This window comes from Musa acuminata, chromosome BXJ2-6 (assembly GCF_036884655.1).
Source record: "Musa acuminata AAA Group cultivar baxijiao chromosome BXJ2-6, Cavendish_Baxijiao_AAA, whole genome shotgun sequence".
Lineage (NCBI taxonomy): Eukaryota > Viridiplantae > Streptophyta > Magnoliopsida > Zingiberales > Musaceae > Musa > Musa acuminata.
The window spans coordinates 16,345,807-16,417,895 of NC_088343.1; the positions used below are offsets into that span (position 1 = coordinate 16,345,807).

Below are 72,089 nucleotides of genomic sequence, written 5' to 3' on the forward strand. Positions count from 1 at the left end.
CCCAGTGTCAGAATTGATAGGCGATGGTACCACCCAGTATTAGTGGCGGTACCGCCAGTACCTTGAAATCCTGGGGATTCAAATTTTTGGCTCTAAATTTGAATCCATTTAGGGCTTATAAAAACCTCACTCATTCCTGCTCGATTAACACAAGAACTGAGAGCAAAAAAATAAAGAAAATACTATTGTAATATTGTGAGAACTCCGTTCAAGCTCTAAGTGTTGGGTGAAGTTTAAGAGGGGTGAGTGGTTGTAAAGGTTATCTCCTAAATCCATGAAAAAGAGAAAAATGGGTGTAAAATGGTAGTTGATCTTCGCCCATTGAAAGAAGATCGGTAGTGGAAGCCAGTGGCCTTGAGTGAAGAGGAATCGGGAGTGGATGTAGATCACAATGACTAAACCACTATAAAATTGGTATGCCTCCCTTTCTCTGCTTGTTTACTTATTTTGCAACTACTTTACCAGCTCATTGCTACTCTTACAAATGTTTTAAGTTTAAACGTCTCTCTAATACGATTTCATCGAACGAAGTTTTCAAGTTGATGTGATTTTACGAAAGCACTAATTCACCCCCCCCCCCTCTTAGTGCCAACTTGATCATAACACCTTGACCACCATAACACCCTCTACACCCACTCCCTTCGCCACCATGAATGGTTGCATTGAACCCGCCTACAAGCCCAACTGTTGTTCGACCACTGCACTTTCAATAGGAGTGACGAGTACCTCATGCTCTACCACTCAAAGCTCGTAGTCCATCGCACATAACTCAAGAGGCCATCGAAGGAGTGCTTAAGGATGGTGTTCATTGACTACAACTTGATGGAGATTGTGAGGTTGAAGGGCGGGTTGTAATAGACCAATAACTTCACGTTAGTGCGAAAGAAGAGGGGAGGAGAAAATCGGTTACAGTCAAAGGCACCGCTACCACTACGATCTCATTTAGAACCCCACCAACCTCATGTACTACCGACATCATCACTAGTTTGTTGTTCACAATGCAACTAGAGGTGAGAAAAACGGTTTTTATTAAAGCTATTACCTACGAATGTAAATTTTATATAAAATTAATAATTTTTAAAAAATAAAAAATATTTTTATCTTAATTTTTTTTACTTCGATGTAAATTAACTTCTCACTCACGTACAGTCTTTAAAGCACGAGGTCAAATATTTTATTTTTATAAGTATATAGATCATAATATTATTTTTTTTAATATTAAAATTGGGATACTAATCATAATTAACCGACTGGTAATATCTAATTACTACGTTAGAGAAAGGACGCCAACTGGCATTTCAAACTGAAAGGCCGTTCTCTTTCTCGGCGAGAAATGCTCGACCCGCACACCGCCGCGTGGGTGGCGGAGTTCGTCCTCCGTCAGCCGGTCGAGGACTGGCTCGCCCACGAGATCTTCTGCCTTCTCCCCCTCCCCTCTCCCGCTCCGCCTCCGCCGCACCATCCTCCTCCGCCGCCTCGCCTCAGACCTCACCCGCCGCTCCCCTTCCCTCAGAACTCTCCACTCTCTCGACCTCCTCCTTGACGACCGCCCAGCCACTTCTTCATCCGAGTCCATAGCCGCAGCCTACCGCGCCGTCGCCCTCCATTGCGACATCGACGCCCTCTCGATCTCCGAGGACAACGGCTCCTTCAGGGCCTTCGTCGATGGCTTGTGCTCCAGGGTGGCCTACCTCGAGCGGTTGGGGCCAGCCATCTTGGCGGCCCAGCCGCTGAGGGAGTTGAGGATGGAGATTGAGCCCGCAGCCGGGAGTGGCCTCGTTAGGGCTTCGTTGTTGAAGAGGGAGAGGGACACGAGGCAAGAAGCATTGGACGCGATTAGGGTTTATTTGAAGTCCGCCACGGAGAAGTTAGGGCCACCGTTTCTTGAGCTCACCGCAGATATTGTTGTTAGGAACGGGATTGAGTTGGGAGGGCCGTCTGGCGAAGCTTGTACCGAAATGGGTGAGAAGGATGAGGATTCAGGAATCAAAAGTGGAGTCGGAGAGAGCACTTTTGGTTTGTCTGATGCCGCCCTTGACCATGGCGTCAAGGAAGAGGTGATTCTCTTGGAGACGGATAGAGAAATATCCTCCACCGCTGTTGATCATGGCGTCAATTTAGAGGTGGTTTTCTTTGAAACAAATCAACAAATATCATCTTTATCACGTGATACCTGTAAGTTCTCCCTGATCATGATCCCATTGAAGATTTTGTAGAATTTCTGTATACTTTCTTGTTATAGGTTCTTCTGGGCATTATTTAGTCAAAGATTCTATACGACCTTTGTATTCTTTCTTAATCTGAGTAGTGAATATATTGGCAATCCTAGTTGTTTAACTCCCTGATATCTTGAATTATTTGAGTACCTTGATTTGACTTGAAAGCTTCTTAATTTTTGTGACGCTTAGTATCTTGAATTTTCCAGTGGACAAGGATATGGAGGATGACATAGATAGAGAACAAGATGCAGCTATGCAACTAGGGAAGCCCAGTGACAGATTTAATGCTTTTCCGACACCAGAGATTGAAAAGGTGGCTAATACCCTTAAATCAAGTTGCACGGAACTTCACCAGGTGGTGGTTGACCCTCTTCAGGATGCAATAATGCAAGCAGATGAGATTTTAAAAAGTAGATTGGTCGAGATGACAAATGGTATGGAACAACAAGAGGTTCAACATCAGGTTGGTGTGAGAAGACTTGTTTCCGCTGTTGAAAAGGGTGCCAAGGAAAATAGTGCAGATGAAACTACGGAACAAAGCAGGAAAAATGATTCTCCTGATGTGGATGGCACCACAGAGCAAAGTAGGAAAAATGCTCTTCATTTGAATAGAGAGTCATCTGTTGAGAAGCAATTGGATGAAATTACAAACAGAGTACAAACAGATACAGAAGTACATGCAGGGATCAATAGGACTGGACTTTATAATACTCATTTGGGTGCCAAAATGGAGTTTGATGGACTGGAATCCGACTGCTCATACTTATGAGGTAATTTAATTTTTTATTTTCAATACAATCCATGTTGATCTTTCTCCTGAGATATGATGACATAGGTAACTTAGTTTGATCAAAGAAGTTTGTTATTTATTTCATCATCAATAATCCTTCAATTCTTTTTCTTCCTTCGGCTTACTCATGTTCAATAGTTATTTTTTCCTTTCTCTTCGTTTTCAATTTAATTTGAGATTGAAAATCATACTTTGTTTCAAAATGACTGTAAATAATTGTTAGTGCAACATGCAATTAGACTATTAGAGTTAGGTTAAGTCCATTTATAGTTAATTGTTGACAGTTTGTTTGCTGCTTTAGATTGTTTAAATGATATGGATTCAAGATTATTTTGTGCTTGTTTCAGTCTTTCATGTTTCTTAAAACAAGGAACAAAATATTAATTTTTTGTTTTGGTTTTGGTTTTGAGGGGGGGGGTAGACAGAGTTGCATGAATCAGAACCCTCTTCGTGAGTTCTTTCCTCTCTTGTTTTTTCTTTCTGAAATTTTTGGAACCAGAACTTCTTTCTTGCAATTCCTTCTATGAACATGCAAAAAGAAATCAGATACAATGAAGATTTTAGATGTTATGGGCAGGTTCTCAAAAGCTTCAGCGAAAAGGCAGTATCATATTAAGCTCCATTTCTGGATTTGTTTTCTGAGACATGAACAGAACAATATTGACATTAAGGAGCTGTTATTCTTGATTGCTTTTAGCCGTGCTAGGTTTGTCAACTTTATTTGAAAAAGAAACTTATTTGGTCTAAATGGTGCAACTGTTATATTTGATTATTTGTTGGTTTGCCACATAATATTTATCTGAAAGAACCGTAAGTTGTGACAGTATTTCTGCATAGTTAGGTTATATCACAAACAAAAAGAATATCAAGTCAACGATCATATATAAATTTGAAGGATATCTGTGTTTGTGCATGTTTTACCACTGCATACTGTTGTTAGTAGATTTGTTATGTGAATAAACAACATGAACTCTAAGTCAACATTACCTTTTCATGTCTGTATTTGGAAAATATGATCATTTGTTTGAATAGGATTAGGTACATGAAAAAAGCAAGTCTGAAGATTTCTAGCTAACATCTTCAAAGCAATATTTATTTGTGTCATAGGGCATATTCCCTTAGTTGACAGTGACTGATGTAGAATAATATGAGGTGTTTAGTATATAGAATGGAATACATAATCAATTGTAACAAGGATAGAATCAATCGAAGTTAGAGGTGTTGATAGGGCGGAGATAGTTTAGAATGGACATAGGATGAGAACTGTAAAGGGGGAGATTGTAGACCTCTTTTTGGTAAAGGGTAATAGATGTTGATAGCACCAAATTGTCATGGACAAAACTGTAAACAAAGTATTTGATGTAATGCTCATGTATGATCGTGTCTTTCGGTTTTGTTCATGCTTTGCACAGTATGTAAAAGACTGATAGTAGGCTTAGCAGTCCCATTTCTTTGGTTTTGGTGATTATCTTAGGCTTGCAAACAAAGGTTGTGTCATATGGGCACTTATGGGGATTTCAGTCTGTAGTGAGTCATTTTGGATCCTTTGTTGTGCGATCATTTAGAGCTTGTGAAGTCTATTTGTAATTTGCATTGGCTATGAAGTGTTTGCTGAAATGATTGCTTGTGGATCCTGAGTGAAACATATTCTCTAACCCGTTTTCTCTTTTATGGGTTCTAAGGGACCATAGGAGGTTTCGGGAAGGCTGACATTTGCAGACGAACACGCAAGGGTGCCGCACTACTTAGGCAAAACCAGCTGAGTGTGTGACAAAACATTAGAATTGTGTTTGAATCGGTGTTACACAATCTTGAGTTACTGTTATAAGTGAAATGTTATCTTGGACCTATAATGCCTTTTGCTTCTATTACACACAGTTCTATGCAACGCATGTCACCATCTAGATCACACGGGAAAGGGCAAAGTTCACGTGGTTCTATCTTAGATGGATGATTCCAAGGTCACAGGGAGCAAGTGATATGGGGGAGTTAATGGTACCATATAACTAAAAATGACACGTGGACTAAACAACAAGCTTGACACATCATCACCTTGGTCAGAAGCACCTAACTATATTTGTTACATTTTAACTTACTTGAAGCACAATCATATGCAAAATCTCAACAGAATCACAACTGGATGCGAGTAACCTCCCATGATAGTACATCCCTTTTTTCTAATTTTTGGTTCATTCTATTGAAATGCCTACCTCAGATTATTTTTCATGATTTTTTACTTAGCATCGGAGAAGGATCTTACCAAACACATTTTCGCTGTTTGTGTATGTTGATGTGTGCCTGTGCGTGCCTGTGTGGAAAACAGAGAGGAGATGCAAATTTTTAGCCAAGGAAATAAGTGGCATATGGTAATCTTCTAAAAATTGGTTTGTGGGTGTGTGTGGAAAACAGAGAAAAGTGGCATATGATAATCTTCTAAAAATTGGTTTGTGTGTGCTTGTGAGGAAAACAGAGATGAGATGCAATTCTTTAGCCAAGGAGATGCTGCCTCATACGTGATAGTAGGTGCTTAAAGTAGTTTAATGTCTGGTTTTTCTTAAGATTTGAGTTGATATGATAATTATTTCTATTAGCTGCAGCAAATAAAATAAGTTGCATTATAGTATAATAGAGCAGATGATAATGTACAGTGGTCAAAAGGAACATGAACTTGGGGATTAACACAAAAAGCTGCCTTGGAGTGGTTTGATGTCAATTGAATGAGCTTGGATCTCTTTTTTATGGGTGATCCTTGAGACCATGCTTTTATTGGTGGGTAAGGGCCTAGATATATCTCTGGTAATATGTAATATAAGTCATGACAAGATTTTACATGCTCACTACTATAAATGAGACTCATTTATTTGCAAGTGCCGAATTCAAAATTTTAAATGTCCAAAAAGTTGACATAGTGGTGTTTAACTTGTTCTCTCATGTGGTTTTACTCTTTTGCCGTTTTAACTTCTGGGAGTGGTAACTTCTTTTCTTTGCAGTGGGGGGAAGAGTCAATTGAGTCCTCATCCCTAGTCCCATCAGAGACAGTATGCTTACCTAGCCCAAAGAGAAGGAAGGTTTCTCCCTTGACAAAAATGGAAGAGAAGAAATTCGCAAGGAGAAGGAAAGTCAAAAGATGGAGTTTACAAGACGAAGATACTTTGAGAAAAGCTGTAGAAAAGTATGCACTTCCATGCCTTGATGAGCATCACTACACAAGACTCCGTGATTGATATGCAATACTGTTTTGTTAATCTAGTCCTAGCCTCATATGATCAGGGAGCTCTGAACAAAGAATATTTATCCCTGTTCATGAAAATCTAGATTTACATAGTCAGTTTTAGATTGTGTATATTACTTTTCTTATTGAAGCTGATGAACTACTCGTACGGTTTCTCTTTTTCCTGTGAAAGGCATGGGAAGGGTAACTGGAAGATTATACTAAACTGCTATTCTGATATCTTTGAAGAGAGAACTCAGGTATCTATTCTTTCCATCAGGGCTTTTTGGTTCCCTTTTCTGATAGTGTGTTAATAGGTTATATATCAAACAGGTTGATTTGAAGGATAAATGGAGAAATATGACCAGACACAAGGTTCTGTTAATAGATGGAGGCTGTCAATATGTCACCAAGAATCGTGCAGGTAAATGCTTCTTCTGGTGAGCTTCTCTGTTATGTAGGACTAGATGTGGCACAACGTCATAATTTGTGTTTGCAGCTTCTGTTTACATGGAAACTTTCACGGAAACCTGTAATACTGCTAATGTTAATATTTATAAAATATTGGCATTTAAAGTATGCTCTTCTTTGGAGATGAATAAGGAATGGACTTTCTCTGTACACCACCTCCACTATGACAGCATCCTATTGCTCTACCTACGAAGAGAAAATTGGACAAACATATGACTTATTATTACTCTTTGTTCTCGTTATAAATTATTTGACACGTGAGTGTCTAATTTGTTACAATTAGCTCGTGTGGATCTTGTTGATTTTATGATATTATTTACAGCCCACAATATTGTCTCAGAGTCTTTAACTCAATCCATTCAAATATGATAGCTCATGAGCATATTTATTAGACAAAGATAAAGTTGTTTCAACGTACTCTTCATGATCAAGAAATGCATTAAAGAAATTAGTTATAAGTTGTAAAATACTTAATTTCATAATTTACTATGCATGAAGGATTGCTTTATGCACTAGAACTTATTTGGATATTTTAGGAATAGAAAGGGATTTAGGAACCGATGATGCTTTAAGGTTAGAAAGGGATTTATGAACTAATGATATCAGCAGAAGCTCTCTTGAAGTTCTTTCTTAAACTTTATATCTCTTGGATGTTTTCTTGAGTGAAGAGTCTTTTGTTTTTAGTTCTGTATCATTGTTTATTATTCTTTGGGTAGTGAATTTTTTGTATCCCTTTATGATTTTAAAATTGATAGTGAGTTATTTTTTTTTTTTAAGTATTATCATGAGTTTGTTTCTTTTCTATTCGAAAAACTTATTCCAACAAATACAATTGTATTATCAGCTTTCTTTCAAAATCTATTCTGCATTACCCCGATATTAGTTTAGTATCAAAGATAAATATTAGAGATCATGACAAGGTGGAATAGAAAAGATGTAATTGGTGAAGGTAGCGGCCATGAAGATGATGTTGAATTCTTAAGGTTGCAGTTACGAAGATTATTACATAGTTTATAAGAAAAAAATGAAATCATTGAAGAACTTCGAAGTAGAAATAATCAACATAAAGATGATGCCCAAAAAAATGTTTTTGATAATGATACACCTCCTCACTTAAATGAGTTGTGAAGATTTCGGGCAAGACATGGAGTCTAAGATAAGTTGCAGAACAAATACAACCGAAGATTGGATATTTCAGAATTTGAAGGTAAAATCAATATTGATGACTTTATTGATTGGCTTAATACAATAGAAAAAATATTCGATTTTCATGAAACACCAAAACAAAAGAAGGTAAAGCTCGTGGCACTAAAACTCAGACAGAATGTATCTTTTTGGTGGAAAAACTTGAAGAAGCAAAGAGAACGTGAGGGGAAGAGTAAGATAGTGACATGAGAGAAAATGAAAAGGGAGTTGAAGATGAAATACTTATTTGACAACTATAGGCCAGAGATATTTCTCAAAATCCATGATTTCAAGCAAAAATATCTTAGTGTGAAGGAATATACATAAAATTTTGACACTCTTATGTTAAAAGGAGAGCTTGTGGAACCAGAAGAGCAAACCATTGTAAGATACTTAGGAGGTCTGAAATGTGAGATTGCGAAAATGGTTCAACTCCAACCATATTGGTCTTAAATAATGCGAGCAAGTTAGCTTTAAAAGTTGAAAAGCATCAGAAGTTTCAAAAGAATTCTGGGTCAAAAGAAGGCTATACGAAAGGAGGAGATTCCAAGCCTACTCTCTCAAAAGTGCAAGACAAGGGTGAAGGATTTGCTGGCAGTAAACAAACACCTAATTCTTCTACCCCAAGTGACCGAAAATGCTTCAAATGTCATAGTTTTTGGCATATTACTTCAGATTGTCTAAATAGGAGGATTGTTACTTTGGTTGAAGATCATAGTGATGGAGAAGAAGATGAAGCTAAAGACGAACTAAAATATGATGATGATAAGGAAGAGATTACTTATGCCGATCATGGTTTGTCTATTGTGTTACAACGTAGCTTACAAGTGTCCTATGTGGCTGAGGATGAAAGTTGGGTGAGTAAGAACGTGTTTCACACCCAATGCACTTCTCATGAGAAGCTATGCTTGGTGATTATTGATAGTGGCAACTTTAAGAATGTGGTATCTTTGGAAATTGTGGAGAAGTTGAAATTGGACACAATTCCTCATCCACATCCTTACCAATTATGTTAGTTTAAAAAGGAAATAACATTAAGGTAACTAAAAGATGTTTAATTCTGTTTTCTATTGGCAAGTATTATAAAAATGAAGTATCATGTGATGTTGCTTCTATAGATGCTTATCATTTACCGTTGGGTAGACTTTGGCATCATGATAGGAGAGTGTTGTATGATGGTTGCAAACATATATATTCTTTTAAGGTTAATGAAAAAAAAGATTATTTGAGTTCCATTACAATTTTTTGAAATCAGTGTACCAAAGAAGGAAATTAGTGCTTTTATGTCCTATGGTGAATGCAATGGTGAATTAGAAAGGGATGATCATATTTTGGCTCTAGTAGTAGTAGAGGAGATTGATCAATACAAGAAGACATTAGCAATCATGAAACCAATCCTGAAGGAGTTTTAAGATGTTATACCGGAAGAGATTCCATATGGTCTTCCACCTTTGAGAGACATTTAGCATCACGTAGATTTTATTTCAAGGGTTGTCCTACCTAATAAGGCAGTCTACAGAATGAGTCTCAAGGAGCATGAAGAACTTCAAAGACAAGTGGATGAGTTAGTAGAAAAGGAGTTGATTCAGGAGAGCATGAGTCCTTATGTGGTTCCAACCTTATTGGTGCCTAAGAAGGATGGTTCTTGGAGAATGCGTGTGGACAATCGTGCCACCAATAAAATCATAATCAACTATCGTTTTTCTATTCCGAGGTTCGATGATTTACTTGATCAATTGTGTGATATTTCTCTTTTCTATAAAATTGATTTGAGGAGTGATTATCACTAAATAAGAATGAGGCCTGGAGATGAGTGGAAAACAACATTTAAAACTAGAGAATGCTTATATGAATGGTTGGTTATGTCATTTAAATTATCTAATGCTCCTAGCACTTTCATGAGATTTATAAATCATATACTTAAGCCATCAATTGAGATTTTTGTTGTGGTTTATTTTGATGATATATTGGCATACAACAAGAGTGAAGAGAAGCATATGAATCATTTTAAGGAGATCTTTTTTATTTTGAGACAACAAAAGCTTTATGCTAGTATAAAGAATATGATTTTTTTACTCATAGTGTGGTGTTTTTGGGGTATATTATTTTGAAAAATAGAATCATGATGGATCAAAGTAAGGTAGAAGCTATTCTTAATTGGCCAACACCTGCTTCATTGCATGATGTGAGGAGTTTCTATGGCTTAACTTCCTTTTACAAAAGATTCATCAAGGGTTTCAGCTTTATTGTTGCTCCTGCATGAAAGATGATAAATTCATATGGAGTAGTGAGGCTAATAATACTTTTAAGCTATTAAAAAGAAAGGTGATCGAAACTCCTATCCTCATACTACCTAATTTTGATAAGGTGTTTGAGGTTGAATGTGATACCTCTAATGTGAGAATTAGTGTTGTTTTGAGTCAAGGTGAAAAACTCATTGCTTTTTTTTTAAGTGAGAAGTTGAATGATATAAGAAAGAGATATTCTTCCTGTAATAAGGAGTTCTATGCCATTTATCGAGCTTTATCTTATTGGAGTCGATATCTTCTTGTCAAGTCATTTGTCCTATATTCTGATCATGAGACATTGAACTTCATTAATCTCTGACATAAGCTAAACAAGAGGCATGCAACTTGGGTGAAGTTCTTACAATCTTATAACTTTATAATTAAGCATAAATTTGGTATTCAAAATGTAGTTGCTGAGGCATTGAACATAAAGCATTCTTTATTATCAGTAATAAAAGTCAAAGTGGTTAGATTTGATACATTCAAAGATCTCTATGATAATGATGTAAATTTCAGTTCAATATGACAGAATTGCAAATCAGGTTCTTTTCAGTAATTTTTTATTTTTGATGGTTTTCTTTTTCGAGCTAATGTCTTGTGTGTTTAATCTTGTTCTTTGAGACAAGTGATTCTAGCTGAAGCTCATGGTAGTGTTTTAAGAGGGCATTTTGGTAGAGACAAGACTTTAGCTCTTGTTTAATCAAATTTCTATTGGTATAAGATGTTCAAAGATATGGAGAGGCTTGTAAAGCAAAGTGTGTCATTTGACAAAAATAAGAAGTTCAAATTTTGGTTTATACACTTCATTGCCAATGCTTATTGCTCCATGGGAGGATATAAGTCTAGATTTCATATTGGGACTACCAAGAACTCTAAGGAACAAGAATTCCATGGTTGTTGTTGATAGATTCTTAAAGATGTCTTACTTTGTTTCCTGCAACAAATTAAATGATGCATCTCATATTGTTGATTTGTACTTCAAGGAGATTGTAAGATTGCATGACATTCCAAGAACTATAATGTCTGATCGAGATTCAAAATTTCTTAGTCATTTTTGGATAACTCTATGGAGGAAGTTGGGTACATCTTTAAATTTCAATAGCTCTCATCATCCACAAACCGATGGTCAAACTAAGGTAACAAACAAAAGCTTGGGAAACTTGCTTAGAAGCTATGTTGGCAAGAACATTAAGCAATATGATCTTATTTTTTCATAAATTGAATTTGTCTACAATCGTTTCATGCATCATAGCATTGGTAAGAGTCCTTTTGAGGTTATTTATGGTGCTAATTCTACTAGTCCTTTGGACTTCGCCTCTCATTCTATAACTAAGTAATTTAGTGGAGATGCTGATGAGAGAGCTAAGCAGATAAAGAAACTGCATGAGGGTGTTAAAGCATCCATTCAGAAGCAAAATGAGAGGTACATGCAACCTATCAACAAACACATAAAACACAGAGTTTAACACAAGTGATTTGGTCTAGATTTATCTAAGCAATGAGAGGTTTCCACTAGGCAAATTTGGGAAATTGAAGCCAAAGGTTGATAGTCCATTCAAGGTGCTTAAGAGAATTGACAAGAATGCTTATGAGATCGAGCTACCTGAAGATTATGAAATGTCTCTAACATTCAATGCAGTTGATTTAAGTCCTTATCATAATCATGTTGATGGAACAAATGAGGACTTGAGGATAAGTCTTTTTCAATCAGGGGAGATTGACATGGGAGTGTCTAATTTGCTATAATCAGCTTATATGGATCTTGATGATCCTATAGTATTCTCTACAACCCACAATATTATCTCATAGCCTTTAACCTTCTCCATTCAAATATGACAGCTCATGAGTATATTCCTTAGATAAAGTTAAAGTCGTTTCAAGATATTTTTCTTTATGGCCAAAGAATACATTAAAGGGATTAGTTATTAGTTGTAAAACACTTGATTTCATAATTTCCTATGCATAAAGGGTTGTTTTATGCACTAATATTTATTTTGGTGTTTTAGGATTAGAAAGGGGTTTATGAAGCTCTATTGAAGTTCTTTCTTAAACTCTATATCTCTTAGATATTTTCTTAAACTTTTTGTATCTATTTTATTTTATTTTATTAAAGTATTATCGTGTTTATTTTTTTTTCTATCCAAAATACTTATTGCAGCTAATATATTTTTACTAATCCTTGATATCGAGGCATTCATGCATGAACATAGCTTTTGGCAAACTCCAATCCTGCCTTCAATTAGTATTTTGAACTAAGTTATTTTATCACAGCACTTATTAAAAGCATCATCCTTCATTATCAGAATTCAAGCTTAAGATGTCTCCCATAACTTCTGAGGAAGGTCCCTACTTAAACTGACACACAGTTGAGTTCAATACTTCCATTCAAATGCAGATAAATACCAATGTTCTACGAATCTATAACCTAGATAGGGTTGGGGGCATCTCAGTCCCAGTAACTATGTGATTCCGAGTGATTTCTTTAAGAGAGGTACATCCACTCAGTGCCATGGTGAGCTCAAGCTCATCTCGAAGCATTTGAAGCACCTTCCTCACACCAGCCTCCCCATCTGCTGCCAGTGCAAAGACTACTGGCCTTCCAATCTGTGGTTAACAAGAGCGAGTAAAATAGAACATATTCTGCATGGAAGTCTATCGACAAACTTTTTTCTTTCAAATTTACTTACAAATACTCCAGAGGCTCCCAACGCTAATGCCTTGAACACATCTGTGCCACGACGAATCCCACCGTCCAAGAACACCGGAACTTGACCCCGTGCTGCTTTGACAACCTGGTTTAGCAGGCACTTATTCAGCAATTCAGATAAGAAAACTATCTCAACCATCATCGATGTTGTATTGTACTATTGCATCAATTTATGTCTTTAGAAACATTTATTCTCACTTTAGATAGAAAGGAGGGAATGATGTCAGTATTAAACCCTTTGTAGGTACCTCTTCCAAACAATTAATAGTTGCCGGAACATAATCAAGCTGGCGAGCTCCATGATTAGACACAACAATACCAGCCACACCAGCCTGAATGGCCAGCCTAGCTGCAATTTCAAACAAGAATGCACAAACCATTTGTCAAAATTCTCAAAGCTTCCGGTACCAGCTAAGATACAATACAAAAGCTACAGTATAGATTGCTTACTGTCCTCTGCAGTCATGACTCCTTTCACTATGATTGGCAATGAAGTAATTGTCTGCAGCCACTTGACATCCTGCCCCAATACAAAGCAGAATCTTTTGATCAGTTAAGAGTCTAAACAAGGAATACTGAGGACAAAAACCCAACACTAGAGTTACAGGAAATGGCATAGCTAAAAACTAGAACACATTAACACCAGCTTCTACAGTGAACTAATAACTAAATAATCTAGGGTGATTTTCTTAGAAAATATTCACATGTAATATATGTAATGTATTTTACAGTGTTTTCATTTGTCTCGTTTATAATGTTTTTCGATAACATTTAAAGTGTTTTATTGATGTATTGAAAATACTGGAAACGTTATTAAAAAACTTTGTAAATGACATCATATCATCCGTCTTTAATTATCATTGCTCATAAGATCATTACAATATCATATTTTTCGGCTTGTAGTTAGTTTGAATGAGGTTATAAGTCTATTTAGATCATTTATAATGTTTTCAAGGAGGCTTTACAGTGTTTTTGTTGTTGTGATCAAAATACTGTAACAAATAGGAAATTTAGATATTTTTTCAAATTAAGGATACTATTTGAAAAAAAAAAATCAAAATAAGGGTACAGATTGGGAAATACCAAAAACGTGGGTCTTTTCTAGGGAAATAGCCCAAAAATCTGCGTACTACTGAAAGTATTAACTTTGTTATTTTTAATCATGAAAATTCATCATTTCTTTTCCTGATATATAGATGTTTGTGTGTCTCAAGAGTCAGGAATCATCAGGTAAAGACTATTAGAGGTTTATACAAAGCTACAGGTTGTCGCTAATGTGCTTAAATACATACCTTCCAGGATAGGGAACGGTCAACTTGGCTGGCAACATAAGATGCTAGACCAGAGTCATTTGTCTGCACCAAAACATAGTTACTTTCAATTGATAGCATAATACAAAGGAGACAAGTTAAACAATATCAGCATTTTCTCAGCTGCTTCTCACCCTTTCCATCTTTCCAAGGTCCAGATCCTCGAAGTTTTTGAGTGTCAGAAAGGGAGGCAAAGTGAATCTGCAATGAGCTAACAATAAATATTTAAATCATAAAGAAAACAAGCATATTCACCAGGTAGAAATATCTGACTGAGAAAGAGCTTAGCAAAAGGAGAGCCATGCCTTCAAAATTGTGAATACATTAGCTTTGATGTTAAGACAGATAACAAGAGTCAAATTATGATTCTTAGTAATATGTATGTTAGTCGCAAACCAGTGCTATGAGCTTTGATGTTAAGACACATAACAAGAGCCAAATTATGATTCTTAGTAATATGTATGTTAGTTGCAAACCAGTGCTATGAGCTTTGATGTTAAGACAGATAACAAGAGTCAAATTATGATTCTTAGTAATATATTAGTCGCAAACCAGTGCTATGTATACATCCTTGACCATTTAAATTAACGTTATACTGCATCAAATTAAGAGTGTAGGTGACGGAAAAATAGCTCCTGGAGTAAAATAGTGTAAAAAGGCATTTTGGCTAGTTACATCTTGGTAAATCAACAATGAGACAACTATACATACCTGTTCTTGATGTCCGCTTCCCTCCGTCCAAGCCTTGGTGTATCTACTGTGAGCACAATAGCCTTGAAGCCAGCCCTTTCAGCTCTTTTAACAAGCTGTCTAACGACATCCCTGTCCTTGTAGACCTAACAACAAGAGTAAAACATGACAAGAAGAGAGGATCATGGCTAGGAAACATCATCATAGAATGACTAATGAACAAGTAAAAAAGAAAAAAGAAATGAAATTAAGCAAAGAAAAATGAGTGTCATAATTACATAAAGCTGGAAGAAGCGAACTCCTGGTCCTGTTGAAGCAACCTCTTCAACACTGGAAGTAGCCCATGATGACAGTGTCTAGGGAAAAAACAATTAAAAGCAAAACCATAGTGAGAGAGAGGTAGATAAATGATATGTTCTTGTAGTACGATCATGTTTATATTAATTGACTATAAGCAGCAGAACACCCATATGTACCTTGATTGTGACCTAAAATGAGATGCTCTACAGTTCCTAGATGTTGACATGTCCTTATTAGGAAAACAGAGCACTCCACGAGTCATGCATGTGGTTTAGAATTCTATCTTTTATGCGGCCATGGTGAGAAGGTCATAAAAAAAATTTCCTAGAATTTTCTCCATATAGTCCTCCAAAAAAATTAAAAGGAGAGAAAGCAACACAGGTGTCAACATGGACATACTTTGCTGGTCTCGGTTACAGAAGATTGTTAGAAGAACTTGGTCAAAGAAAACATCTCTTTCAGTGATCAGATGAAGAATAAGATGAGTGACAAACCATGATAGTGTTGGCTGCTGATGCTGCCCTCGCTGTTGCATACTCCCCTGTAGGTGATCACAAACTATGAGCTAATCAACAACGAAGTAGAACTTGGCTGCGTAGCGTCTTAGGCAGTTTATTAACATCTCTTCAAGCAGACTAAAGAGATAGCTATTGCAGTTTATATATATATATATATATATATATATATATATATATATATATAGAGTTAACAATTCTAGTAACTGGTATGAAGCACAGTAAGGACCTGAGGCTAACATTAAAAAGATTGAAACATATAATAAAATCAAATTTACAAAATATATTGACTTAAGATTGATGGAGGCTGTGATGTTGATCCATTAATCCAAGGTACAAGATCAAGGGGCAAACCTTCCGGATGAGCCATCTTCTGCATAGCTGTGGGGGCAATCATGATTGGCATTGATATATTGAAACCCAAGACTGTAGTGGTCATATCGATATTGGACACATCGATCAGAATACGAGGTCGAAACCTAGAAAACATATAGTGAACAAGGGCAGATTTGCTTTCAGTAAACTTGCACCTTTTCTTCTCTAACTATTGAACTACTATATTCTATCGAGTATGAATACAGAGATCCCATACAAACCAAGCTAAGAACAGAGATGCATAAATTGCTATCAGTAGATGCTTACAGAATCCTTGAGAAGGCATTTCTATTCTCCTTGAGTGTCCACTGGTCCTCTGCTCCCGAGGCATAGTAATCATAGATCATCTTCGGCAGTTTCTGCTTCGCAATCTCCTCGTACTCACAAACATTGGTGATCTCCATGCTCATGTTTGCCGGATCCCTAGACAACTTGTTCCTTCAACTCAATGAGTCTCGCGATTCCACCAAATGGTTTTATAGGCATGTAGTATGTAAAGTGATGCATATCACATAACAAAAGGGGAAAAGCATCCGCCATCACCTTTCAGGTTAACAGAATTCCACCAAAGGCCGGGAATATTGGAGGAAAGCAAATAAGAAAATAGAAGCAGGGGAAGATTTTTCTGAGAGATCAAGTGAGGACTGGTCTTTAGGGCATGCGCTGGAATGTAGGAAAAAGAGGCACAAAGGCGATTACTTTTATCACGGACTTCGCCTCTGGGAGGATGATTATAACTAAAGCAGGACAAATAGAACACGGATGGTTCATGTCGTCGTCACCCATCTTCCACGGTGGATTGGCACGAACGCCCTTCGACGTCATGGTACGACCGTGGCAACAGCATATAGAGAAAACAATCAAGTAAAAGAAGGATCACGGTGTTCAGGAAACGATGTTGATGGCAAGAACAACAATGGGGATGTATGGCTGTACCTTCTCGTGCGTGCACGGGCTTCCGGCTTTACCTGCGACGAGAAGGGAAGCCGGGAGGGGGATTATATATAGCGAGAGACAAGAGAGAGAGAGAGATGTGGAAGCGCCCGTCAAATCTCTAAGTCACCAAAACCTCGAACCGATGGCTCATTGATCCCTATTTAGTGAAATTTTTTATAAATATATATTATTTTTCATAATATAAGATATATATATATATATAATTGTTATAAAAATATAACATGCTAAGAAAAGGATGATAGGAATTGAAGTATTAGTGATCTTTGATTCACTTTACGTGATGTTGGAGAATATGCATGAGATTCTATTTTTTTATATTTTTATTTATATAGAGTGATGAAGAGAATATTATTTGAATCAATAATATATCGAAGAATAATATAATAGAGAGTAGTCAAGGAAATATTGTCTGAATCGATATATAATATATTAAAAACAATTTTTCGTGTTGAATCTTGATGGATCAAAAATAATGATAATATTAGATAATAAATATAAATTAAGGATATCTTATTTTTTTATTAAGTTCAAATGGTTTATTTTTTTTTTTTGAGTGTTCGGTTCTCAATGTAATTTTATAAGGATGCGACAAAAGTAGGAGAGATGATGATAGATAACAACATATGAGACATTCATTCTATAGTTGCCACACTGAGCAGCGATGCAAAAGCTGTAGTATGCCCTAATCATATGCATAAATTATTGGGTGGACGAACCTTAGCTTCTCAATCAATGCTCCTCTCGTTTTGTTTTATTATCTAAATAATCTGTTTTTCCAAATAATTTGGTTATTTATTATTAGCTTTCTAAAAATACGTATTATTCCTAATAGAAATTATTGTGTTCAGTGAACAATGATGGAGTGGCTATAAATGTTTGTAGTTGATTTAATAACCTAATCGATTCAAATTATTGTTTTCCATTCTATAGTTGGTGAAGAAGTCTAATTAACCACTTGAAGGAAAGGAGTTTAAGCAGCAGCCTGCCATTAATGTTCGCACCCACGAATGTAGTCACGCCATGCCATTGCTTACCTCAGGTTTGGACTGCTTGATTGGAAAGAATCTAAATAACATACATTCGTTGATGATCTCACAGTGAGTCCATTTGTCTTTTCCTGGGTATTATCCGTATATAAACTTGATCAAGGACTGTCATTTCTTGAAACCATGGTTTCAAGAAACAATGTGCTGCCTTTCTCTGTAAACCTCCTCAAACAGTTTCCCCAATGGGGTGGGGAACTCTACAAAGTACTTGACAATGTTAGCAGTCAGCTCTCTGACCCATTCAACAATCAAAATGGAGTGATCTGGTGGAGGTGAGTTAGAATTCAAAGCAAGTAACCTCTACTGAATGGTGTTAAACATGATGAACTTGTGAGATATATATATATATATATATATATATATATATATATATATATATATATATATATATATAGAGAGAGAGAGAGAGAGAGAGAGAGAGAGAGAGAGAGAGAGAGAGCATTTTGAATACAAGGCAGAATCGTGTCAAAGTAGGTAAGAGGACTTGTGACAGGAGATGACAAGGTTGCCAACCTGGGAATTCTGAGTGGTGGTCAAAGAATGTGAGTATCTGCAGCACTGCTGTCTGTTCTCCAAAAGGTTCTTTCATCATCTTTCCATTTGATTCCAAGGGACAGACCAGCCACACTTGTTTGTTGTTTACAGTGAGCACCAGTTGCATGTGAGATTGCCTCAGAGTGGAATTTGCACATCTTGGGTTCATCGTCACATAGGACATACAATTCACTGAGAAGCCAAGATTAAGTTTAGTTGTCATTTGCATGTAGTGATTAAAGAACTGAGATCAACAGAGGACTTTGTGCAAAGAAAAGAAGAGAAAAAAGATTCCAATTTTTGTCATGGAATACTAACATTTAAGTCCTCTCTGTACTTCATCTTGGACACTTCTCTTTCTTAAATGAGAGTTCTGGAGACACCAACCACAATCACTTATTTGTTTTTATTGTTGGAGACTCTTGTGGGTTCTTCTTGATCATTCATTTTCCTCATGTTTTATTGTTTAAATTTTAGTGGCATTGGACTCCCATTACAGGATCCTATCAAGTCATCAAAGCTCTGAATCACAGGCACTGAGGTGATTCCAATAGACCATGCAGCCATCATTTCCCTATTAAACACTCTTTCATCATGTTAATACTCATTTCAACACCCTTTCATCTGTTCTACATTTTCCATGCAAAATTTTCTGTTAATATCTATTACGATATGTACTGTTTACTAATGATGATGCAGACTACAAGACATTTGAAGTTCAGAAGGCTACATATCTCCTGTAGCTGATTCTAACCATAGCATGATTCTTAATCAACCACTATTTGCTAGCCTTTCAGCAATTTCAATAAGATAAAAGGTCAGAAAGGTAGAGAATATTCTGCCAATAATTGTCAGGTACCAAGATGGTGGATCATCCTTCATTAAAATGGGAAAAGTAATTTTTTTTTGAAAAAAAAATTCAAATTCTTGCTACTTTCAAGAGTTGCTACATTTGATGGAATGCACCAAATTGTTAATCTACGCAAATGGTTGGATTGTTCCCATATAATCTACACAAGTGATTGGGTTGTCATAAGCTAAAGATCAAGTTGACATTGATCCTGACCAAATTTGGTACAACAACATATGGTTTTTCCTGCTGCAGAGAAGATTCAATTCAATTGTTTTTCCTTTTTTTTTTGGTCTATTGATGAATTTCAGTTGTTCAAGCACTGTAAGCAGATATCATCTATTGGGATGTGAAGATTATTATCTGTATACATGAAACTTGGAGATAGCAAAGAACAAGTAATTAATGTCCCTCATCAAGATTTACTGACTGCTTCAAACTGCACTACATTCAAATGGGAGGCAACCATTGCTGTCATGAAGTCAGTACCATATTGGTTATGTACTAGCTATGTCCCATACTCCACCACTTTAGGCCACTGGATGTCCCATTCATGAAACACTGGTGTCCACCCTGTTGATGTGATATATTAACTACTGTCATTTAACTCTTATCAAGTATACTTGTAGTTTGAGTTTTGTTTAATTAAGGAAGCTTAATCTCACTTCTCTTTCCCTTTGTACAGGAAGTCATCTGCTAATCCAGACTACTCTGCATGGATACATGAATCATGCATTTGCAATCTTTATGCAATTGCTAATGTTAACTATTTGATTTTTTTTGGATAATATTTTTAGATTACTTAGTTATTTGGTTATTTTAAGAGTGATTAATTGTCAGATGAAGCTTAAAAGATTGTTCATGTCTAAAAATAATGGAAATCCATTCCATTGATCTCTGTATACTATAAATTCCTTTCACAGTAATTACCAAATGTTCAATTTTTTTTTTTCTGATCCACATGAGCTTTTGAAGAAGCCAGCAAACACCTCCCACACATTTTTGAAGTATGATCAAGATGATATAATCTTCCACACATTCCCAAGTTCATCTCTCAATAACACTATAAAAGGAAACATCAAGCCATCAAATTAATTTGATGGGGTCTATTAAACACTTTGGATCCTTCCCCAAAACAGCTCAGGTATTGATGTCCATCAAAGATTGTAGAGTTAATTGGAGTAGTTTTAGATTGTGTTCTCAGATTCTGGTACTTCCAGCTTTTATCTTCTTGACTGCTAAATCCTGTTTCCATTTCAATCTAAAACTAGTAATTCCATCAAAATGTGTGAATTTTACAGAAGAATAAAATTGTTGAAATGCAAAACTCCTTACTGATGCATGGCCTTCAAAAGGACTATTCATGATGCTCATCATCTTAAACAGAATAATGATTGAGATATATTCTACTGCAGCCATGCATAAGAGACTTTTTTTCCATCACTTCATGAGTAGCTTCATAGTTTTCCTGCTTCGAATGTTGATAAAATATTTTGGATATTTGGAATCTACTGTTTCATTGTGCCATATATATTTTTTTTTTCTGGTACTTGTATTTCTCGTGAAACATAAAAACCTTTATTACTGGTCACTGGGAATAAATGTAATTAAATTACATTTAATTTGAAATATATTTTTTATATTTTTAATATAATATATTTTCAAAAAAATATTAAACATACTTTTTATATGAAAAATATATGAAATATATTTTATGAAAAATATAATGTATACATATATATTGACGAAAAAAGTTCTTTTGATAAAAAAAATAAACATAATATATATTGTTTAAAATAATAATAAATATCATGTAAGATGAAGAAGTTCTTTTTAGCTTTTTTTGGGGCGTAAACGAAGGAAAAAAACACATAAAATTAGTCTTCTAAAATATTTTGGATAAGGTTATTTGGAATTTTTGGCTTTGGTGTTAAAAAGTATTTATCAAAATCTTAAGAGAAATACATACGATACCCATGAGATTTGACCCTCTTTGTGTACCCGTGTGTTGGCTGCAATCCCAAACGGAGTTCGTGTAGGCCCCTCACCTAGCCGTCCGCCGCAAAGGTAGCCCGATGTCGTTGACACGCGTCATGATCGGATGCAGACTCCAGACCCCATGCGGGACCCACCACCACTAATTACTTGCCTGGGCTCCGACGGTGCGGCTCGCGTGTAAACCGGCTTGAGCTGCTTCGTGTGGCGCGAGATTTTTGGGATGCGGTTCGATTCGGTTCGACGAACAGAAATGCTTTATCTCACGACTTAACGACCATCTCACGACAGTCGGTGGTTCGGTCATTCACCACTCTGTCGTGTGTTCGGTCGTTCGTATGACTTCGTGACTCTTGGTCAATCGCGTTGCACTGCGCCATGAGACATCCTCGCTTTTGACTCCGCTTGGACGACGGACACTTCTCCTCTCCCTTGCTAGCTTCGGCTGCTTGCGAGGCGGCGAGATGGATCGATCCGGTCGCCCCCTCCGCGTTCGGGGAGAGGCGGGAATGGTGGCAGATGTGGTGAAGCGGATCCGGAGGTGCGGGGAAGGCGGCAGCACGTATGGCTACATTCTCCTCTATATTGCCTTGTCCAGCGGCCAGATCTTCTTCAACAAGGTCACTCTATTAACCGCCATTTTGATTCCTAGGGTTGCAACTTTTCTTCATTTTTGTTGCGGTTTCCTTCTTGTACAATTCTGATCTGATCTGTTCTGTTATTTGGGCGTAATCTGCAAACCTACAATTCTTAGGGTATACGATCAAGATCGCGACTCCAAGTTGTTGTCTTGGAGAAGTGCTTTCCGAAAGGTCGCCTCGATAAAAGCTAAAAGTTTGTTGGTGTTGGGATCTAAGATCTTGGATGCTTGGTAACGTAGGCGTTTGGTAATTTTTCTGGGGTTATGATTGTATAACCAAATTTCATCATAATCAAGAAAATTCTTGAAAATAAATATAAATTTTTTCATTTATTTTTGAATTGAGAATGAACGTCTATTCTAGAAAAGAGCGACACTTTAAGGTGCAACCATGATTCAAATAACGTACAAATTTGAATAGATGATCTTCTTGATTTAGAAGGCATGACGTTTATGATGTCAAATCGGCCTTCCACGTATGATGGAGGCTAACTAGAGTAACAAGTAGAACTCTTTCTGTTAACTGTGTGATCATCAAGATGGACTTCTTGAGTTCCCATAGGGCAATACCCCATGATAATGTTTCAAAGGGGACATTAGCCCTTTTTTTTATTCCCAAAATGATAATCTCTGAGGTTGTTGAGTCATTTTTTGTAGTTGAATGTTGTTTTTACCCTTAAGGTAGATATCTTGATTCCTTTTGGATGATCTTTTGTCTGAATGATGCTTTTGATAATTACTATGAATAAAAGTGGTCATTCTCTGTATATAGACATGATTTTGAGTGATGCATTTTGCTTTGGTGCCGAAAGATGTAAAATTCCAATGCCATTGCACAAACTGATGTTATCTGATATAGAGGATTGCACATAAGGTTGGCCTAGTGGGAAAACAAATGCACAATTCACATTTAACTCATTTAAATACATGTGTTATCAACTCTGAAGAATTAAATTTATAAGTTGGATGCTGTTCCTTGTACCCTCAAGTATAATCTTAGTTTTTTTTAATCTTAATTCTATCTTTTTTTTCCTTGATCTAGGGATAGTTAAGCATGCAACTTTTAGCTGTATTTTGCTTTTCCAACTAACTTGCTCCATCACTGCTGCAGTGGGTTTTGTCTTCCAAACAGATCAACTTCCCCTATCCAGTTGCATTGACTTTACTACACATGCTTTTCTCTTCTGTATTATGCTTTGTGCTCACCAAAGTCTTCAAGGTATTTGTGCTTTTAAATAGTATTAGCTATGTTTTGTAATATAAAGATGTGGTTCTTATCGACCACTCATTGGTTATTGCTCTTTTGTACTTATTTTCTAGTTATAGACTTCTCAAGAAGATGCTTCTCTCTTTGTGTATCAGATTATAAAGATTGAAGGAGGAATAACCTCAGAAATGTGAGTAATCAATTGCCTATTTCTCGCAACGTTTAGGGTGTATATTGTGTTGGCTTCTTCATTCTTTTTTGTCCAATTATGCTATCTTGTTATTTGTCAGCTCAGAATAATAAATCTTGTTGTTCCTTTATTTTCTGTTGAAGTATTTCATTCTCCAGTAATGTTTTTTTTTTATCAAAAGTGATTTATCCAATGATAGGTAGTACAGTTTATAATATATATGATAACATAGTAGCATGTTTTGGTTCCTTCAGCCTATTGTGAAAGATTCAAAGCCATGACCTTCTTAACTTCTTGTTGTGTTTATGATGTCATTATTTGTGCAAATTCAGCTCATTCCAAAGCACAAAGTTGGTGAAGACTCTAACTTGACTGCTGTCTTTTCTTCAAGAGTGATTTATTAAATTTGCAACCCCAAGGAATGCAATTAGCTGATCTAATATTTTCACCAGTTTTGTACTAGTTTCTTTATCATAATGAACAGAGATTATCATCATTCTGTTTTGACAGCATGTGGTGGTAAAAGTATCTAATTCCTTGCCCCTTTTTGGCCAGTTTGGCCTCTTGCACTATTACTGTGACTTGCTAACTGTAGCGCATGCTATCATGTCCACTGGTACCTTTGCTATAAAAGCATCTAGTCAGTTTGCTTAGATTGTTTTTGTCAAACAGTGGCATGTCAAACGTGACCTATGCCATAGACAAAACAGTGCTCCAGAAATGACAACTTCACTGTGGCATATGTATATGCATTTCGTGAAATTATGAATTGTTTTCACATGTGTTTAAGTTGGCTCTGTGTAATCAATATCCTATTATCATCTGCATCAGTGATCATGCCCTGGGCATTTGCAGAAGGACCAGTTGATGAAGCTTTGTACAAGCACAAAATCTTTTAGGATGATTATGCATCTTTAGGGGGAAAGCTATGCTTTACACCATAGTCTTAAGTTTGGATTAGTACTTGACTCTATCACTAATACACCTTGGTGTAGGTAGAGGTGAACAGACACTCAACATGGGAGCATGTGAGATGTATGTACTTGTCAACAATGTTTCAACACTACAATTCTTAAAATGAAATGTGAAGCTGTTTAGAAGCAACATAATTGTATTTCAAATTCAACTTAATAATATCACCTCAACTTTCCATGATTGCTTACTTTTTTGTTATATTTTAGCAACATGCATATATCATCTTATGAAGATTGTGGACTTCGAGTTTTGAAATATACTCCTGTTTTGTACAAAAATGCAAAGAAATTCTTCCTTGGGATGATAATTAGCTCTAGTTCATCTGAGAATATTTGACACAGCCCTCAAGAGTGGGTAGTGTTAACCTTCAGGAGGAGCGGAGATGGTGACTTATCATAAGTCAAGTGTTTTTATCATGGTGGACTTGAACCATTGTCTACTAAAGTTTTTGTCTCGTAATATGCTTTGCGTTGTTGTACTTCAATTTGGGATCATCAACTATATAACTTCGATAAGGGTTCTAGCCAATTACAAACTGGACTCCGATCTTATATTTCATTTCTGAGACATTGTATTCTGAATCCTCAGATATCTCACATCAGTCGTACCAATTGGTGCCATGTTTGCAATGACTCTTTGGCTGGGGAATAGTGCTTACCTCTATATATCTGTTGCATTTGCCCAAATGTTGAAAGCTACCAGTAAGTACTAAACTCTTTCTCATTTTATTATGGTCTAAACAAACCTTCATGGTCATTTGTTGTTGCAATTGATGCAAATATTGATTTTTTTTCTTTTTTTTCTTTTGAGTTTTTCAGTGCCTGTTGCTGTATTTTTCCTGGGAACAGCAGCAGGCCTTGAAGCAATGAGTTGTAGGATGTTTGTCATTATGACTGTCATCAGTATTGGAGTAGTTGTGGCTTCATATGGGGAGATCAGCATCAGTTGGATTGGAGTAGTTTATCAGATGGGTGGTGTAGTTGGTGAGGCCTCAAGACTCATCTTCATGGAAATTTTTGTGAAAAGAAAGGGTGTTCGACTGAACTCAATTTCTATGATGTATTATGTTAGTCCATGCAGGTAGTTATTCACTATTTCTCTACCAATTTGTGGGTAAAAAAGCCTTTTCGTGGAGTAATGATGCTTATTTGCTTGTTGCAGTGCTTTGTGCCTCTTTGTTCCATGGATATTCTTGGAGAAACCAAAAATGGATTCTAGTGGGCCTTGGAACTTTCCACCAATTATATTGGGTCTCAACTGTGTCTGCACATTTGCTCTCAATCTGTCAGTTTTCCTTGTGATTTCTCGCACAAGTGCGCTGACTATTCGTGTAGCTGGAGTTGTCAGGGACTGGGTTGTAGTTTTACTGTCAGCTTTAATATTTTCTGATTCAAAGTTGACAATTATCAACCTAATTGGTTATGGTATAGGTATGTAGTATATGCCTGTTCTTAATGTATTTACTTTTCTTAGTGCTCTTTTTGTTTTTACTGATAGGGATATATCATCATTTGTGGTCCGGTCTTCTCTTGGTTAGTGTTTGTTTGTTCCTTTTCTTTGCCAACAAACCTAACTTGATGGACCCTTCAAGAAAATGGGTCTATCTTTTGTCTTGTGACCTTAATCTCACCTACTTTTATGTTCCTCACTTCTCACGATTGGTTGGTAATGGCTCTTTCATTTCAGAATGCTGTCGGACTTGATTTTTCCTTGCAAAGTAGGTTAATGATTAAGCTGACTATGTTTTTACTGATTATATCAAATGTTTAATTTCCATCTTTAAGAATTTTTACATTGTCTCAACAATGTTGGGATTTGGCAGCTATTTCAGGTGTTGTGGCATATAACAATCACAAACTGAAAAAAGAAGCATCCCAAATAAAATCAGACGGTACTGCTAAAACTGAAGACCAAGAAAGATCTCAAGATGTTCAGGTAGTCTTGATTCCTCAAAAGGAAAATACATAGATGTTCATACCATGTTTTTTGAGGTAAGACTATAAATCAGATGAATGGATCACTTGCAGCTTTGTCTTCTATTACATACAATTCACATTCTTTTTTCGTTTGTGAAACAGGATAAGCAGTAGCTTGTCGGTGAAATGCGTCCCAGCCTGAGCAGCTCTTTCCCTTCCCCCAACTATATTGCAACTGTCTCACGACATGATCCTCAAGAACTAAGAAGTAGGTGGTCGTCTGCTGTAAGTGAGTGCAAGAGCAGCATTTCACCTAAAGATAACCAGTAAAGTGTGGTTTTGAGAACATGGTGGTTCACCATTCGGATTCATTACATGTATTCTATGAGTTTTATATCATTCTTGGACTCTGGATGCTGCAAGCAAGCAGCTGAGAATTTAGATTTTGTTTCAAGACAGGTGGAACTGAATGTATAACGATAACTTCCATTAAAATCTTTACCCAGTGTATTCAAATTATGGTATCCTTCTTATTGTTTGCATTTTTTTGTTTCATTTGTCCTGGATAAAATGTTTCCGTGCTTGCAAATAGTTGTGACTAAGGGCTTTCTAAAAGCCTAGGCAAATCATGAAATGCTGAGAATGGATTAACATCAGACAATAAAGGACTACTTGATTGATCTGCTGGATGTGGAGCTTATCCCATCTCCAAATTAATTAGCCTACCACCTCAGGGAGTGATACAACAGGCACTTGATGACATCTTAGTAGATAACTCTTTACCAAGTTACAATAACTGAGCCAACCAGAAGCTAGAACTACAAAGTAAAACAAATCTGTGTGAAGAAATTGTCATGTGATGTAAGCTCATATAAATCAATTTCCCATGGCTAGCTTACAGTTACACATGGTACTAATGTAGATCTCCAACCATACACTTCAAACAAAAATAACAGTGCCTTCCATCTGATATGTGCACATATAAATGTCTGGTCTATGTGCTTTGCATTTGATTCAGGCAACTGCTGCAGTAGCAAATTAAAGTTTGTGGGCATGTCCAATATGACATTATCTAGATGTTTGAAGATGTCTTGTTGATAGCTACTGTTCTGTCATCGTACAAAAGCCATCACCCAGAAGCTTCAGATGGAGTGTGAAAAAAATGCTAAATGCACAATTTGGAAAAGGTCTCTTCAGAACTAATTTGGATGCATGTGAAAGTTGAGGTGTATAACCAAAACATTGAACCCTGCAACTATTTAGACATGGCTGACTAGGGCAAGTTCAATGCATTCCAAGAGCTTAATGAAGTGTTTATTTAGAAGATTGACTTTTCTAATAATGTTTCCAAGTGTCATCATCATCTCTGCAGAATCTATTGCATGAAAGTCAGGTCTTCTAGAGAAGGATCACTCTTTCAGAAAACCAAATCTACATGATCCACAAGGTTTTGGTAAATTAATCCTCCTCCTATCATGCAACACATAATCCAAAACAGAAACTTTACATGTACTCAGAACAGTATCTGGAGATAAATGTTATTAAGAAAGGTTGAGATGTCAGCCACCATTAGAAACTGTTTGTCCATGGAGGGTAGAATTTTAGATAGATCAGAAGTAAATCTTTACATGATTGTTTGTCTTCTATGCATATTTGCTTTAAATAATGCAACAACATTGACATACTATTCTCAAATTTATTGAGAGTGACATTGGGAGTGAGAAAGGGAAAGGATAGCTGCCTATGGTGACATATTGCCTTCTTTCAGGACTAGAATTGTGGTTTCAATTGCTAGCAAAAAATTGATGGTTCAAATCAGTTGATGGCTTCTTCATGACCAGTTGATGACATCACCTTACCATCCTAAATAGTCACAGAACAAACAAGGAAATAATTGAGTTAACTTGAGTAAATTCATCAAGTCATGTCCTGGTAATTTACAGACTCCTGTTTATGTTCAAAGCCAGATAGATCCATAATGGTTTCTAACCTTGAAGATGGAAGGACTTATATTTCTTTTATTCTTTTTCTTTTCTCCTAATCAGATTGGCTTTTTAAGGTTTATTCTCATAAAATAGAAGCAAGGTGGATTTATCTTTTTTTTTCAGCAAAATGAAATAGAAATAAAACACAAAAAAAAGGACTATCTCTATTGTCTAAATTCTGCCTCTATATATCTACCCAGGTTTTATTATAAGCGAAGCAGAAATATATATTATATCTATGCAGTTTTTATTATATATTATAGAAGGTAATATGTAATTAGTCCAATGATATAATTCACTTCAAGCATTAATCTTGTGATAATATCACTAATTCACTTATCCTAGATTAAAAATAAATTTTATATTTTAAATATTAATCCGATGGTAATATATCTGTCGACGATATCGGCTTTGAGGTTGCTTAATTTTAGTAGTACTAAAAGATATACATCTTACACCAACTCGGTGAAAGCATTTCGTCGAACACTTTATTACCTCTTCGGCATCATCATGCACGCGAAAGCGACAGCAGACAACACAAGAAACCACGAACACAAGTAGATCGCGTCGCGGAAGAACACGTATCCACCCCACGCACCGCGCTTTGGCTCGCATAACGCCAACCCCGCGCATTCAATGCAAAAAGTCGGATCCGGCGATGAAGACGACGCCTCCCCTCGTCAGGGAGCGGACGCCCACAGTCGCATCCCCCCACGGCCATCCAAACCTGCCCTCTGCATCTTCCCCACATTGATTCCTTCCTTCCCTGTCGCTGCAGCGCTCTATAAATGCGTCCCTCCGAGCATCCAGGAGACGTGGCCTCGCCTGAGCTGAGCCTGAGCGAACGGAGAAGACGAGATGATGGCGGCCAAAGCGCAGGCAGTGGGCCGGTACGTGACGGAGGCTGCTCCACCGCAGTTCGTGTCCATCGTGAGGTACAAGGTGACGAGGATCCTCGACACGATCACGGAGGAAGATAGGGACGCCGCGGAGGCGCAGCCGCCTTCGGCGGCCTCTTCCCCTTCCACCTGCCGCGCGCGGCGACTGCGTTGCGTGGCGTGGCCTTGGAGAGATCAGATGAAACCGACGAGTTCTTCTTGATGCTTAGATGCAGCATCAAGAGTCGTGACGGCTAAGGGCCGAGAGTTGTGTGTGATCCCTCCCTCACCTCGCTCGTATACTGTTGACCGTAAGAGGTCTAATTAGCAGTAAGGTTGATGTCAACATATGAGTTTGATTTGCTTCAAAGTAAGTAAACTAGATTTTGGTTTCAGGCCAAAAAGTTGAATTCAGCAAATATTATCACACTTAAAACGGTTGATCATGGTTTGTTGCAGATTGACTGAGAACACCAAGTCGTCCTTCTCAAAGGGCATTTCATAACTATCAAGAGTTTACTATCAAAATGAACTAGACAATTACATCTTATACATTTCATAGTTTCTTCTATAACTTTTATCTTTCTATATTCTTCGTTTAATCGATTGACACTATCTATCCTCATGAATATGGACATCAAAATAGAACTAAATTATGCAATCCTCTCTAATTTGTTAAATGAGATTTTTTTAAATAAGAATTTAAACCTTAGACCTATGAATATATGTGTAAAGTTAGAATTCAATTTATATCCTCCCATATTTAAAAGAGTTATATGTAGCAAAGTAGAGAGATAATTTGATACAAGATAGGCACACTCAAACACCATGTGTAGAGCACCCACCATGTTCTGGGCTCCACAACCAAATTGGCTAGTGATGTGGGAATTTATAGGGAGATTGGATAGGGATGAAGATGATAAAGATGGCACCATGTCTGGTTCATATAGACTTGCTTACTAAAGCAAAGAGGCGATGATGAATTCTAGGGATCTAATAGCCATGAGACATTCTAGCTCAAGTTCTTGAGCTTTTTTGACATGGCATCATTGGTCAATGGACTACAGGCATCATTGCAGCAGTGTCAAAGACTAGCTTTTGGTCTCTCTCCATCCAGGCTTTGCTGCCGGCTACGAAATCCGCCTATAAATTTCCAACCTTAAAGCAATATAAATATGCACATATTTTTGTCTTTCTCTTCGGATGCAGATTCCCGGGCACAACCCATATTGAGTTGGCTTTATGAACCCTTTTAGCCTGGTGGTGGATTTCATTATGCAGGCAGAAGAACACATTTAAACTTTGAATAATGGATAAGGAGAAGGAAAGAAAAAGGCTTTGTTTGTGAGGGACAGACCTTGAACACTTGCCCATCACACCCCCCCACATTGCCTGTTATCACTGTTGTCTGTCTATGTGTCTGTATAGCCAAAGACTCTACAAAGATCCCAATAAAGAGATTAAAGGATGTTAACGTCACTTCCATCACTGCATAATGTTGATTTCATGAGATTGCTTGTTCTGCATGTTTAAAGCTAGATTTTAGTCACTTGTTATCCATTGGTTTGGTCTATCTTCGTGAAACTTGTTTTGGAAAATCTTTGTTTCAGTTTCTTCAAATCAGAGAATGTTCCTAAGTATGCAACCAAAAACTCTACAGAGATCCCTAGAAAGAGAGATTGAGAGATGTTAACATAACTCATTATCACTGACTAATATTGATTTTATGAGCTTGTTTGTTCTACATGTGTAAAGCTTGGTTTGGTTTATCTTCAAGAAACTTGTGTTGGAAATCTTTGTTCCAGTTTCTTCAAATCAGAGACTATGCAGCAACTGCAGAAGCCTTTTCCTCTTGGGAATAATACAGTCCATAAATCCAAGAGGAAGCTTAAATATGTAGTTGTTGATTAGAAAAGGTAGAGTTTATTTGCCTCATTGTATTACAGTTGTCAATGTTTCAAAGGAATATATAAGAAATATTTATCCTCAAAACTTTTTTGTTTCCCTTTTACAGAGTCAAATATCCTACACAACATACTTCTATTTCCAATGTCAACTTTACATAAAAATATATTATCTTCTTTTTGAGAGAATACATCAATATACATTTGAAAGAAGAGATGATAATGATAATAAAACAAAAAAAAAGATGCTAATCATTAACAGAAGACTGAGAGCACTGACCACATTTTTCAGCCAAACCAGCAGGATGAAACAAGCAAGACTCAAATAGTATCAGCTTGCTACTGGTAGCACTCCTTAGTCCACTGATAATTATCATCACTGTCCTTTTAGTCACCTAACTATGATTTGACCTGCATGGTTATCACTAAACATAGCTTCAGGTGTTTAAAGGTTGTCTCCATCAGCTTTTTGAGATCTTCTCAGGATTGTCCTCCACTCTTTGCTTAAACTAATCATTGTTAAGCCTGTGGTTTACACCTGATTAGACAGATCCCACAGCTTAATTTTGAATGTTATACCTAAATGGAATGAAATTGTCTGCAGGTGGTATGCAGTTTGTTCTTCTCCTTCAAATGTTGGTGACAAGTTATAGCATGCCATAGTTCCACAATTATTCCTAATCTGAGATGAGCTTGTCTTTTCAGCTGTCATTACATGCTTTTCTTAATCAATCATGGGGACAGTAATGACCAGAAAAACGTAATTAAGACAACATTACAAGGTATGTGGGGTCTCATTTTAATTCGGGCTCAACTTTGTTTGATTTATGATCCAAATATGAATCTGGCTGTAGCTACAATCAATATTAGTTTACATTTAATTCCCATCATCTACAAGGATATGGGACTCATCTGGAGCTCATGCATGGGAATGTTTGATTAGTGTCAACCAGAACAATACCATATTCAGATGAAACACAAAGATATGGAGATTTGAATCCTGATCTCAACTTTGCAAGTGCTAATGCTCCTCATCATTGTAATTATTATTCTTGCAGTTCTTTCCACTGATGAGCATCCCATCTCTAAGGAATTATTCAGCACCAAAATAAGATAAACTTTTGGTACATTCGAGACCATAACTACAGTTTCTTCAGCTTTTTTCCAAGTGAGAAACAGCTGGGAAGCTGGTCATTCACAGGAACTAATTTTTGATCTTTGTGTATCTGTGGACAATGCTCTCTCTCTCTCTCTCTTTTGGGTCTTCTTCTTCTTCTTCTACCATCACCTTCTTCCCTCTGTACACCATCTTGCCATGGTTTTGCAATGTCTCATGGTGAAATCTTGCTGTCATAGGGCTCCACGCCTCTGCGGTGCCTTTGGACTTCCTTTGTCACAGGGTCCTTTCCTCTACATTTCAAAGAGAAATGGTCAAATCATTCCTCACCTCCACATGCATGCCCATGCTCACCACACCAGTCTTGATTGTGCAAGGACAAGAAATGGGGACAATACTAAAAGATGAGTTCATGCACTAGAGTAGGTGGTAGGTTCCATTCATGGCCACTTGTAGATCATCATTTGTGTGTTCATTGCCCTCGACCAAGCCCAGATTTAAGCTCCCAGTAACGAGTGTCCTGATTGAGATAGACATGGCTACCTAAATTTAACTGTAGGAGCTTTACCACAAGTGTCCTGATTGGGCATTAGAAAGCTTCATATCTGTAGCAGCTCATCGATGCTTTATGGTAGTAACTGAACAATCTCAAATGACACCAACCGTGGTTAGCTACAAGGAGGGATGATAACTTGGTGCTATTTGATCAAGAAGTAGCTGCGAAGTCAACTTTATCTTTTTGTTAGTAAAGGATGGCTTCAGTGACAAACTTTAGCTTCGAAATGTGAATTTTTGTTTTTGTTTTTGGAGACTATACTACTTACTGATGGCTTTAATCAGTCAACCAATGTAAAATTCCAGAAGGTAGTTCATTAATTTCCTCCTCAAACATATTGCAGAAGCAGGTAAAACTACAGCAGCAGATGATTGAATTAGCACTTGAAACAATCCCTACCATGACAATTCGACATTGCAGTTCCTCCATGGATATCGATGATAAAACTCAAAAGTCAGAGGACAAAAGCCATTTAGGGTTCCTAATCAGTGCAGACCTCTCTACGTAGACACACAAGATCTTGAGGCAATTCATGTCAGATGATGATAGACCAGAAGAGACTGACATAGATGGATGAGACCAGCTATCATGCAATTAGAATCAATGGTATACAGCATGAACACCACAAGTAGCATGAAACACTTGCCACCTCTGGCACAAGGAGAACAACTTTAAAAGGAACTCATCATCTTCCACATCTGCCTTGACATGTCCTGTGATGCAACAAAAGCTAATGGACCCAAGTGTGCAAGGATAGTAGGTCTCGAGTCACACCTCAAAATGAACTGCATGAAGAAAGGGGTGATCGAGGTGCTTGCAGCAACAGCACAAGAATCACTTCCACCATACCATAGAGAAAAAGAGAAGTTAATTGTGTATTGGCTCCTCATTCTTGAATTGAAGGTATCCTATCCCCACACCGCTTAAACTTTTGTTTTGGGCTCTACAATTGTTGTATTAAATACCTTTTATCTTGCTATGTAATATTTTAGAGGATGTTGTTGAATTCGAGGACTCATGTTGTATCTTCTAATAATTATAAAAACCTGTAATATGAATGTCATAATTTTCATCATTATATATGCATAATATCCAAATCCACGCTCAAAATAAAATAGCCCAACAACAAGAAGACACCATATTATTATGCGCTTCCCTTCCTCCCTCTCTCTTTACCCTGCAATATATTAATATGCTTAGACATTACCATGACCTCATTCCCACTGGATCAGATCAAATCCAAGGGGGTCGAATGAGTGCGCGCTCTCTCTCTCTCTCTCTCTCTCTCTCTCTCTCGTTCTTAGGAAGTATATAATGTGTGGGTGGAAGAAAGCAAGCGAGGAGAAAGAATAGTGGCGGTTTCTACCCGTTGATCTCCACCGTAAAATATACTAACAGGGGAGGAAGCAACCTCGCCTCTCTCTCTCTCTCTCTCTTCGAAGGCCGATACGAGGAGGAGGAGTATACTATTCTTCTTCTCTCTTTCTCCAAAGGGCACTACCCAGCACCTCACCAAAGGCCCCATTTTTTTGAGCCGTCGAACGAAACGAGCGAGCGAGCTCTTGCCCTGAACTTGCTTCCTCCTGCGCGAGGCCGGTCTCCGGTAATGCTCCCGACTCCCGTAGATTCTGGGAACCAACAGTTGGTTCGTGGCGGTGGCCGTGGAAAGCTTGGGTCCATGGTGTTCCAGCTGGAAGCCTTGCGGCCGAGGAGCTTGGGCTAGGGCTTAGGAGCTCTGTGTTCGGGTTCTTCGGAGCTAAGCTGGATCTCGTTGTTTGAGGTCGAGGTACTTTGCGGAAAGACGGCGCCTTTTGTTGCTGGGTACGTCCTGAGGGGAGATCTGGAGGTTTTTGCGGTTTCCTATGGGGGTTTCTTCTGAAATGCGTGGCGCATGGGGAGAGTTGTGGTGATTTTAGTTAGTGTTTGATGTTTCTGGAAGTTTGTTCGTCGTTGATGCTTGGGATTGAGTGAGGTTTCGAGGGTTCTGGAGGAAAGACTTCGTCTTCATATGGGGTTTCAGCTTGGTTGGTTTTGTTGAGGTAGCCGGTGTACATATTTGGCTTCTTTTCAATCCTCTTTTCTCCTTTCGAAGTTTGTCGGCTTGTTGGCTCCTAGCTTGAGCATCAGGTGAAGGAACTACATGGTGATTGTCATGAAGGTTAGGGTATATGTTATGATTACAAATTAGACATAAGCTTGATGAACTGGAACCTCTCGAATCTGCAATTCCATCTCTGCCTTCAGATTGGATTCCTTGGTGTTTAAATCTAAAATCATTTTGTTATGTTAAGATTGTCACTAGCAACCCGAGGGCTTGCACATTGATGCCTGGGGACAGATGATATCAGAAGCAGCTGTTTCATGCAGAGTAATGGGCTTTGGTTGAAGGTGTGCGTTTATTTTCTAGGGTCTGTCACCGAATGGAGTCTGTAAATTAAGCTTGTCCTGGTATGCTGAATTGTGCTGCTTGCTGGATTAAGCTTGCTTGCAACTGCCAAAGATGAGGCTTTCATCTTCAAATCTTACTAGTGAGGCACATGAAGGTAGATGTTTACCAGGTTCTTTTGTGTTTAACATAAAATACTGTGTTTTTATGTTGCTATATGATTTTTTTTCATTTGTCTGCAATTATTTGCTGAACTAGTTGTTTGATTGGAAAATGAATTTAGTTTTGTCATCAAGCTTTTTTCCTTCTAGATCTCAGAAGTTTGTTAATTGTTCCCTACTTGCAAGAGTGCATGGTGCATTATAGTATTAGTCATTGGTCTTCCAGCTTTACTTCAGGCTTCATTTTTTCCTAATCCTGGAATCTCCACTTCTCTGATAGCTGCTGTTGGAGAAGATCTTTATGCCAATATGACTCTTGAATATTTATGTAAGCCATTGTTTCGAGTTTGGACTTGGTTTTATGGCTAGTAGGCTACTTCCTTTCAATCTCTCTCCATTCTGGAAGACCTTAGTTAGATATTCTTTTTGGTAAATGCCATTTTAAAGAGGAATTAAATGTCTATGTTATATAACTCCCAAGTGTGGCATGTTACAGGATTTGTTTCATTCTCTTTTAGTTGAGACTACTTACTGGTGACAAAAGCCATTAGATATTTTAATATCATTTACTCCACTATGATGTTGTTTGATTCTGCAGTGATGGGGTTCCGAATGATGTCACTTAATGCTTTTTACATGGGCTTGCATAGTCTGGATTTTGTGGTGAAGGATAGATTCTTTGTACATTATGGACATCCTTTTCTGGACAGTCCATCCTTAGATAGAAAGAAGGTTTTGTGCTGGTGAGTAGATATGCTGTAGAAGAGGCTTGGTGAATTATTAAGGTCACCTGTGGTCATCGAGTCACATGTCTGCCTATTTAGACTTTAGTTGGCATAATTAGATGCTCTTGTTTACATAACTAATGGCATGTTTGACAATAGATACAATCTCTCTCATATAATATTTCTTTTCTAAATTTGCAGCTCCGGCTTTCTTTTCTCCTTGTCACCTGCTTCTGTCTCAATCCTGATTTTTTTTATTTATGTGCACTATGTGCAGAAGAAAAGCAGTGTCTGAACTCAGAATTATGGCATGCATGTGCTGGACCTCTGGTGTCATTACCTGCTGTTGGGAGTCGGGTGGTGTATTTCCCACAGGGCCATAGCGAGCAGGTCAGCTTCTTGTTCTACTCTGTATCAGTGTTAATGCACTTTGAGAATGCATGGAATTCCAACTATTGTGGCATTACCTTCTTGTGTTTATTTGAGTTGATGATTCTTAGGCCATGATGTCCTGAGAAATCTTTTATATATGCTTTCATTCATGTACATTAACAATTTCTGCTTTGTCCTCAGGTAGCTGCATCAACCAACAAGGAAATTGATTCTCAAATCCCCAACTACCCAAGCTTACCTCCTCAACTGATCTGCCAGCTGCACAATGTTACTATGCATGTAAGTTTTCTCTTCGATATGCACCTGCTCGATTTGCTGGTCAGCTATATAATGCATTAAGAAAAATGTACAATGCATAAAAACCATTTCTTCTACAGGCAGATGTAGAGACTGATGAAGTTTATGCTCAGATGACATTGCAACCATTGAGCTCGGTATTAGACTGTCATATTGTTTTGGCCTTATATTAATGACACTTGCAACATCTTTTCATTTGTGTATGTTTTTGTTCTAATATGCAGCAAGAGCAAAAAGATCCCTATCTTCTTACAGAATTGGGAACACCCAGCAAACAACCAACGAATTACTTCTGTAAGACATTGACTGCAAGTGACACTAGTACACATGGTGGATTTTCTGTTCCCCGTCGAGCAGCAGAAAAGGTTTTCCCTCCCTTGGTGGGTATTTTATGAATTATGTTGACTGGAATGACTGTTTATCTTAAAGTTCTAGAATTTCTGACAACGTTGACCTCTTGTGAATTTTATGAATTATGTTGACTGGAATGACTGTTTATCTGAAAGTTCTAGAATTTCAGACAACGTTCTCCTCTTGTGAATTTTGAAGGATTATTCACAGCAGCCTCCGGCAGAGGAGTTGATTGCAAGGGACCTTCATGGCAAGGAATGGAAGTTTCGTCACATTTTTCGTGGTGAGTATATGTTTTGCCCATCTGTCATATGGTCGTTAGTGTTTTATGCAACTAAACTCTACCTGAGGATTCCTTGTGTGGGCTTTTTTGTCACAACATTGTCATACAAATTTTGGTGATCAAGCACAAAGGAACAACTGGTGCTTCCCTAGCCTTGCACAATTTAAAGATAACTTTTTCATTTTTTATTTACATGACAGCCTGGCTCTGAGAATTTTTTTTATATATTTTATTGCTTCGATAGCTTTTCCATGAGGGAGGTTTATTTCTATTACTTTTCCCGTTGCAATTGAGCCATTTTATTCAGGACTGATACTCCAATCCACTGACACAAACTGGCTGCTGTTCGTGTAGTCAGTTTCAGATATAGGAACAAGGAGTGCACACAATTGTTTTGTAGTTAGCTCATAGTATTCTCAACCGTGGAACCTACCTTAGGATTTTGGACAAATGACATGAGGGATGCATGATTTGTGCCTACTTCCTTCTGCTATATTATCCTGAATGAGGTCATTGATGTGATGGATGACTCCACAAATATTATTGAATGTGAATCTGAGACATCATTATTTGTTTGCCCACTTAGTGCCCAATATCTGGTAATACTTTAAAATATGCATGGAACACAAGTGTGGAAGACTTGATGTACTAGAATTATATATGTTTTATTGCATGTGTATGATCCAAAAATAGAAGGTTCCAGGCTAATTTTGTGCATTGGTTGTGGCATTTTTCAAGTATCTGGACTAAGAAACCTTTGGAATTTTGTTATTGTTGCACTCCTTGTTCTTTATAACTCCAGCATGTTCCAATTGACAGTCATGACTGAGATGCTTATTTCATTGGTTGCTAGTTTCTGCAACATAAATTTTATTTGAGAAATGCATGTTTCATGATGCAGGTCAGCCAAAGAGGCATCTTCTTACTACAGGATGGAGTATATTTGTGAGTGCGAAGAGACTAGTTGCAGGAGATTCTGTTCTCTTTATCTGGTATTGTCATAAAACTTATGTCAGTTGCATTTATTTGGCACTTCTATTTCCTTGTTGCCAATAATTGAAAATTTCCTTTTAGGAATGAGAACAACCAATTGCTTTTGGGTATTCGACATGCCAATAGACCTCAAACTGTCATGCCATCATCTGTACTGTCTAGCGATAGCATGCACATTGGCCTACTTGCTGCGGCTGCTCATGCTGCTTCTACAAATAGCAGATTTACCGTATTCTACAACCCAAGGTAAATTTGGTGCGTTCTGAAATGTATGCTTTTATGTTCTCCACTTAATGTTTGCCAATAATATATGCTTTCAGAGCAAGCCCGTCTGAATTTGTAATTCCGCTAGCTAAGTACATTAAAGCAGTCTATCACACTCGTGTTTCTGTGGGTATGCGTTTCCGGATGCTTTTTGAAACTGAAGAGTCAAGTGTTCGAAGGTAACTGCTTCTTCATTCTCCTTTTCTTATTTTTCTTTTTTTTCAGAATTAGATTACATGAAGTGTATTCTTGTTCTGTTTTACACTCTCTTTTGACATTCTATAAGATTCAAGTTGCAAAGTTTGTCACTTTATCTGCAGATACATGGGCACAATTACAGGGATCAGAGATCTTGACCCTGTTCGATGGTCAAACTCACACTGGCGTTCAGTGAAGGTAAGTGCAATGTGAATAACCACCATCTTTTTTGTATTCCAGTTGACTGCTTTATGGAAAGAAGTCAATAACTGTATTTTTAAGACTACACATTAATGTTTGACTACTGCCAAAATGAATTCAGAATATACAAACATTTTTTATGAGTCATAATCATATTAGTTTGATGTTACTGATGCAGGTCGGCTGGGATGAGTCAACAGCTGGAGAGAAGCAACCTAGGGTATCTTTATGGGAGATTGAGCCCCTGACAACCTTTCCTATGTATCCATCTCCTTTTCCTCTTCGTCTTAAGCGACCATGGCCCATTGGATTGCCTTTTTTCCAAGGTATGCTTTATTAATGCAACATGAGCAATCAGAACATTTGTACACAAACAGGCATTAAGTTTTAGGTAACCTGACAATCTTCAATGGGAATATGTTTGAAAATGTTTTAGTTGTACTGTCATTTTATCTTCCTATTATTTTCAATTTATGTAGGTGGAAAAGATGATGGCATTGATCTAAATTCATCTCTGATGTGGCTTAGAGATGGTGGAATCCCAGGAATTCAGTCGATGAATTCCAATAGTATTGCTGTTACACCCTGGATGCAGCCAAGCCTTGATGCATCAATGCTTGGTATGCAACCTGACATGTACAAGACCGTGGTAGCAGGAGCCCTTCAGGAAATGCGAACTATGAATCCCATAAAGCAGGTATCTACTGCAATGCTTCAATTCCAGCAACCCAATAACACAGCTAGCAGATCCAACCCCATATTACCAAGTCAAGTTCTGCAGCATGTGCAATCTCAATGTCAGCAGTCCCTTCCAATCATTCAAGGAAACCAGGTGCAAAACCAGACTCAGTCTTCATTTATTCAACATCATTTACAGCAGGGCCACTCATTTTCTGAGCAACAAGAGCAACCGCAAGTTCCACAGTGGCAGCAGCAGCAGCAACAGCAACAGCAACAGCAGCATCTGCATCTTCAGACACCGCAATATCAACAAATTCAGCAGCAGAAAATTTTGTCCAGTTATCAACAAGTTCCTAATGTACCATCAACTCTATCTCAGCTTGCCTCTAGTTCTCAATCCCAATCTACCACATTGCACATGATTTCCCCATCTTTCCAGCTGAAGGACTTTCCAGATTCTAATGGCAACTCTGTTTCAGCATCTACTGCCTACCCCCTGAATAACATTTTGCATCAATTTTCTACAGAAGAAACATCACAACATCTTAGTTTACCAAGATATGTGCAACCAATTAATTCCGGTACCTGGTCGTCTAAGCGAGTTGCAGTTGAATCAATGCTTCCATCAGGAGCTCAAAATGTACTCTCACAGGTAGAATTATTAGGTGCAACACACAATAATATTTCCCTACAGTCTGTTACATTGCCACCATTTCCTGGAAGAGAATGCTCAGTGAACCAAAGTGGTAACATGGATACCCAAAACCAACACTTGTTTAGTGTCAGTGAAAACTCCTCACTTCTAGTGCAAAATGGCATTCCAAGTCTCAGCGCTGTTGTCAGTGAGAATGATTCAATGAACATGACATATGCTGCATCCAGATTTCTGAGTTCCTCTGGAAACGACTTCACTATTAATCAAGCATTGAGTGGTTCTAATGGCATGGATGAATCAGGATCAGGATTTTTGCGGTATCCTGAGAATGTTGATCAAGTGAACCCACAGAGTGGAACATTTGTTAAGGTCAATCATGTATTCTTCTGTGTTTTTTCAGTTTATCCTGTGGTTCTCTTATCTGGATTTTGTTTCTAAATCCTTAAAATGATCAAAAGTGTTGTCTGTGATTAGATTTTTGTACCAGTGTGTAATGTGCATGTTAACTAAGCTAATACTCATTCTGCTGTCAAATGATCACAGGTTTATAGATCAGGATCATTCGGGAGGTCACTGGACATCAGCAGGTTTAGCAGCTATCATGAGCTGCGCAGTGAGCTTGGGCATCTGTTTGGCCTGGAAGGCCAATTGGAGGACCCTCAGAGATCAGGCTGGCAGCTTGTATTTGTCGATCGGGAGAATGATGTTCTTCTTGTTGGAGATGATCCTTGGCAGTAAGTTATTTCTGCTAATGCCATTAATGAAAAATACTATTTCAAATGTTTTTTTAATTGCAGTCAATGGCTATCGCTTTAGTAGACATTTTTTCAGCAGATTTTTTTCGGATCATTCACCCATTTTCTAGTCTGATTTGCTCTAGAATTGAAACTTCTATTTTGCTTCCATTACAGATTCCTGTTTCTTTTTATTAGCTACAATGTTGTAGATGAATTTATTACAGGCTGCAAAGTCTCAAGATCCTTGTTTGGTTTGGCATTTCATAAATGCTTATTTGCCATTTCTCTTATTGTGCTTGTTCCAGGGAGTTTGTAAACAATGTATCATGCATAAAGATTCTTTCCCCACAAGAGGTGCAACAGATGGGCCAACAAGGTGTAGATTTCGCAAGTTTGCCCCCCATCGAAAAGCTTCAAAGTAACGGTTCAATCACTATGTTGGCTGGCAGGTCTCGAGAAATCTTAGCACCAGAATCACATCTATTGCGTCATTCAAGTACCGACTTTTGAATTCCCCGTTAATCCATATTTTGCTGCACCTAAGAGCTAGATTTAAGCACTGAGCAGGTGTGATTGATCTGTCTACATTTAATACCTGCAACGCATGGTATGCACTCATAACCTTGCTAAGACGGATTATGTGAATGTAGGCTATTTCATTATTTTACTTCATGATATGGTAATACTGAGAAAGCATTCTAATTTCTTCTACTCCAGGCAACCGTACCCAGTATGTTTGAGCTCCTTCTAGTTAGTGTGTCAAAACTAGACACAAGTGTAAGATTAAAAGTTGGTTTCAGTCAAAGCATGGATTCCACTATGGTATGGGTAAGAGTACCTACCTTCATGTGACTGACCTTCATGTCTTCTCCCTTCATTCTTTTACACTGACATCTTTTTCATTATCCTCCTGAACATGAATCATATGCTGATTGTCTCATGTTGCAGTAGCCCACCTTCTGATGAGTGTTTGGTTGAAGGAGGGGGCACATTGCCACTGGACCTGGAAGTGGGGAGGATGTGGCCTCCATTAATCCCCGCCCACTAAGAATATGGGCATCTCTCCCACTGGCATCTTCTTTGTTCCATCATACCATGGTCTTTCTCCCATCCCCATCAGATCTGTGTTGGTCCCAGTGGCCTCAGATCTGGCCTTTGCTTCTTTGGCTTCTTTTTGGGAAAAGGATCTTTCTAGCTTAACCTGAGGTGACAGCAGCAATCACTTGATAGAGCTGTTCATCCACCACATTACTCTTTACAGGGGATAAGGACTCTCACTACTATATCACAGTAGCGGTTGAGTTAAGCTGCTCTCTGATTGCTGTAAGTGGCACCAACCAAAGCTACAGAAGGCATTCTTGAAGTAGTTTGGTCAATCATCTGCAACAGAGAGACTAGAGAAGTCCGAAATTATGATTCCAAATTCTTTTACACTTTAGATCTAACATCAGAACTTGTTTTTCATGTCAACCAGTATTCATCACTTCATCTTGTTGGATTAAATTCATACACCCAAACTCTTGCCAATTCATGGTCAGGATGAATTTTGTTGAAGCAAAGTCAACCAGGTATTATTAGATACACTTTTCTAAATCTTATTTTCTTTTGTGGGCTTTTGATTTGACTAGAGATGTCATACATGTGGAAGAAGATTCATATTGCTGACCCTTAATATTACCGAAAGTGTATTTTATTCATGTTCTAAAAAATATCACAGTAGAGTGGGCAACTTTGGCTGAAGTTTTAGACTAAAGGACAGGTGTTTCTGCAAGGATTCATTCAGGTCGATCCATCACTGGTGAAGTGATGATGAACTAATAACCCATTTTGGAGTTCCATTTCAATCCCAACAAGACACCATCGACACCATTCAACATTATCATCATGATGGTCATTAAAACAATGAGGGTCAAGTGTTTCTGAGACAAGCCCACAGCCATCATCTCCTTTGCAAGTTGAGGGCTTCCCTCCTTGCCCTTTGTAGTTCTAATCCTTGGATTTATGCAAGCTTTTTTCCTGTTGTATTTATTGAAAGCTTGTAGGAATAAGAGAGAGGCTTCCCAGGTGTGTGTGTGTATATATATATATATATATATATATATATATATATATATATATGTATGTATGTATATATTTATATATATATATATAAGATTGATTTTCTTTTCTTTTCTCTTCATGGATTGATTTATAAGATGAAAAAGTTTAATTATAATATTTTTATATTAAATTATAATATTTTTTTATATATTATTGAAAATGCTACATTATACACACACACACATATATATATATATATATATATATATATATATATATATATATATATATATATATATATATATATATATATATATATGTATGTATATATATGTATGTATATATATGTATGTATATACATACATATATATATATATATATATATATATATATATATATATATATATATATGTATGTATATACATACATATATATATACATACATATATATATACATATATATATACATACATATATATATACATATATATATACATACATATATATATACATATATATATACATACATATATATATATATATATAATAATAATAATAATAATAATAATAATAATAATAATAAAAATAAAATATATCATGTTTTTGATAGAACCCTAGAGGAATTATATGAAAATTGATTTTTGAGGGAGATCAAACCTTGGAACGCTATAGGGGTTCCACTCTCTTAGAAGTCGGCAAAATAATTATAATGGTAGTTAGATCTTGTTCTCGAATAGATGGAGGCTATATGTTAATATAGGGCTCCAAACCCTAACCTTATGGGCTGCTTCTTAAGTGCGTTATGGTTCAGCTTGAATAACTCCATTCTTAGTGGTGTTGGGTAGTTGGATCTGAGGTGACTCGTGTTCTCCCAACTTGGGCCTTAGGAATGACGTGGAAGACAGAGTGAATTTTGGCATCCTTAGGCTATTTAAGGCTGTACGCCACGGCTCCAATACGCTCTATGATTTTATAGGGCCCATAAAAATATGGGGATAGCTTTATGGAGGCTCGTGTGTTGATGGAGAGTTGCTTGTATGGCTATAAGCGAAGATAAACCCAATCTCCTACTGAAAATTCTCTTTTGCTTCATCGTGTGTTGGCTTATTGCTTCATTCTGGCTTAAGCGGAAGAAAGATTATCCTTTAGCAATTATAGGAGTTTGTCCTTGTCAATTAAATCTTGGTCGACCTAATCTACCTTGGCCGAGCTAATTACATACTTTGGAATCAGAGGGGCCAATCGACCATACAATATTTCATATGGGGCACATTTTATAGATGAATGATATGTAGTATTATACCACTATTCTGTCACGGACTTAGCTAGTTTTGCCTAAGTCGTGCAGCACCCTTGCGTGTCCATCCGTAAAGGTCAGCCTCCCCGAAGTCTCCAATGTCCCTTAGGACCCACGAAAGAGAGAACGGGTTAGAGAAAACGTCTCAATCGGGATCCACAAGCAAACATCTCCGAAAAACACTTCATAGACAATGCAAATTACAAACAAACTTTACAAGCTCTGAATAGTTGCACAACAAAGGGGTAAAATGGTCCATTATAAATTGAAAATCTCTCACACGTGTCCACATGACAACATTTATTTACAAGCCTAAAGAGACCGCCAACCTAACTAAAATGAGACTATTAAGCCTTCGACCGCCCCTCTATATGCTGTACAAGGCATAAACATGCCAAAAGACACGGACATACATAAGCATTACATCAAACATCCTATTTCGAAGTTTGTCCGTGACATTCTCCCCCACTTATTCTTTCGACGTCCTCGTCGAAGCCTTTGTCGACATTGCAACTCCTCGCCTTTGCTGAGTCTTCAATCTTCTACTCTAGCTACAATGCGCCTCTTGGCTCCTAGCTGCTCTCCGCTGCTGTTTTTGAGTAGTCGAACCTTTGATCCGCCATGCTGCTTCAACTCACCAATGACTCTGACTCTGGTGTGGGGTTGGTTGAGTTGTGTTGATCCTTGTTGATTCCTGCGGATCCTCCAGATGAAGGAAAAGACCATCCTTACTGCGCTAGTCTCTCAAATGCCTCATGCTGCTTGAATTGGGTGGATGCTTGTTGGAGCTTTAACGAGCATCGTCTCGCAAACTTCTGAAGTTTTGGGTCATTCCTCCACAAAATTTGCTCATTGACTCTTATTTCACTTAGTTGTCACATCCAAGTAGGTTCGCATCACTTCCGCTTTCGATTGGCATTTCGTTGGGAAATGAAGCGGACAATCTACTCTCGGTAGCACTGATCACCGTTGGTGAGGATTTGACAATTATTGTCTTCTATTATCTTCGAAGGGCCTTTGAACTTGTGCAGAGCTCCTTTACTGGATAGATAAGAGAATTGGGGTACTCGGCTTCGCCCATTCTCTTTAGAGTTAAGAAGACAAAGGTTACTTGACTTCGCCCACCTTCTCGAGGTTGTACTCCATGCATCGAGATGGTTATTGGCCTTCACCTGCTCTTTGCTCACACTTTTGAAGCACTTGAAGTGTTTGCACTCCTTGCGTTGAGTTAGTTACTGTGATTCACCTTCTCAATACCATCGAACTTCTGGAATGCAGGAAGTTTTCACCCCAACTTGGAGTAATTCTCTCATAGGTTTGGTCGCTTCTGGGATTGTACCGTTTTCTCCATCAACCCTACCGCCTACTCTACTGAGTAGCAAAGGTACAACACCGCGTACTGCCTGCTTCGTTCCTTGGTTATGCACTCTTGCATGACCCGAAGTCCTTCACTTTCGGCTATCTTGATGAGAAGCTCATTGACACTGGTCTTACGAAGTTCCTCGGCCTCTGCCCTTCAGCCTTGTCTCGGTACTTAGAGATTGTCTCTGCATGCTCCACCTCCTCGGCCCCTTTCACGACCAAGCGCTCTCCCTCCATGAGAGCAAGGGATCAATGACTTTTATGGAAGTCCCGCCTCTACGGTACCATGGCGCTGCCATGCCCATGTTATTATCCGTCGCCTCGCATTTGCATCCATTTTCTTCACAATCAGTACATATGCCTCTGTGGCACTCCTCCGAGTCCACCTCCATTCTAACTGATGCTTGATTTTGGGTAGCTAAGTCCCTCTGGACTTGTCGTCGCTTCCTCGCCCCTTTCGACCCCCTGCTTCAACACCTCTGTGTTCTCCAAGCAGTCTGTTTGGTCGATGGAAAGACAGATTGTAACTCCCATGCATGACCTTTACCATCACGTTGTAAGGTTTGCACTGATTCTGTTCTCCTTAGCTTCCTTGGTAGCAACGTTCGCTTACTCGACCTAGTCCTCTGACTTGTCGGGCTCCCTTAAGCGAATATGAGCTCTGGAGCAGTTCAACTCTCCAGCTGCTTCGATTATACCTCTGCACGATCAAGTCCCTCCCATGGGGCTCACTGGTACTTCTATTCGAACTTTTCCCTTGGTGGAACACAGCCCCCCATATGCTGATGACCAAGGTTTTCATTTGATGCAAAATTCGATGCACGCTCGGAAGACTCGCCTCTGCGGTACCATGACATTCACTCCTTGAATCCATAGCCCTTCTTGTCGTCGTGTTGTTCACCGAAGTGGAGCTTCCAGTAGCTCTCGATCATACCTCCATATGATCTAATCCCTCACGAGACTAGATCATGTGTATCGCATTTGCCACGAACTGTTCCGCCATGATCCGCTGCACCATGTCGCCTCCTGATGACATCTCTATTGCATTCTGATCCTTGTGGGTTGAACTCAAATTGTGAACCCTCCATGTGTGGCCTCTGCCAATACATCGCAGGGTCTCTTCCATCTTCGATTTTGTTCGCTCCTTTGGCAATCGACCTTCATCCACCCACTCTTGGGTCACACCTAGATGAAGCACCGCACTAGGATAGTCCGTTGCCTAGTAGCTCCCGAAGTCCACTGACTTCACTATAATTTGTGCACCATTGTCTGGATCCTGGGCCTCTGCCCCTACCAGCACAATCTCCGCTGTGCACCGCTTCCTTCATGGCAACTTGAATGGCAACACTATGACATATTCTTCAAGAGTACCCACCTCTAAGTCCTCTTGCCTCGTGCTAAGGCCTTCTGAACCCAATTTCGCCTCCACAAATTGAGTCGCCTTAGTTCCTCCATCAAATGCTTCTCCGAGATAAGGTGCATGTGCCTAGAAGCTCCTTTCGTCTTTGGCACCATGTAAGATGAGTCCACTCCGTCAGAATGAAGGACCCATGGAACAACATGATTCTACTCTTGCCTCTGCAAGAGTTCATGTCCTTGACCTCTGTCTAGGGAAAGCACTATGCCTTCGCTCCATGTTCCAACTTCTATGCTGGCTCCCTTCATGCAGCTTGGGTACTTCGCCAAGTTACACCCAAATTGTTCCGCTCCTCGTTTTTGCATTGAGTCGATGGTGGCCCTCGCGCCTACCATTCCACGGGTCAGCCCTCCCTTGAGTCTGATCTCCATATCGACTCCAAGTATGCCTTCATTTGAGTTGCTTTGGGTTGTTCCCCCACTTGATCTCGAAATGCATCCACCAATGCATTCTCTTAAGCGAGATCATGCAACGACTCCTCGCCGCTTGCTCAGTCCATTGAGCTTCGTGGAGTTGTTTGTTGAGGTACTCCTCCTCAACTTATGAGGTCCGTCCCACATGATTCTCTCTTTGGAGAGTCGGGACTTATCCCTCTTGGATAACTGTCCCATTGGAGCAACATCTCTCTTCCTTTCGGAGACCATCATCCCCTTGGACTACTCCGATCTGCTGAACAAACTGTGCATTGTTCTATCTCCTGCAAACGCACTTACTAGATTGTGACTCCACGTCAATATAGCCCCCGCTGCACCACTCAAGGCCTAGCAACATGCTGAACTCGTTGCACACTTCAGCCTCCTACGGACGTATCCTTCACATGCCGAAGAGAAAGTTTCAATGCTCCATGGCGCTGAGTTTCGGTCGCCTTGGGATGGCCACGAACATTCCATCATCCGTATACAAGCCCATGCATGAGTACCAAATTCTTCGAGTTAGCAATTCCCCTCACCTCTGTGAGCTTTGCATAACTCTTTTGGTCGTTGAGCAACTCATTCCACCTTGCATGGTCTCATCCTTTACCAAGCGTCTCGCTTGCCTTGAGCACCATCAAGTATGGTTGTCAACATTGAGCCATAGCTCAAACTCAGCCATCCCAACCTTTGTGCGCTCTGCATTCTTCCAAGCTTGTCTGTTCTCGTGGTGCCTCTTGCGCGAAGGGTTGGCCATTCCTCTGAATGCCAATGTCAGATGTCCGCTCCTCCGAACGACTCCTTTTCCCTACATCTCCATGCTTGTTTTCCCCCAAACGGTCGCGCGTGTGCTGACTGCCCTCAATGCAGCCCCGTTAGGTCCCCCATGTTTGCATGCTAAGTGTTTCTATGAGTGCTTGTCCCGCTCTGATACCATCTGTCACGGACTTAGCTGGTTTTGCCTAAGTCGTGCGGCACCCTTGCGTGTCCGTCCGCAAAGGTCAGCCTCCCCGAAGTCTCCCATGTCCCTTAGGACCCACGAAAGAGATAACGGGTTAGAGAAAATACCTCAATCGAGATCCACAAGCAAACATCACCGAAAAACACTTCATAGACAATGCAAATTACAAACAGACTTTACAAGCTTTGAATAGTTGCACAACAAAGGGGTGAAATGGTCCATTAGAGATCGAAAATCTCTCACACGTGTCCACATGACACAACCTTTATTTACAAGCCTAAAGAGGCCACCAACCTAACTAAAATGGGACTATTAAGCCTTCGGCCGCCCCTCTACATGCTGTACAAGGCATGAACATGCCAAAAGACACGAACATACATAAGCATTACATCAAACATCCTGTTTCGAAGTTTGTCCGTGACAATTCGGCCCAAGAAAGCCATTTCGCCCACTCCTTTGGCTGGTCACTAGCGAAGCACCAAAGGTACTTCTTTAAACATGTGTTCACCATCTCTATTTGACCATCAGTTTGTGGATGATATGCTGTGCTCATCTTGAGTTTGGTGCCCTGTAAGTGAAATAACTTGGTCTAAAATTTACTGGTGAAGATCCTGTTATGATCACTTACAATGGACCTTGGCATATTTTCTATGAAAATCTAGACAATACTAGCACTAGTGTCAGAATTTCGCACAGCATAAAAATGAGCATATTTCATAAGTCGATTAACCACCATGAGAATTGTGCTTTTACCTTTGGAAGGTGGCAGACCTTCGAAGCCCATGGAGATATCAGTCCACACCGAGTCTGGTATGGGTAGTGGTTGTAGCTTCCCTAAACTTGCCACTGTTTCACCATTGTGTTGTTGACGTACTTCACATTATGCCACATATTCAGAAATAATTTTTTTCATCCCTCTCCAATAAAAATTTTGCTTCACTCTTTTGTAGGTTCTTAGAAATCCGGAGTGCCCCACTGAAGGTGTGGAGTGCATTTCGTGTAGGATGATTTTTGTGTAAGGGGAGTCGGGTATAAGCGTAATGCAACCTTTGTAGCGTAGATCCCTCGAATCCCAAGTGTAGTGGGCTATTGCACTTGGATCCTCCAATTTTTTTATGATGTTGTTGATCTCTGGATCCTTTTTCCATTCCTCCCTAATGTCCTCGAGGAAGCCGATGGTAGGAAGGGAGATGGTTGAAAATTTAGCTTGCTCAGGTAGCCGTGAGAGTGTATTTGCAATAATATTTTCTTTCCCCTTTTTGTAAATAATTTCATAATCAAATTCTAGAAGTTTGGTTACCTATTTTTGCTGCTCATGAGATGATATCTTTTGCTCTAAAAAGTACCTAAGGCTTCTATAATCGGTTTTAATTTAAAATTTCTGGCCAATCAGGTAAGGTCTCCACCTTGTTACTGTGTGCACAATGGCGAGCATCTCTTTATCATATATTTATATTTTTTGATGGGAGGGAGACAATGCCTTGCTGGTGTATGCAAGCGGTCGACCATCTTATATGAGAATGACTCCAATTTCGACTCCAGATGTATTGACCTCAATGATGAAGGGTCGATTAAAATCTGATAGCGCTAGCACCAACGTCGTCTTCTTGGCTGCCTTAAGTTTGTCGAAGGCAGCGGAGGCTTTGTCTGACCATTGGAAGGTATCTTTTTTCAGTAGAGAAGTGAGGGGTACACTAGTCTTCCTATAGTCCTTCACAAATTTTCGGTAGTAGCCTGTTAGTCTAAGGAACCCGCATAGTAATTTCATGTTTGTAGGTTTCAGCTAGCCTTGTATTACTTCAATTTTTGTTAAGTTTACCACCACTCCTTCTGATATTATGTGCCTAAGGTACTACTTTTTTCTAGAGAAAGCTGCACTTTGGTTGCTTAACAAAAAGAGTATTCTCCTGAAGGATCGTCAAAACAACCCGTAAATGCTGAAAGTGGGTCTTAAGAGAAGGGCTGTAAATGAGAATATCATCGAAATATACCAGCACAAATTTGCAAAGAAAGCTCCGAAAAATATCGTTCATGAGACGTAGGAAGGTTGAAGGAGCATTATTGAGTCCAAAAGACATTACCAAAAATTCATAATGACTGTTATGTGTGTGGAATGCAGTTTTTGGAATATCGTATTCACATACCAAATTTGGTGGTAACCGGATCAGAGGTCCAACTTCGTGAAGACTCAAACTCCTTTTAACTCATCAAGAAGTTCATCCACCACTGGTATTGGGTACTTGTCCTTGACAATGATGCTATTTAAAGCTCGGTAGTCGATGCACATTCGCCAAGTTCCGTCCTTCTTGCGTACAAGTAGCACCAGTGAGGAATAGGGCCTGTAACTTGATCGAATCACCCCTGTTTCAAGCATTTCCTTTACAATCTTTTCAATTTCATCCTTTGGAAGTCAACATAATGGTACGGTTGAGTATTCACTAGTGGCTTGCTTGGAAGAATTAGAATCCGATGGTCATGTTGCCGAGTAGGAGGAATACCACGCGGTTTAGCAAAAATGTCAATAAATTCAGCAAGCAATTAGATGAGATTTTGATTTCAATTTCTATTTTCTTCCCCTCTGGTTGCTGCTAGAGATGTATCAAAAAGGCACTATTTACCTTATGTAAAACTTTTTCCATTCGTTGGGTTGAAATAAGGGTTACGTTGCTTCCACGCTTCCCGCATAGGATGATCTGTTTGTCTTTGCAGTAGAATTTCATAATTAATTTAGAAAAGTTTCAAGAGACATCACCTAGCATCGTTAGCCGTTCTATGCCAAACATGGCCTCATAGTCATCAATTGGTAGGAGGAAGAAGTTAGTGATAATTTCTTGGTCTTACAATAATAGTTTCACCTACGGACATCTTTGGTCGCACTTTAGGATTCTACCGTCGATGACCTTTACGTCAAACTTGCTGCAACCTTCAATGTGGAGCACCATTCGAGCAGCAACCTTACTATTTAGGAAGTTATTAGTGCTGCCCGTGTCAATGAGAATAGTGATCGATTGTTGTTTGAGAAGGCCTCCAACTTTCATCATTTGCGGGTTTGAGTAGCCGGCTAGCACGTGTATCATAAAGTTGGTCGGTTATGGCTCCTCTTCTGCATCTTCTTCTTCATATTCAAGGCTCTCTTTTGGATATTCAATGACCTTTTCTTCTACTAGTTCAATCACAATAAGTCTTCATTTTTTTACAGCGATACTCGCGGCTCCATAGCTCATCGTAATGGCAACATAACCCCTTCGTAGATCGCTCCAAAAGCTCTTCTCTTGTCAACCTTTTTTATGCAGGGGCTCGGTTGACAGTAGGGGGGGCTGAGGGCTTTAGTATTGCTGGTCGTGGAGGGACCCTAGTCCTCCGGGCTTCATGGTATAATCGCTCCTCTTGAAGTCGTGCGAAAGAGATGGTTGCCATAAGCAGATGCGGTTGTCACGCTTTAACTTCTCCCCGGATCTTCGACTTCTAGCCCTCAATAAAGGTCCCCAATAGTTATTTTTCAAACCAATCATGATTTTAATTAGATAACATTTCAAACTTGATTTGGTACTCCTAAATGGTGGAGGTTTGTTGGATCTTTGCTAGTTGTTTGTTAATGTTCTCATAATCGGTTAGTCCGAAGTGGATCAGTAGTCCTTATTTGAATTGTCATGAGAGGACTCCATGAGTATGTTCAAACCAGTCAAACCACTGCATGACATCCCTTTCAAGATGTATAGTTATAATTTCTATCATAGATATGTCCACGGTTTTGTGGTACCGAAAATATCGCTCCACGCGCGAGATCCAACCAATCGGGTCTCCTTCTTCCCATATAGGGAAGTCCATACTCATGCGTGGATAGTAGGGATCGGCCATAGAGCCTCCCCTCTCTTAGAAGTCATCTCTTCGGTCAAAGCTCTCTCATTGATGTGATTTCTTCGGGCTTGGTGGTCGACCCAAATTGAGTTCGGTAAAGAGAGTATGAATCTTATCTTCCATTTGCATCTTGAAGGCTTCAAATTTAGCTTGATTGCTTCCTTACATGTCATAATATATGCCTCCAAATCTATAATGTTAAGATCCCTCTTTTGTTGTCAGGTTAAAGGCATGTATCGGTTGAGAGAAGTGGTGGTCAAAAGAGTTGGTGGATTGGTGGATGTGGGCTGCGGTTTAGGCTTGTTTTGTATTTTTTTGGATGTGGTTTGGTAGAGTTTAAGGGCTATGATGGTAGTGGATGAAGGTTAGGGAAAAAAGTTTTAGATCTACGGTAGATGGCAGCAAATGTTTGATAGAAATTGGTGAAAGTTGCTGTAGATATGTGTTGTCTTATAAGAGCAGAATTGTCGTTGAAGAAACATCGATTTCTCGATGAAATTTCCAACAAAAATCGAGAGATTTGAGGAGGAAATTTGACAGCAAAATATTAGTTTAGATAATAGCAATAATGATAAATTTAATCAAGAAAATTTTGATAGTATAATAGCAAGGAAATTGGTGCAAATTGCGATAGCAGAATTCTCATAAAAAAATTATAGCGGTTTGTGACAAAAATTCGTAGCAACACAAAAACGATTTTAGAGATGAATTCCTCAATAGATCAATCTTAGATGGAAGCCAAAATGATCTATAAAGCGGATAAGAAATTTCATTCAAAAAGGATATCAAATAGATTGGTTAAAGGCAACAATATACGGCTGAAATTTTCTATAGTAATCCTTTGTTCACAAAGATGATGACTTTTGCGACGAAAGAAATTCGCAGCATAGGATAAATAAAAAGACTTCTTCTTGATATTTTGAATGAAAAATTATAGCAGTAAAAGGTATTGGTGATAGGAGAATACCATATCTCTGATGCAATTGGAGGTGACGACAATAGATTGATTTGATCTACGATATAAGATAACAGTGGAGATGGTAACGTCAAGAGCAATTGTGAGAATTGCTTAACTGGTGGTGGGTGGTAGGGATGGCAGCAAAAGCAGCAAGATCGCTGCTCTGATACTAGATGATAGAACCTCAGAGGAATTATATGAAAATTGATCTTTAAGGAAGATCAAACCTTGAAACCCTATAGGGGTTCCACCCTCCTAGAAGTCACCAAGTGGCTATAATGATAGATAGATCATATTCTCAAAGAGATGGAGGCTATATGTTTATATAAGGCTCCAAACCCTAGCCCTAGGGGCTGCTTCCTAAGTGAGTTACCCCTTTTACCCTCAACCCTAACCAACCAGCCCAGTAAAAGGGTGCGGCGGTTAGGAAGCCCAAAGATCCAAATATAAACCCTAGCCACTCTTCTTTATATAATAGAAGCGGCTAGATGGGGTTTATTACAATCTCACAGGGTTTTGTTAGTTGTTTCTTGGTTGAGTATGACCTAACCCTGATAGGGTCTTGTATATGCCGTGGTATTATCAAAAGCACGATTATTATAAAAATAGTTAACTGGACCAATTTCATAAATCCATAGGAATAGGGAGGAAATATTATGCCAAATAAATCCTATTGGTCCCACGTCATGTCCCAGTCCACCGGTGACGGCCGTAACCAACCAGGAAACAGGCATCGCCTCGCTGCTGACCTCTGGGTCCCATTTTCGGACAAGTGGGAAGCGGTGTTTTCCCTGACTGGTGTCTATGCTAAAACGCAGAAGGTTTGGTCCTGTGGTTCTTGGCGACGGAAGGGCTGCGTCATCTTGTCGCCCGCCTGGCCCGCTTTCTTCTTTAATCCGGCCCAGAACGCGGTCACGTTCAATCCAAATGGTCGCTTGTTGCGGAAGGTTTGGTCTTGTGGTTGGTTCTTGGCGACGAAATGGCTTCTACACCTATCGACCCACTTGTCCGCTCTCCTCTTTAATCCGGCTGAGAACGCGGCGAGGTTCAAGCCAAATGGTCGCTGGGTTCCGTCTCTTCTTCGTCTCATATTAATTGTTGTTTGGATGATGCCCGAGGCAACCCTCGTTCCTCAGCCGCTCCCCCTTCCCTCTCCCTCAGCGCCTCTTCGTTTCTTGGATCGAGATGGCCCGCTTCGGTGGATGGATCCGGTTCTTGATGTCGATCCTCCGAGTTCTCATGGAGCGGCCCGTCCCGAGCGAACTCGAGCTCGTTTTCTGATCCCAGGTGAGCCGAATCGCCGATCGGTTTCCTTCTGTTTTCTTGGAGGAGCTCTGGATTGAAGATCGTTCTGACTGCTCAAAAAGATGGGATTTTTACGCAGGTGAATGATGAGATCGTTCGATTTCGTGGATGGATTCGGTTCTTGCTCTCGTTCCTCCGATTTCTCATGGAGAGGCCCGGCCGGAGCAAAGTCCAGCTCCTCTTCTGATCCCAGCTACACTTCCAGATTTCTTCTTCCACGTTCCATTCTGGTGATTCTGGTGCGTGTGTTAATCTCCTCAAGACTCGACCTTTGGCACGTGATGATGAAGCCGAACACCACTGAGGATGAACGCAATGATCTTGACAAGAAAAAGGGCAGAGGGATGTCGAGGAAGCAGATTGGTGGATCTTTGCAGAGATCTCTGCAAACAGAAATCCTCCATGGCATCAGCAACAATTCTTGACTCTGCTCTTGACTTCCTTCTGAGATGTAGATACGCAGGGAAAGCTGTCCATGTTGCTAATAGCTTAGATGTCCTTTGTTTTCTTCCTTCTCCTTCTTTGGAAGATCACCTTCCTTTCGAAATGCTCTTTAGTGTCCTGGCTCGATCAATAGATTGTTCTTCAAAAAGAAGAAACGTTTTCTACTACAAATTAGTTCACAGATAAAAATGTGTGTTAATGCTTAGAATTCCAAGTCTCACCCACCTCAGAAACAATTATGCAATGGATAGGGGACTCTGTCCAAAAGCTATGGCACAAAAACAATCTTGCTGAGTCTCAACAGTAACAGACAGTTTATGTTATTCCTGTTGTTTGGGGTTGCAACGTTCGCCTAATTCATATTTTAGGTATGAATTGATGTTTTAATTTTCTTTTTTGTGAAATCACATTTGATCTGTATGTTGTATTACAAATGCTTAAATAGTAATATTATCTCAGGGTAGTATATTTCTAAACCCTAACGTAAATTAGTATTTTAGTATTTCTAATAAAAATTTTTAAGTTTCTCAAATAGCATATGACATTCTCTAAAATGGATTACCACTATTTAATATAAATTCTAACTCTCATATGTTTTCTATAAAGTAAAATTTTATTTATTTTATTTTTAAATATTTATTTATATTTATTTAGAACATAAGGTCAACATGGTTGAATCTTGAATTTTGACGATGAAATCAATTGATAAGTTTGTGATCTAATATGCATTTTGAATGACGTAGGAGTAGCTTCGATCATGAAGAGATAATTTAATTAAAGTAGGAAGAATCAATGTTGGGCCGAAATGGAACATGTCAAAAGATTGGACATCGAGCCGAAGGATCGATCAATGTGTCGATAGAAGGCTCGTGTCATGAATTCGAGTATCGGCCCAAGAAGATAGGACATTACGCTAAGGAGATTGAATGTTGCGAGAAGACAACATGCCGATTGAGCAATATGCTGAAGGAGAGGACGATGCGCCGAAGGGCCGGACGAAGCGTCGGATGAACTAATGACATATCGGACAACATGTGATTAATGCTTTGTAATAATTTGTCTATATCGAGTTAGTTTAGGTCTAATTAAGTTGGGGGTGAAATAATGCCAACTCAATTAGGGGCCAATTGTGCCTAAATTAAGGTTGAATTAGACTTATTGTTTGACCCATTTAGTGTCCTATAGCAGGGTCTGGTGGTGGTACCACTCAAACACAATCTTCAAGACTGTGTCAGGCGATGGTACCGCTAGACTGGGGGGTGGTATCGCCCAATGTCAGTATGTCAGGTGGTGGTACCGTCAAACTGGGCGGTGGTACCGTCCAGTGTCAGACTAACAAGAGGTGGTATCGCCAATATGCTGAAAACTCGGGGATTTGAATTTTTGCTCCAAGTTTTGAAGATATTTGGGTTCTATAAATACCCCACAAATTCTTACTTAGAAAACACATGAAAATAGAGTAAAAACTATGTGATTCTAAGGTTGTAAACTCTTTTAAGTATCGAGTCCCTCCTCCAAAAGCTTGGTGATAGTCCTAAGGCAGGTGTGTGAGGGAACACTTTTAAAAGAGGGGTGTAAAGGTTATCTCCTAGACCTGTGAAAAGGAGAAAAAGTGTAAGGGTAGTTGATCTTTGCCCATTGGAAAGAAGATCGGTAGTGGAAGCCGATGGCCTCGAGTGAAAAGGAATCGAGAGTGGCTGTAGGTCACAACGACCGAACCATTATAAATTTGGTTTGCATTTCTGTTTTGCTTTTCATTGTCATTGATATTGCTTTAATTGTTTATTACACTTATTCTAAGTTAAGTACATCTTCAAAATTTCTGACACGGATTTTTAATTGAACATTATTTTTCAAAACCGACGTTTTTATTATGAGCACTAATTCACCCCCTCCCCTCTTAGTGTTGACTTGGTCTTAATAGTTGGTATCAGAACCACGTTTCTCTCTATTTCGTTTAACATCCAAGAGAGATGACTTTTTTCGGCTTTCAAGAGATTCACTATATCATTTATCCTCCTATGTTCAATGGGACGAACTACACGTATTGAAAAACTCGAATGAGAGTTTTCTTACTTTTTTTAGATTTTAATTTATGGAATATCATTGAAAATAGTTTTCAAAAGTCTTCTAATCCAATGAATGAATGGAATGATTTGGAGAAAAAAACTTTTTCTTTGAATACTAAAGCAATGAACACTTTGTTTTGTGCCTTAGACAAAAATGAATTTAATCAGGTTTCTATTTATGAAACTGCACATGAGATTTGACACACTTTTGAAATTACACATGAAGGCATAAGTAGAGTTAAAAATTCTAAAATTAATCTTTTGATGTATGATTTTGAATTATTTCGTATAAAGCCACGTGAAACTATTGTTGACATGTATACCTATTTTACGGATGTTGTCAATAGTTTAAAAGCACTTGGTAAAGGTTTTTCTAATTTTGAACTTGTTAACAAGTTATTAAGATCCCTTCTAAAAAGTTGGGATCCTAAAGTTACGACAATACAAGAAGCAATGGACCTAAATAATTTTCTACTTGAAGAATTTATCGGGTCTTTGATGATCTATGAAATGACATGTATTGCACATGACGAGCTTGAGAACAACTTTTCAAAGAACATGAAGGATTTGACAGTTAGAACAAATGAAGACCACTTGAGCGAAAGTAAGTGATGATGATGCATGTTTTGATTTGGCATAAAAGACAAAGGTATGCTTATATAAAATAAATTACATAAATTTAAAACAACTAAAAAGGGAATACATTTTAAAAATCTCTTTATCTCTATCTTATTGATTTTTCAATAAGAAATTGATAAATCTATTTATGTCATTTTGAATCTCTTGAAAGTGATTTTAATGATTTAATGATTTGAATTTGAATGAGTTTTATCCTAATCATGATCTTGATTTCTTGATATTTGATACTTGAGATTTTGTTTATAAATCGAGATCTGTAACTCTTTATTCTCATATGATTCTTGTATTTTATTTAAGAGGAGATTTTCTATATGAATTATGAGATTTCTTATTCGTGAATCAAGATATTCTCCCATGTTTCTTTTTGCCACTTACTAAAGAGGAGAATTATCCATATGAATCATAATTTTTCTTGATTTCTCGGAATCTTAACTTGAGAATTTATTTTATGAAATATGATCTTGATGACTTGAGAATTCTTATGCATGAATCGAGATCATTTATTATTTGTTCTTCTACAATTATTGTTTTTGTTTACTAAAGATGATATTTATCTAAATTAAACATGATATGTCACTTGAGTTTTTAAGCTTTATGACTTGAGTTTTATTATGTATAATTCTTTTGTATTCATGAATTGTATATCTCATTATCAAATTAATCTTTCTTGATATTCTTCATGTGATGATTTGATAATTGATGTAAGGGTAAATAAACTATAATATTATATTTTTCCCTTCATTTTGACAATAATAAAGGGGGAGAAAGTATTGCTAGCTTACACATTTCAAGATGAAAACTTACTAGCTTGCATGATGTAAAACTTGTTAAAATTGCTAGCTTGCTCATATGAAAAGAGAAGCAAAGTTTGCTAGCTTGCATATTTCAAGAAGATGTAAAAATAGGCTATCTTGCACATATCAAAAGATGTAAAATTTTGCTAACTTTCATATGTGAAAAACTTGCTAGCTTACATATTCAAAACTTGCTATCTTACTAGCTTGCTAGCTTGCTCATCTGAAAAGAGAAGCAAAGTTTGCTAGCTTGCATATTTCAAGAAGATGCAAAAATAGGCTATCTTGCACATATCAAAAGATGTAAAATTTTGCTAACTTTCATATGTGAAAAACTTGCTAGCTTACATATTCAAAACTTTCTATCTTACTAGCTTGCATATCTTAAAAATTTACTAGTTACACTTCTCCTTTTTGTTGATGATAAAGGGGGAGAAGGTACGATGATAATCATGCATATTATGCTATGTAAAATTATGTATGATGATTTTAAAAATATATACGATGAATTGGTATTATGTATGCAATACTTATGATTTCAAATGATGTATGCAATGATGAATGTAATGACTTGCTGCACATGATTATTTTGATATGATATGTTACGGTTCTATTAATATGACATATTGATAAGGGGAGTTTAGTTAAACTCCATCATCAATTGATTGTCATCATAAAAAAGGGGGAGATTATTGAATCTCATATTTTGATGATGAAATCAATTGATAAGTTTGTGATCTAATAAGCATTTTGAGTGACATAGGACCAGCTTCGATCATGGAGAAATAATTTGATTAAAGCAAGAAGAATCAATATGGGTTGAAGTGGAACATGTCAGAAGATTGGACATCGAGCCGAAGGATCAGTCGACGTGTCGGCATAAGGCTTCATGCCATGAGTTCGGGCACTGGACCAAAAAGATCGGACATTGCGCCAAGGAGATCGGATGTTGCGAGAATACAACATGTCGATTGGGCAATATGCCGAAAGAGAGGACGATGTGTCGAAGGATTGGACGAAGTACCGGATGAACCAATGACATATTGAACAACATGTGATTAATGCTTTGTAATAATTTATCTAGATTGAGTTAGTTTCAGTCTAATTGAGTCGGTATTGGGGTGAAACAATGCCAACTCAATTAGATACCAATTGAGCCTGAATCAGGACTAAATTGGGCCTATTATTTGGCATATTTAGTGTCCTATAGTAGGGTCTGACGGTGGTACCGTCCAAACATAATCTTTACGATTGTGTCAGGCAGTAATACCGCCAGACTGGGCGGTGATACCGTCTAGTGTCAGTATGTCAAGCGCTGGTACCGTCAGACTGGATGGTGGTACCGCTCAGTGTTAGACTGATAGGTGGTGGTACCGCCAGTACCTCGAAAACTTAGGGATTTAAATTTTGGCTCCAAGTTTTGAAGTCATTTAGGGTCTATAAATATTAGAAAAGAGATAGAAAAGAAATTACTGAAGAAGCTTGAATGCATTAACATGTCCCTCTCCTATTTATACAGATTAGGAGGGAGGATTTCCCTCAATAGAATAGAGGATTTTCCTCAACAGAGTAGAGAGATTTTCTCATATAAGTAGAAAAATCTTATCTACTATCATGTCCCCACAAGATGGTGCTCCTATCAAGGACACCAATCTTGGATCGATGTAGTGTATAAAGTTGACGAGCGAGAGGCTTCGTGAGTGAGTCGGCTAACTGATCAGCCGAATGGACATGAGAAACTCATAGTTGATGGCGGACAACTTGATCTCGCACAAAATGGAAGTTGATAGCAATATGTTTCATGCGGGAGTGGAACACTGGATTAGCACACAGATAGTTAGCTCCGACATTATCATAATATATTATAGGAGTAGAGTTGATGTTGAGTTCCTTGAGCAGATTTGTGACCCAATTGAGTTATGTAGTAGTAGTGGCGATGACATAGTATTCAGCTTCAGTTGTAGACCGTGCGATTGTCTTTTGCTTCTTAAAACTCTAACTGATTGGATTAGCACAAAGGAAGATAATATACCCCGATGTGGATGTTCTATCATTGAAGTTGCCTGCCCAATCAGTATCGGTAAAGGCATGAAGCTGAAGTGGAGAGTGTTTACAAAGAAAGAGATCATGATTGAGGGTCTCCTTAAGATATCGTAGGATTCGTTTGACCGCAGACCAGTGCTTAGTAGATGGCCTCTGTATAAACGGTGATAATTTGTTGACTGCAAATGAGATGTTGGGACAGGTGAGAGCTAAGTATTGTAGGGAACTAACGACATGTCAGTATTGAGTGGGTTCCGTAGCAGGACTTCCATCAGATAATTTGAGAGAGCTACTAGCAGATAGAGGAGTGGTAACCACATTTGCGTCCAGCATATTTGTTTTGGATAATGAATCTTGAATGTACTTTCTTTATGACAGAAAGAGACTGGAAGATGTAAATGTAGCCTCAACACCTAGAAAGTAGTTCAGGGGTCCTAAATCTTTGAGCAAGAATCGAGCTGTCAATTGTTCGATGAACGCTTGGATTTCTGCGGGGTTGTTGCTTGTGACAATGATGTCATCTGTATATACCAGAATATATATTGTGTCGCTATGGTGTTGTTGTAAGAATAACAAGGAATCATAATTGGAGTTGAGAAAGCCAACTAAAGTCAGAAAAGAGCCAAGTTCAGTGTACCAAGCTCTTAGAGCCTAACAAAGTCCATAAATAGCTTTTCAAAGTTTGCAGACATGCCTTGGATACTAAGGATGAGTGAAACCAAGAGATTGTTGCATAAAAATATTTTCAGTTAGAGTCCCTTGTAAAAAGGTATTATTAACATCCAATTGGCGTAATGGCCAACCCTTAGTGGTGACTAGACTGAGGATAAGTCTGATTGTAGTGGGCTTAACAACGAGACTGAATGTCTCAGTGAAATCAACTCCAGGTCTTTGATGAAACCCTTTAGCGATGAGGTATGCCTTATATCGGGCAATAGAGCCATCGGGGTTCCACTTAACTCGAAAAACTCACTTACACCCCATGATATTTTGTGTATGATTAAAGGGTACTAGATCCCATATTGAGTTATGGAGGAGGACATTATATTCCTCGCACATGGCGATACGCCAATGTTGAGATTTTTGGGCTTGAGTGAAGGTGGTGGGTTCAACGGTGATGGATGAGGAATCCATGATAGCATGAAGATAAAAAACTTGACGTGGTTTGAAAATACCACTCTTAGAGCATGTGGTCATAGGATGGTTGGAGACTACGGGACCGTGAGGTTATGTTGTTGGAAGAAGCGATTGAGAGTCATTGACACAAGCTGGGTCAAGTGGAGGTACGTCAAGGTCACTAGGCCGAGAAGAAGGTAAAGATAACGATTGTGATCCTGAACCAAGTACCCCAATAGTTGGAGAAGAGAGAAGTGGAGTAGGAATGAGCAATTGCTGAACCAAAGGAGTGGAATAGTGTGGATCATGAGAGGAGGAACTAGACGATGTCATAGGAGGCTTATTCGGTTGGATCGAAGGTATACCCTAATGAAAAATGGTTAATGAGGTTGTCTGCATGGTATGAGAGGTATGGTTGTGAAAAGGAAAGACAGACTTAACAAAAATAACATGATGCAATATAAAAATTTTGTGAGTATGGAGATTATAGCAGCGGAAAGCATTATGTTTAAGAGAGTAACCTATAAAAACATAAGGATTAGATTGTGATGTTAACTTGTGAGAGGCATAGGGACGCAACTATGGATAACGTAGACAACCAAATACTCTGAGTTTATAAAGGTTTAGGGGTTAGTGAAATAGTGTGTCAAAGGGGGATTGGTATTGTAGGACTGACGTAGGCATTCTATTAATAAGGTAGATGGCAGTTTGAAAGGCTGCCGTCCAAAAGTTTAAAGGCCTGATGGAGAAGTGTGAGCGCAGTTTCTACTATATGCCGATATTTGCGTTCGGCGAAACCAACAAGTTGAGGAGTATGCGGGGGAGACTTGAGATGTTGGATACCACAAGCTGAGTGATAAGATGCCAGAGCTTGATATTCATCGCCACCATCAGAGTAAACCGTTTTGATGGTAGACTGAAAGTGATTTTTGACTAACTTTCGAAAAGTGGGAAAGACGGTCGAAACGTCAGATTTATGGTGAAGAGGATATAACTATGTGTACTTAGTGAAGTGGAATACAAAAATGATATAAAATCTGAATTTATCAAAAGAGAAGATTGGGGCAGGGCCTCAAACATCTGTATAAATAATTTTAAATGGTTTAGAGGTGGAAATGAAAGATGGGTCAAATGGCTGTTGATGACTTTTATTACTAAGACATGCATCAAAATGCATTATAGAACTATGCGATTTAGAAATAGGAAGAAAGAAACTAGAAAGTAATTTATGTTGAATAAGGGACGAGGGATGACCAAGACGACAATGCCACATATCAACTGGAGCCATAACGGAAGAATGAACAGTGGGCTGAGTTATTTATGGAGCTGATGACCATTCGTAAATGTTTCCTCTATTCGGGCCTTGGACCAAGGATGCCCCCATGCTCAAGTCCTTAGCAAGAAAGGAATCAGAAAAGATTTCAATTGAAGTATTATTATTTTTATAAAATTAAGAAATAAAAATAAGATTGCCTTTAATATTAGCAACGCATAAAACATCATCGAGTGTAAATGTAGTAGTATTAGAAGTAAGCGTTGTAGAACCAATATGAGTTATAGGAAGGTCGTTACCATCATCGATGATGATATCTTCATCGCCACCATAGGGATTGTGGAGAGACAAATTCTAAAGATCAGAGGTGATGTGATGGGAGGCGCCAGAGTCCACAATCCAATTGGGCTGGCTAGTCATCAGAGTAGTGAGAAGATTTGCCTGAGGCCAACGTGACAGAGCAGGAAGGCGGGGGCGAGATTGATAAACTTTAGCGGAGTGTCCGATTTTATCACATAGCTGGCAAACGACCCATCGTTGTTGGCTTGAAGGGGCAGGATGCCAAGGTGGACGAGTATTGGAGTTGCCACTTTGCGAGAAGTTAGTGTTGGTAAATCATGGGGGGCGACATCATATGCGCAGCGGAAGAACAAGAAAACAAAAATCCCCGATTCCTAAAAAGATGTTCGTCGTCGTGCGAAGATTGGTGCGCAAATCCGCAAAATACAAAACTACGTATAGAGATTGTGTTACCTAGGGAGATCGTATATCCCTGTTTCCTTGCAGATCCTTAGGAGAGGGTGAAGGAGGTCAAGCGTCCTCCTTTCTAGCGGTGATCCACACAGCAGGGTTACGACGACGCTCCTCAAAACTCCAGGCCTACTCTGAGGTGGAGAGGGAGAGGAGAATAGGAAAGGCAAGCAAAGATTCTAGCCTATGAGGCTGTGAATCCCTCCTATTTATAGAGATCCCGTGTCAAACCCTAATGGGTCCTTCCCTAGTGGGTATTAGATCTGCATCCAATAAGACAAGGGCTCCGTCGGATATCTCATATCCGAACTTCTACTCATCGCAATGCCTACCATATGTGTGTGACCCTCTAGGCCCAATATCGAGCTGGCCGTGGGTCATACCTGTTAGAACTCCTTCTAACTCAGTGAATTATTATCTCTGTAATAATTCACTCGACTCATCGACTACGGACGTACTAGGCCACTACGCCGTAGTCCCCAGACGATACAGGGGAATCCAATCCATTGGACCTGTCTGTCCTCAGTTACCATGTACCTATAGTCCCTCATCCATCTAATATCCCAGAGACCGTATATCGAGCATGGTGCTGTCAGACCCATACGGTTTCTACTCAAGTCTCGCTCTAATCGGATTCTCCTGGAGAACTCTTTCTCTCTCAACCCGAATGACCCTGGCCAGGGATTTGTCTGAGCAAGAACACATGGGATATTCCTCTCATGACGCCGAGAGTGGATGATCCTCTGTCGACACTCAATAGCCCTCGAAAGGTCGACTACCACTCCCAATGACCAGCTGTACTAGATCTGGGACAGCCAAACTTATAAGTCTGGTATCAAAGAGTGGAGCACTCATACAGGACATCCTTGGTGTCTCAAGTCTAAGGACCAAATACACCACTAGGACTACGAAATCGCTGTCTGACAATAAGGCATCATCAACCATCCAGCATTCCGTAAGCGGATCAATCAGTGAACTCATTCTCCAATGAGCACCTGTACTGTATCCCTAGTGTCCCTATACGAGCAGCTATGAGACCAGCTGCATCCATCATATGGACGGGTATACAGCATACCAGTCTATCCGGTTATCACGATGTCCCTCTCGAGTAACCTATGACCGGGATTATTTACGATATGTGTTTAAAGGTGAATCGATCTTATTATCGTGATCTCATCACGATCCGATTCCCGTTGCACAAATCCAAGGACATCACAATATATATATATGCATTTATGCAATAGTTATAAAGTGATATACGCCAAAATATAATAAGCAAAAAGATTCTGTATCAAGTCACACGTGCCATCACTCACGTGATTGGCTTGCTGGGCACTTATGACTAGCAATCTCCCACTTGACCTAAAGCCAATCACCTATGTGTCTGATCCCCATCAGACTCCTATGACGCTCAAAGACAATCTGAGACAACGGCTTTATCAATGGATCTGCAATGTTATCTTCGGATGGAACTCTTTCCACTGCTACATCTCCTCGGGTTACGATCTCTCTAATAAGCTGGAACCTCCTCAGAACACTTCTGATGAGACCCGGGTTCCCTTATTTGAGTAATCGCTCCATAGTTGTCGCAATATAAGGAAGTCGACTTCTCGCTATTCGGAACGACTCCCAAATCTGTGATGAACATCTTCACCCAGACTCCCTCCTTTGCTGCATCTGATGCAACATTGTACTCCGCCTCTGTGGTCGAGTCAGAAGTGGTATCTTGCTTGGAACTCTTCCAGCACACTGCTCCTCCATTCAAGGTGTACACATACCCTGAATTCGACTTGCTATCATCGACATCAGACTGAAAACTTGAGTCAGTGTAGCCTTCAACCTTAAGGCTATTACCTCCATATACTAGTAAAAGATCCTTAGTCCTTCTCAAGTACTTAAGGATACACTTTACTGCTTTCCAGTGCTCCAAGCCTGGATCCGCCTGATACCTGCTCGTGACACTCAGAGCATGCGCTATATCAGGCCTAGTACATAGCATGGCATACATGATAGACCCTATTGCTGAGGCATAAGATATCATATCCATGTTCGCCCTTTCTTCTCGAGTCTTTGGGGACATACTCGTAGAAAGCGATATCCCATGTCTCATCGGTATGAGACCTCTCTTGGAATTTTTCATGCCAAACCTTTTGACAATAGTTTTTATGTACCTGGATTGGGACAAGCCAAGCATCCTCTTGGATCTATCTCTATAGATTCTAATCCCCAAGATATAAGATGCTTCCCCTAAGTCCTTCATGGAGAAGTGTCTAGATAACCAAGCCTTTACTGTGGATAGCATTCCTATGTCATTCCCAATGATGAGGATGTCATCCACATATAACACCAAAAAGGTGATAACGGTCCCACTTACCTTTCTATATACACAAGGCTCATCTTCATTCTTAACAAAGTCATAAGATCTGATTGCCTCATCAAATCTTATGTTCCAACTTCGGGAAGCTTGCTTTAGTCCATAAATGGATCTAAGCAACCTACACACCTTATCTGGGCAGTTCTTGGACACGAATCCCTCAGGTTGCATCATATACACCTCCTCCTCGAGGTTCCCGTTGAGGAATACGGTTTTCACATCCATCTGCCAGATCTCATAATCATAGTGTGCTGCAATAGCCAATAGAATTCTGATGGATTTTAGCATTACTACAGGTGAGAAAGTTTCATCATAGTCAACACCTTGCCTTTGACGATACCCCTTAGCCACTAGCCTTGCTTTATAGGTCTCTACCTTTCCATCTACTCCGATCTTTTTCTTAAAGATCCACTTGCAACCGATGGGTACAATACCTTCGGGCGCATCAACTAGGTTCCAAACCTTATTGGAGTACATAGAATCCATCTCAGAATTCATGGCTTCTTGCCATTTCCCGGAGTCTATACTCATAATAGCCTCCTCGTAGGTCTGAGGATCAATATCCTCTACATCCTCTGCTCTAATATGTCCCACATATCTCTTAGGAGGATGGGATACTGTATCAGACCTGCGTAAAGTTGATACTTGTGTATTAGGTACCTGAACAGACTCGGGCTGTAGAGTGGTGCTTGAGCTTGGTTCTCCAACCTCGCTCAATTCTATCATTCTCCCACTGTCTCCGTCAAGAATGTGTTCCTTCTCAAGGAACACTGCTCTCTTAGCTACAAAGACCTTTTGGTCCTCGAGATGATAGAAATAATACCCACAAGTTTCCTTGGGGTATCCCACAAATTTGCATCGCTCTGTCCTTGATTCTAATTTATCGGGGTTGTGTCTTCTAACATGGGCAGGGCAGCCCCAAATCTTAACAACCTTAAGATCAGGCTTCTTCCCTTTCCATATCTCATATGATGTAGACACTACCGACTTAGTTGGAACTCTGTTCAGAAGGTAAGCTGCGATTTCTAGGGCATATCCCCAGAATGAGATGGGTAGGTTAGCGAAACTCATCATGGACCGTACCATATCTAATAATGTACGATTTCTCCTTTAAGAGACACCATTGAGCTGAGGTGTATAAGGAGGTGTCCATTGGGATAATATCCCATGGTCCTTGAGGAACTGAGTAAACTCTGTACTTAAGTATTCACCTCCTCGATCTGATCGAAGAGTTTTGATACTCTTTCCAGTCTGGTTCTCCACCTCATTCTTATACTCTCTGAATTTCTCAAAGGCCTCGGACTTGTACTTCATTAAGTACACATATCCATACCTTGAGAAATCATCAGTAAATGTAATGAAGTAGGAGTAACCTCCAATGGCATGCGTTGACATGGGTCCACATACATCACTATGTATGAGTTCCAACAACTCATTGGCTCTCTCTCCAGTTCTACTAAATGGAGATTTGGTTAGTTTTCTACGAATATAAGACTCACAAGTTGTATAAGACACATAGTCGAATGGATCTAGATATCCATCATTTAGCAACTTTTGAATCCTTCTTTCATGGATGTGACCTAGCCTACAATGCCACAGGTATGCACTGTTCAACTCATCTCGTTTCCTTTTGGACACATTTACATTCATGATATGTGGAGTGGTGTCTAACATAAATAAACCATTATGCAATGTTCCTTTCGTGACGATCTTATCATCTAATAATATCGAACAACCATTGTTCTCAAAAACAAATTTATATCCACTAACTATTAAACATGAAATGGAGATAATGTTTTTGATAATAGAAGGAACAAAATAACATGCATCTAATGCAATAAAAGCTCCACTAGGCAGATGTAGGGCGACCTCGCCAACAGCTAATACAGTAACTTTTGCTCCATTACCCATCTTGAGGTCCATCTCGCCTTTCTCTAGTCTCCTAGGGCTTGCCAAAACCTGCAACGAATTGCATATATGATAAGTACTACCGGTATCAAATACCCATGTGTTATCATAAGAGTCTGACAAATGGAGACTGATCATGAATGTACCTGAAGCTTCATCAAGCTTTTGTTTCGCCCTTTCTGCAAGGTACTCTTTGCAGTTTCTTTTCCAATGCCCATCTTTACCACAGTGGAAGCACTGGCCTTTGTCCTTTGCTGGGTCTTTCTTAGCAACCTTTGCTTTACCTTGTTTGCCCTTGTCCTTTCCCTTCTTAAGGGACATTTCTGCTTTCCTTTTCTTTCTGGTCTCACCAGTGTAGAGAACTGGCTTCTCTTTCTTAATAGTACTCTCTGCCTCCCTCAACATATTGAGGAGCTCTGGGAGAGTCACCTCAAGCTTGTTCATATTAAAATTCATTATGAACTGTGAAAAGGAATCTGGTAGGGACTGAAGCACAATGTCCACACACAAGTTATCCTCTAGGACCATTCCTAGACCTGTAAGTTTCTCTATCCACTCAATCATCTTTAGGACATGGTTCTGAACTGGTGTCCCCTCAGTCATCCTAGCGCGGAAAAGGCTCTTGGATATCTCATATCGTTGAGTCCTTCCCTGTTCCTCAAACAATTTGCAGACATGTAGGAGAATGGATCTGGCATCCATCTTTTCATGTTGTCTCTGTAACTCTGGAGTCATAGTGTAATATCCCATTAGTCCCACATCGGAAGTGGGGAATGTGTGTGATTAGCTTATAAGGGCCTGATGAGTGTACTACGACAAGTCCTGCTTAAGCATTTTGGTCCGCGGTTGCAAGGACCAAAATAGAGTTATTGGACAGTTAGCTCATCAGACCCGGGTCGTGACATTTGGTATCAGAGCTGACCTAGCATTAGGGCAGGGTGAGAGGGCTGCAGTAGGAAAGGGCTACCCGTGGATGGAGTCAGAGAACTCATCACGGCGTGGAGCCACCACTGAGTTAAACCTCACATGCACTATGCTAGGGTTCGATCTGGGATATGTCGGGCCTTGATGAGGACGTCAAGCTAATTGAGTTGGGGATAGTGTAATATCCCATTAGTCCCACATCGGAAGTGGGGAATGTGTGTGATTAGCTTATAAGGGCCTGATGAGTGTACTACGACAAGTCCAAAATGGAGTTATTGGACAGTTAGCTCATCAGACCCGGGTCGTGACATTTGGTATCAGAGCTGACCTAGCATTAGGGCAGGGTGAGAGGGCTGCAGTAGGAAAGGGCTACCCGTGGATGGAGTCAGAGAACTCATCACGGCGTGGAGCCACCACTGAGTTAAACCTCACATGCTGAGTTGGGGATAGTGTAATATCCCATTAGTCCCACATCGGAAGTGGGGAATGTGTGTGATTAGCTTATAAGGGCCTGATGAGTGTACTACGACAAGTCCTGCTTAAGCATTTTGGTCCGCGGTTGCAAGGACCAAAATGGAGTTATTGGACAGTTAGCTCATCAGACCCGGGTCGTGACATTTGGTATCAAGTCCTGCTTAAGCATTTTGGTCTGCGGTTGCAAGGACCAAAATGGAATTATTGGACAGTTAGCTCATCAGACCCGGGTCGTGACATTTGGTATCAGAGCTGACCTAGCATTAGGGCAGGGTGAGAGGGCTGCAGTAGAAAAGGGCTACCCGTGGATGGAGTCAGAGAACTCATCACGGCGTGGAGCCACCACTGAGTTAAACCTCACATGCACGCTAGGGTTCGATCTGGGATATGTCGGGCCTTGATGAGGACGTCAAGCTAATTGAGTTGGGGATAGTGTAATATCCCATTAGTCCCACATCGGAAGTGGGGAATGTGTGTGATTAGCTTATAAGGGCCTGATGAGTGTACTACGACAAGTCCTGCTTAAGCATTTTGGTCCGCGGTTGCAAGGACCAAAATGGAGTTATTGGACAGTTAGCTCATCAGACCCGGGTCGTGACACATAGAGCCCAACATATAGCACTGAGCAAGAGTGGACTCATCAATGTACTTCACGTAGCGAGCGATCTCATCCTCGCTATCCCTCGCTATCCCGTAGCGAGCGATCTCATCCTCGAATAACATGCAGAATGCAGATTGGACTTCTATCTTAATATGCTCCCACTATTTTACTAACGGAACCGTCGAGGGACTCGTTTACCGACTTAATATTATCGAGAGATGTTTCTATAATTTGGTCTCCTAATATGACATGTCACACATATACATATTTAATATATATCTACATCGCATGCAAATATATATATACATATCTAGTATGTGTATAAGCAATCACATCAGATGATCATGGACCACAACCTAATATGATTAGGCCCGAGCCAGTAGGCCTAATCACTCACATCAAGATCTATGTGTGCAACGGTGCATCTCCATGCCCTGTGATCGTCCATCTCGTCCTCGTCGGTTCCGTTGACATCTTGATGCATCTCCATGCATCACGATCGTCCGTCTCGTGGGTCCCGCTATCGCATCCACGCTCCCGCTGCGCCTTCTCATGTGATTACAACTTAATCATAGGCACGCAGGCCCGACAATAAACGAGAAATATAATGGAGGTTCGCAGACCTCAATAATAATAATCACAAGTACACACATCACACGGTCCATGATCATCTGTCCACACATCATACATCACATGTATAAATAATCATCATCATGTAGGACTACTAGATAATAATAAAAATAATAATCAACTAAACCTTTTAATTAATTAATATTTTTCTGAAATCAAGGACATGTAGGGAATTTCTCAATTCCTAAGGGTATTTTCATAATTTGGACAAAAGATAGAAATTGGAATTTCTCAAATTCCGAGGGGCAAAACTATCTTTTGCCCAGAAAACCCAAATACCCTTTCCCCTTTTTCGCTGCTGCCGCCGCCGCCACCCTGCCGGCGGTGGCCTGTGCGACGGGGCGAGGGCACTGCCCTCGCCTACAAGCGGCACGCCCGCTGGCGGCGATGCCGCTGCAGGTGGGTGCCCCCTTCGGGCGCCGCTGCCTCCGCAGACGGTGCTGTACCATCGGGCGGCTGTCCCTATGGGGGGGTTTCGCCCGCGGGAGCAGTGGCGGCAGGCGCCGCTGCCCTGCGGCGCCTCTGCCCATGGGCTGCCAGCCCCGCCAGCAGCAAGCCTGCTGCAAGCAGACCGCCGGCCGGCTGCTGCAGGCACAGCGCTTGCGCATGCGCCGGCGCTGTGCTGCCTTGCTGCGGCCGCGGTTGCCGCTGCAGGTGGCTGCAGGCATGCAGATCGAGGGTAGCAACTGTTGCTACCCTTCCTCGCTTTTGCGTCAACGATTTTGACGTCAATATTCTTCCTAAACACAACACACGCAGTTCAAAACCAATCATTCGCATGAACAACCTGGCTCTGATACCACTGTTAGGAAATCATGGGGGGCGACATCATATGCGCAGCGGAAGAACAAGAAAACAAAAATCCCCGATTCCCAAAAAGATGTTCGTCGTCGTGCGAAGATTGGTGCGCAAAAAATCCGCAAAACACAAAACTGCGTATAGAGATTGTGTTACCTAGGGAGATCGTATATCCCTGTTTCTTTGCAGATCCTTAGGAGAGGGTGAAGAAGGTCAAGCGTCCTCCTCTCTAGCGGTGATCCACACAGTAGGGTTGCGACGATGCTCCTCAAAACTCCAGGCCTGCTCTGAGGTGGAGAGGGAGAGGAGAATAGGAAAGGCAAGCAAAGACTCTAGCCTATGAGGCTGTGAATCCCTCCTATTTATAGAGATCCCGTGTCAAACCCTAATGGGTCCTTCCCTAGTGGGTATTGGATCTGCATCCAATAAGACAAGGGCTCCGTCGAATATCTCATATCCGAACCTCTACTCATCACAATGCCTACCATATGTGTGTGACCCTCTAGGC

At 39.3% G+C, this 72,089-nt stretch overlaps 2 protein-coding genes, 1 long non-coding RNA gene and 2 pseudogenes across 3 annotated transcripts; 4 read left to right on the plus strand and 1 right to left on the minus strand.

The window, feature by feature from the left end:
• Positions 1-1,328: 1,328 nt before the first annotated feature.
• On the plus strand, positions 1,329-7,009 carry LOC103988606 (uncharacterized; annotated as a pseudogene).
• Positions 7,010-12,438: 5,429 nt separating this feature from the next.
• Positions 12,439-16,977, minus strand: LOC135615110 (glycolate oxidase 1-like). Its single transcript, XM_065113188.1, has 11 exons — positions 16,329-16,977; positions 16,041-16,165; positions 15,666-15,712; positions 15,150-15,227; positions 14,893-15,017; positions 14,316-14,382; positions 14,164-14,226; positions 13,322-13,391; positions 13,120-13,220; positions 12,852-12,956; positions 12,439-12,768 (listed from the first exon to the last, which is right to left on the minus strand). Exons 1-11 carry the CDS (start codon positions 16,469-16,471, stop codon positions 12,583-12,585), a joined length of 1,110 nt encoding a protein of 369 aa, XP_064969260.1. The 5' UTR covers positions 16,472-16,977; the 3' UTR covers positions 12,439-12,582.
• Positions 16,978-21,745: 4,768 nt separating this feature from the next.
• Positions 21,746-26,890, plus strand: LOC135615111 (probable sugar phosphate/phosphate translocator At3g14410). The gene is made up of 8 exons (XM_065113189.1): positions 21,746-22,063; positions 23,195-23,302; positions 23,446-23,480; positions 25,044-25,156; positions 25,274-25,535; positions 25,617-25,885; positions 26,278-26,446; positions 26,534-26,890. The coding sequence occupies exons 1-7, from the start codon at positions 21,908-21,910 to the stop codon at positions 26,421-26,423; spliced, it is 1,089 nt and encodes a 362-aa protein (XP_064969261.1). The 5' UTR covers positions 21,746-21,907; the 3' UTR covers positions 26,424-26,446; positions 26,534-26,890.
• A 7,248-nt stretch (positions 26,891-34,138) lies between these two features.
• Positions 34,139-42,678, plus strand: LOC103988535 (auxin response factor 17-like; annotated as a pseudogene).
• Positions 42,679-54,375: 11,697 nt separating this feature from the next.
• LOC135613537 (uncharacterized) lies at positions 54,376-55,396 on the plus strand. Its single transcript, XR_010487330.1, has 2 exons — positions 54,376-54,726; positions 54,824-55,396. It is a non-coding gene; the product is annotated as an uncharacterized LOC135613537 (long non-coding RNA).
• The last annotated feature ends 16,693 nt before the right edge of the window (positions 55,397-72,089 follow it).

Bases quoted from the DNA above. Each gene is read 5' to 3' on its own strand.
- LOC135615110 (XM_065113188.1), bottom strand. From the start codon at position 16,471: ATGAGCATGGAGATCACCAATGTTTGTGAGTACGAGGAGATTGCGAAG. The intron at 15,018-15,149 runs GTAATTATGACA...TCTTGTTGTTAG, and splicing joins TTCGCTTCTTCCAGCTTTAT to GTCTACAAGGACAGGGATGT. The intron at 13,392-14,163 runs GTATGTATTTAA...GTATTGGGGCAG, and splicing joins ACCGTTCCCTATCCTGGAAG to GATGTCAAGTGGCTGCAGAC.
- LOC135615111 (XM_065113189.1), top strand. From the start codon at position 21,908: ATGGATCGATCCGGTCGCCCCCTCCGCGTTCGGGGAGAGGCGGGAATG. The intron at 22,064-23,194 runs GTCACTCTATTA...TCACTGCTGCAG, and splicing joins GCCAGATCTTCTTCAACAAG to TGGGTTTTGTCTTCCAAACA. The intron at 25,536-25,616 runs GTAGTTATTCAC...TGCTTGTTGCAG, and splicing joins TATTATGTTAGTCCATGCAG to TGCTTTGTGCCTCTTTGTTC.